Genomic DNA, 53180 nt, shown 5'->3' with positions numbered 1-53180 from the left:
CTGAGCAACTTTCTTTTGAATCCTAAATGTTGTCAAAGTTACGACGACATCAACCAAATAACATTAAGCAAAGAATCAGTTCTGTTATTAGATTGCGGTTAACAATATCAAAACAGAAGAGTAAACTAGGAAAAAAAAAAATTTCTGTTACATAGACAAAAAAAATTGAATGCGAAAAAAAAAACAAAAAACTATCAAACGTGAATAAATCACCTAATGACCAGAATAAAGTGAACTTGAGTAAAATTAAACAGAGTCACTAGCATTAAGCTAAACTAGGATAACGCTGTGGTGCCAGAAAATAATAGTGTGCATCGCTGCATTTGTGCAGACGTGACAACAGGCACCGATATTTCCACTCACTTTCTGACTCAGCAGAAAGACAATTCACTCCAAAGAGCTGCTAACATTGACATGCATCAATAGGACTATTTTTAATAACAACAACAATTTAATACTGTGGTAGGCGTTTTGGTTTAATCCATCCTGAGGATCAGACATAAACAATCAACGTTTCAACTGGCAGTAATTAATAGCAGAATAAATGTTATATCTAAAACAGTGTGCCAAATAAATAACAAAATGTTTAATTGATTTGTCATCTGGAATACACTAATAAGACACTGATTCTTAAAGTTAAATGTAAGTTTAATCTTTGCCTGGTGTTATTAGGTTGATGTAGTCATGACTTATTGAGCCTGAATCGAACCCTGACGTTCAACAAGTTGCTCAGCTGTGCAGAGTCACGTACTGTATATTTAAATTCCCACAACTGTGCATATTGGTGAAGTCTTCTCATGTAGCGATAAGAGCAAAAAAGTGACAGCAAGCAAATGACTAATAAATAGTAATCCTCTGCAAACAAGTGATAGCTAAGAAATCTAATCAAAACTAGGTTGTTCTATATCTGTAGGCAGAGTGCATCTGGTCAGGTTGGACAGATACAGAGCCGTCGTCATAGGGACGACGCCAGCCGACACCTTCAGGATGCCCAGCAGCCTCTCTGCTGCGGCCGCCACGCCCTCAGACGTCTGCAGGAGAGAAGTGAGGCGGGAATTACGCAGAATTCCACGTCGGAGAAGGAACAGACTGTTTGGGATGATCTACACATGGGTACAGCACTATGTTGACTTTAGCACCAGGTCAAAACATATTAATTGAAAAACAGCTGCTATCTGATCCTGTGATGATCTCCCTTCAACAACATTCACGCTATCAGCTCTTGAGTTGTCATCCCCTATAAAAACTGTCTTTGTTCTTTGTCTGTTCTTTTAAAGCAGTGTTTTTTTGAGCCAAGGTACATCTTTTCATTGAAAAAATCCCAAGGCACACCACCTACCAAAAATGTCAAAAAAAAGTAACTTTGTAGCCTATATTAACAATATAAAGTCATTCTTATCAGAGTGTCTTGACTAGGAATCAAATAAACACAATGAAAAAAGTTTTATTTTTAATTTTGTACATTGTTTCTCTTGTGGATTAACTATTTTGAAATTCTGAGAGTTTTAGTCCTGGCGTGATGCTTTGTTTTATCAATAATTATTGTAATTTTTCATACTTGTTCTCTTTTGTCATCATGTATTCTCTCCGTATTTAATACCTTTTATATTCTAGGTTGCCTTTTAAAATGTGGCCAGGGACACCAGATGAAAACTAGCCTCTTTTGGCTAAATCTGACTCATTTACAGTCTGTTTATCAATGTGCGTTGTTTCTTTTAAATAATCAATACATTTAAATTCAGATTATTCTTTCTAATAAAAAGTGCAATTAACAATCTGCATGTTTTTTAATTGGAACCAAATGAACAAAAAAATAATTTTTACACTTATTTTAACAATATGGAGTCACAGTCAATCAAATCCAACTGAATTGAATACAAATATAAAATAAAACATAAAATATGATTAATATACTCTGTTAGATATTGTTTGGTTTTCTATTATGTATATTACATGTATAAATAAATTATTGAGGGATGTCCCGATACAACTTTTTCACTTCCGATATAATACCGATATTGCGGCCTTGAGTATTGGTCGATATCGATCCGATACAATATCAGCAGGAATCATACATACTTTTATTAATTATTTTGTAGAGTGGAATGTTAGAAAAGACTTGATCAAGTGATGTTACTCAAACAGAGAACAATAGTCAACAATTAATTAATATTTACTGTCAGTATATGGTGGGAACAAATGAGGGCGGGGACAAAAACAACAAAAACTTATCGGAGAGCTTATATCGGAGATTTTAGATGAAGTCCAATAAAATCCGATATTTGTTTTCTGGCTGATATCGGGCCAATATCCGATACCAATATCGGATCGGGACACCCCTAATATTATTAGCAGTAAATGCATTTATAATAAATAAATACATAAATCAAAAAATATATTTTTTATAATTTAATTTTGTTCTGTGTTGTTAAACGTTAAAGAGTGATTGTTTTTTAAAAGGTTTTTAAAGCAATTATGTGAAATTGAATAATTTCCCACGACACACCTGACGATCTCTCATGGCACACAAGTGGTTGAAAAACCCTGCCTTAAAGCATGTGTTTTGGAAGCATTTCTTTGCCCTCAGTCATAACCTTCATAAATGATAATGAATACAAACCTGGTGTTCAGCAAACAGCAGAGGGCTGTGTAGCGACGCAGCTAGCTTTCTGACAGCATCCATCCGCTCAGTGGGAACAGCTGCACTGCGAGCTACAAGAAACACAACCACTGTAAAGGTCAGCTGCTCCGACAGGGACAGGAACAAAGCTTTAACAAACACTAGACGACATGACTACTTAAATCAGTCCTACCACTAGTGACCATGAAGCAGACTTTTCCAAGAAAGTATCCTGGGTCCAAGTATTTAAGTGAAGCTTCAGCTGAAATGAAACTGTGATGAGAGAAAAGACACTTTAGAAAAACAACGCACTTTCCCACCTACAGATCTAAAGTAGAATTCATTTATTATTTAGGCATGTCCCAATACAACTTTTTCACTTCCGATATGACACCGATATTGCAGCCTTTCATTATTGGTATTGGCCGATACCGATACGATATCAGCACGAATCGTACATTTTATTACTTATTTTGTAGTGTGGAATGTTAGAAAAGGCTTGATCAAGTGATATTACTCAATCAGAGAAAAATAATAGGTTACTTTGTTGGAGTTTGAACTTGAATCACCTATGGATAGAAGTGCTGGAGCGGAAAATTTTATCGGAGCGCTTATATCGGTGATTTTAGATGCGGTCCGATAAAATCCGATATTCGTTTTCTGGCTGATATCGGACCAATATCCGATATCAATATCAGATGGGGATACCTCGGCTCTAATTGTATTAGTCATCATGAACAGCACAAACAGCTTGTTTGAGTCTGACTATGATAAACCAAGTGCACAGACATGAGACGACTTATTTCGATACAAATTTATCTGGATTTCATTCATATGTTTCTGAAACGAGACAAAGGATGTTTGTCCGTGTTTATCAGCCGTGTTGGGAAAGTTCATTTTCTACATGAAATAGTTCAAAGTTCACCTCACAAATTAAAAAAAAAAAACTGTCTATTTATATGATTGCCGTACGAACAGCCCCTGGTGCTGTTGGTATGTTTACTGAAGTACACGTACGTAGCATTTAGGGTTCTGGTTAGGATTAGTTTATAACCCAATATCGCAACAATTTTTTGGGTTAGGTCTTAGTCACGCGACCTAAACTGACCAATGACTGACCTATCACATGACGTAAACTGGCCAAACAGGAGCACTGCGTATGGATAGAATATCGGTATATTGATACGGCAATCATACGGATAGCCGCTGCCATTTTAAAATGAACTAGTTAAGTTCAAAATTCAAAAATTTTGAAAGTTATCAGTTCCAAAAATGAACTACTTCATAGTGGTTCTTCTATTTTTTTACCTAAATACTGTGAGCTATTCACCTCAGAATCCAGTCATTTCCCCACATTGAACTAAAGCACCTGGCTGGTATGAACTGAAATGGAATTCGACGTGAATAGTTGCCAGGTTTGGAAAAGACGGCACCTTTAGGAGAATCATCCTGTTTTGGTTTTAATAATTTCTCATTAAAAAAAAATCTATTCCAAGGTAAGTTTGTCCTCCTGTTTTTGAGAATATAAAGAAGGGGTTAAAGCTGCAGCTACTACTGTGTGTCGTCTTCAAACCTGCAGGCATTGGGCAACGTTTACACACACACACACAAAAAAAATGTTCCCATAATTTTCCAGCTTGGATCATCACTGACGTTCTTTTAAGTGACCGTACTGAGAGGATGTTTTAATAATGGGGACAGAATCTGAGGTAGTGCTGCCTCAAGCAGTGTGACTCTGTAGTGGCTGGGGTTGCCAGATTGGGTGTTTCCCCTACATAATTAAAACCCGTTTACCATGTGTTTTAGCTGGGTTCTCGTCTGGAAGGCTCAAGTTCATCAGGCAGAAATAAGTTCAACCAAAATATGAAAGAGTTCATTAACGATGGTTCATTGAAGGCGTTCAGACATAACGCTGCCAATCAACTCATCAAATGGAGCTCGAGGCTCTGCTTTTTGCTCATTGTTCCCTTGGAAAAGCTCTTCAGCATTAATCTGGATTTAAAATATTAGATAGAAGACAAACCAACAAGCAAAAGGTCACTTTTTGTGTTTTTTTTACAGAAAAGGCCAGTTTAAAGTGTCTTGGTGGACATCACATGAGCAGATTCTATGTGACATTATTTGAGGGTTACCTCTGCTCTGAAGACAAGTTGATGATAAACACCACGAGGTCTATCCTGGGACGGTCTTTGTCATTCTCCTTGGGCAGAGGGAGACTCTTGGCCAGTCGACTGCAAAAACACAATGTAAGTGTGAATCAGCAGCTAAAATAAAGGGAACAAATAAACCTGGAGAAAAGCAGCAGCAGGACTCTGACTTCTCTAATCCACTGATGTTTTTAACAACTACGTATATCTATTTATTTTATTATTATAATTTTTTTGAACAGTTTGCCTGACTGAAGCAAAGACATTTTGAAAGAACTGAAAAAACAAAAGGTGTGACACAGAGAAGTCTTGAAAAACTAGAGTAGTTACTGTGTCGTGTGTTTTATTTGTCAGCAATCAAAGATAAAAGACGGTGCAATAAGTCACTTAAAAAATAATATATTATTTATTAGATCTTTGAGTGTTTTGATGAATAGTTTCTTGGAACTCAGACTATAAACATGAAATTAATTTGCACGCAGGGCAAAAACCCATTTTGCTGATAAGGAATTAAATTCAGTACTTTATTCACTTTTTTATACACATCTGCTTCTCTCAGAAATCAGAAATTATCAATATATTATAATTAGTAGGGGTGTTGAAAAAAATTGATTCGGCGATAAATTGCGATATTACGTCGCGCGATTCTCGGATCGATTCAAAATGCATCTTAATCAATTTTTTTACATTTTTAAAATTTATAATAATAATAATCTATATCTTTATTTAACCAGGAAAGTCTTTTCCACTACAGGAGACATTGTAACTGCACAAAGAAATGCGCTGAAACCTGGACATGCTGACCAGGTTGTGTTTTTTCAATAAAACGGCTTTTCCAGTTACATCCAGGATGAGTTTATCCAGGATATCAGGATTAGCCTAGCTAAATCCTTTATTTAAATTTCGTGAAATATACCCCCAGGTAGTTGTTTTGCCAAGGCCCCATTATTCCACTTCACACTCTGAACCTAAAGCAAAATTAAACATTAACAAGATGGGGGAATTATTTAATTCGAAATTAAAATCAGAATAAACCAGCCACCTAATTTGGATTTAAGTTTAACGCGGAATAACATTTGCATTCAGAATTAGGTGTTTACAAGGTCAGTTTAAAGAGGATTGGAATTAAAGCTCCCATGTAAACGTGTCCTGTGTAAGAAATGTAATCTTAACATTTTAAATGTTTTTTCTATATAAACAAATCATTTCATTAATCAAATCACATTAAATTAAATTATCAACTTATTTATCAATTTAAAATAAACAATTGCTACTAAATATAAACACCAGCCTGAGCATTAGCAGTGTGTTAGCATTTAGACACACGGAGGACACAAAGCAGTCAATTCCCCATGTTGCTCAGAACTGGGAAGCATAAGAACATCAAACTCCTTCTCTCATGCAACCATATTTTAATGATGTTAAATCAGGTGTTAAATGTGCTGAATTACATTAAATGAGCAGATGGTTTTTGCAGTCAGGCATTTAATGACCACAAAGCTGAAATCAGCAGACTCACACATTCACAGTGATGCTGCTCTCCTCCACCAGCACATCAGCTAAGCTCTGCTGAAGATGCTCCTCGCTCTCCACCAGCTGCAGGAGACACAAGTCAGCACAAACCCCAGTGATCAGGCTTTATCGACCCACACAGCCGTAAAGAAACTATTCATGAAAAGCAAAGGACAACAGAGTCATTGACTGTTGCATTTCTTCTATGAAATGTAAATGTAGCTACAGCAGCTGGAAATGACTTTGCACCAATTGAATTATTCTTGTGTATTTGAAATGTCCATCCCTACAGGAACTAGTATTATTAAATTGATCCCATACATTAGGACATGGGCAACTGGTGGCCCGGGGGCCACATGCGGCCCTTGCTTTAGTTTATTTTAGTATGGACCCCAAAGTGAACACACAAAACCACAACAAAAAAAACCCAAAAAATTATACAAAATTAATTTGACAAAACAACAACAAAACCACACGAAATGACAGCAAACATGCACAAAAATGTCGCCAAATACATAAAATGACAATATATTTACACATTGTCAAAAAAAACACACACAAAATGATCCAAAAATAGAAACAGAGAAATGTACACAAAACAACAACAAAATAACACAAAATGGGAGAAAATTACACAAAAGTAATTTCCAAAATCACTCAAAACAACACAAAAATAACTTAAAAACCCCAAAATAGGCAAGGCAAATTTATTTGTATAGCGCATTTCATACACAAGGCAACTCAATGTGCTTTACATGATAAAACATTCAATTGTTTAAAATCAATAAGAACATTTAAAATCATCAGTAAAATCAATTAAAAATCATTAGTAAAATCAATTAAAATCATCAACAAACACATTACATCAACAACATGACCAAAAATCTCTCTCAATCATACGCAGCAGAGAAAAAAAGTGGCTTTAACTTTGATTTAAAAATGTTCACATTAGATGCTGACTTCAGCTCTGCTGGCAGTTTGTTCCACTTCTTTGCAGCATAACAACTAAAAGCAGCATCACCATGTTTACTGTGAGCTCTGGGCTCCACTATCTGACCTGTGTCCATAGATCTGAGAGACCTGCTGGGTTCATACCTGACTAACATCTCACTGATGTATTCTGGACCAAACCCATTCACAGATTTATACACCAGCAGCAGAACTTTGAAGTCTATTCTGAGGCTGACTGGGAGCCAGTGTAATGACTTTAAAACTGGAGTAATGTGCTCTGACCTCTTTGTTCTGGTTAAGACCCGAGCTGCTGAAAATACCAACTAATATACTCAGCAAAACAACTAAAATGCACAAAATGAGTGAAGAATACACAAAATAACACCAATAAAACATGTTATTTCCTTAATGCTCAGATTGGTCATTATTTCAAATGCTGACATAAATGTTGATAATGTGGCCCTCAGATCATATTATCACATCTTTATTGGCCACACTGTCATAACATTTGCCCAGCTCTGCCATACATACATATTCATTCTTTTGAAGCGAAAAAACACTTATTCTGTGAGAAATAGAAGAAAACATCTAAAAAGCAGCAGGATTTGTTCACCGCAGTGCACACCATCAATGATCACAAGTCACATATGTTAGTATCTCTCTGTAGCTACGGTGTCATAGAGACACAGAGGCATGATTTAGGCTTTAATTCCATGGCAACATATAAAATATGAACTAAAATTAGGTTGTAGGCAGGGGGGGTCAATGTATACATCAGTATCGGTTAATATCGGAAATGAAGGGGTTGGACAATTTCAGGATATCGACAAAAAGCTAATATCGAGCATCTCTATTAAATAAGATTTTCACACGGGTTTTTAACGCTAAAGCGACAAGTATAACGTAAATTTGTCATTTATGTATGCTGCAGGCATTGGACAACATTGAGACATAGCAGAAGTTGAATATCATTCAGTAGAGGTTGTAGCTTAGAGGATTTCATTGTATTTGCTAGTGTAAAGTGTCTCCTTAGTGAATGTTGACGCTCCATTGATAACTTCACATTGGAACATTAAAACTTCCAGACTCACCAGAATGCTCGCAGTGTTTATGTTAGGTAGTTTACTGAACGGCTTCAGCAACGACATCCTTTAAATACGTTTAAAAATGTTTCATAAACAGACAGACGACCACCCTCTGAAATCCCGCGCTTCTTTGACTTCCTCTGTGCGTCTGACGTCATCACGTCCATCCGTCTCCCATGCCTTTTTGCAATGCTCTTTACTACCATCTAGAGGTGAGCAGAACTACTGCAAAAAACTGCAGTTTAATATATATATATATATTTAATTCATTATTTTTTTTATGAAAACACGTCTCTTTTTCTAGGAAATAGTTTTTAAGCTCAACTTAAAACATCAGGCAATACATTGTTGATGCTACAGTTAAAAATGGACCTCCAATAAAGTGAGTATTGGCAAAACCAGTTGTCATTTCTATGTCGTCTGCAGCTTTTGGGTGAGTAACTTGTAAGAGAACAAACTAATGTTCAATTTGCTTTTTTCCACAATCTTCAGTTAACCAAAATGTTGTTCAACGCAAGAGATTTGTCAAGAAACTTAGGCTGAAGCGTAGAAAACAAGTTGAAATGGGCCATTTTCTTACTGACAATCCATCTGAATCAGGACTTAACCCACTACTTCCCAAGTCCTGGAACTGATTAAACAGCACAGTCAGTCTGAGTAAAAGATCCTTCCAGCAAGACTACAACTGATGCATAGAAATCAAAATACCTGCACCATGAGATATTACAAGAATTAAATACAATTTGAACACTGTAGTATGAGACCAGAGACAAACAGCTGCATGTATGTAATGAACTGTGTTGGTGCATGAAAATATTTTTCTGATCATTTGATATACATTTTAGAAATAGAAAATGAACACTTTAAATGGAAGCAGAACATTTTATTCATTTAAAGACAGCACAGCGACAAACTTCCCACCATATACGTCTTCCTGCTGGAGCAGCAGCCGGCAAAACTTAATCACCAGTATCAGGATCTTTATCGCAAATTTAACTGCAACACATTTGTAATCAGATTTTGAGATGAATCCAGTCATTGACAGCTAGTACGATTTTTAAAGCAAGTTGTTCCACACTGATAACCGGTGTAAATAATAAAAAACAAGAGTACATCCCTCTTTGGACTGAAGAGATAAAGGATAAAAATATCCATGCTCAGAAAACAATATAAAAGCAGAGTCCATGTTGTGTTGCTCTGGCATCATTCACTCATTGTAATGAAAAACTGCACATGAAGGGGAAATAAATGTCATTTAAAAAACGAGACCATGCTGCTCTCAGTAAGTTGTAGAATCGCATAATTGCACAAAAGTTTGTATGCATGATTTTGACCATCACCGCTGTAGCTCTTCACCTTCACACCGCTCGCCCCGTTGAATGTACACATCCTGCTTCAAAAAGAAAAACCTCACACATACACACACTCTTACATCTCCATGCTCATTCTCTAAACCAAATACATCAAAATCAGAGACTTTGGAGGTTCTTCTTGTTCATATCTCCCCAGACTCTCGCTCCTCAGAGCTGGAGCGCTGGTCCCGCTCCAACGACTGAGATTTGCATTGCTCCAGGACCTGGACTCTGGACATGTCGGGGGACGTGGACTTCTCCTTGTCCTCCCACTCGCCACTCTCAGCCCTGTTGTTACGAAGTTCCTCTGCTGCACCTCCTGCCCATCTCTCCTGGGAGGGCGAGTGCTCCCTGTCGCGGGTGTGAGATGATCGATCTCTAGAGGATCTGAAGGAAAAAAAACATTGCAGATTACAAAACAAATCTGTTTTAGAATGTTTCACTTTGCTCAGGAGGATTAACGGCCAAGAGTGAGTGTTCATACTTATACAATTTCAGACCACCATGGTTAAAAGTAGAGGTCGACCGATATGGGATTTTCAAAGGCCGATGCCAATACCGATTAAAAAAAAAAAATTCATCCAATATCTAAAGCTTATTTTGGAAGCCGATATACTGTGATTATGAAAGACAATTGAAACACTTATGATATAAATGTATATATTAGAAATTAAATACATATATTAACATTTATTGAACTTTAAATATACCCATACACAACCAAATAAAACAAAAACCCTTATCCTATTAAAGATATACTAGGATAATTGATCAAGCACCATTATTATATTTTTATCCTATTATATCGGCTTTTTATTTGTAAGCCTATTGAATATAGAACATATATTCTACCTCTCCCATGAACATGCTATTATTATTCCTTTTTTTTTTATTGTATATTCCTATCTCCGAATGGATGTTTATGTTCTTTCTTTTTTCATTTAATGGCTACTCTACAGTGCTAAATAAAAAACAAAAATAAATGAAAAAAAATCTACCGATGGCCGATATTTTAAAAAGTCCAAATATCGGCTCGATATACTGTATATCGGTCGACCTCTAGTTAAAAGCAGCAAATGTTCACGATAAATTTAATTGTATTCATCTGACAAAAGTTAGGAAGTTAAGAGTTTGCAAATAAATTTTATTAAATCATCCTAAATCAGCAACAAACATCTGTTTAAAAAATGTGATAGAGTTGCTATGAGTAGAGTATGTCTACAATCGTGTGTAAAACTCCTGTAGTGAATAAAACGCAGACCTCTTCCTTTTGTGTCGGTGAGAGTGTGAGCGTGAGCGATGTCCGTCCTTATGTCTGTGCTTTCTGTCTCTGTCGCGCTCCCGTTCGCCTCCTTCTTCTCTGGAACGAGAGGAGCGATGGCGTCGTGAACGATGTGAAGACGAACTACCGCCATCTCTGAAAGAAGAGGTTTAGGAGGACAAAAGTTCATTATGATGTTTGTCAATGCTTAATTCCTTTAAACTCACATATAAATCCAGAACCTAAAAGGAATATATTGTATACATTAAAAATAACTGCCATCAATATTATATAAACACCTCACATACATAAACATATAAAGTGTATTTTATTAGGTTTGTATGAAGTAGACATACCTGTATCGGTCTCCACTTCTCGATCTTGACCTTAAACAGAAACACATATAAATATATATATATAAATATAAGCCACCGCAGTTGGTAAAAAACTAGAAATGTTTTTTTCTTTGTTAGAAAACAATAAAAATGTGCCTCGTTTACCTCCTTCGTTCCCGCTCTCGCTCTCTCTCCCATTCTCTCTCACGTTCTCGCTCCCTTTCCCGTTCTCGGTCCACCTCCCACTGTCGCTCTCTCTCATCATCTTTTTCACGTTCTTCTCGTCGTTTTGTTCGCATTTTTTCTTGTTTCTCTACAACAGCTTTCTACATTCAGAATACAAATAGAACTTCAATTAGTGCAGCTCACACAGTAATATCTCCCTTTTCTATTATTATTTTCTGAAAAGTTTAGGGGACACACATTATATACACTTTTATATATTGTAAAGTTTCAAGAAAAGCGTCAAAATGCCATAAGAAGAAATGGGTTGGGGAGACAAAACGTTTCCAAAACATTGAGTATGGAATTTATTGAAAACAAAATGAAATAGGCTGATCAGCTGATCAAAAGTTTCTGATCATAACTAAAAGAACAAAAAAAAAAACGAAGTCTCCTCTTAAAAGAGAAATAAAAGGACACAGTAAGTAGAAGCTCCAGCATTCTTGTAGATCAATTCAAATAAAAATGTTTGGGCTGCTTGATGCGAGTGCTTACAGGAGGCTCATGGGAATGCTGCTCCAATTGCTGATGATGGTTTCACAAAGAGCTTCTACTGTATTGAACTGATGTTAATTTTACGAGCTTCCTTTCTCATCAACAATCCCCAAATGCAATGGGACTTAGATCAGGGATGCAGGAGGGTCCTGAAGATTGACGTTATTCTCCTGGAAGAAGTCATTTTCTGAACCCTATCCTCCCAGATGTCATCTAATGCCTTAGGTTGAAGATCATCCTGTTTATTAACGGACAATCAGGGCCTCCAGCTCAGCAAGAGTTAAGTTATTTTAGGGTGTACCACTTTATTTTTTTGTTGCCCAACTGTCATAAATTACTATGTCCAGCCTCAGCAGCAATAATGCGTTACTTCTACAGCTCAACAATGCTACCACGTTTAAAGTCAACACATTTTGTTTTTAAGCTTTAGCCTTGAGAATACAGGAGAAAAAATGAAGTACAAATATTTGCAAAATGCATAATCTTGGTATTTTTTTCAACTGGTCTTAAAATTTTGATCAGGAGTGTGACCCAAAAAATCTAAATGTTACTTGTGAGTGTATTGGGCAGAAGGGCCATTGATTGCAGCCAAACCGAGTCCTGATGACTGACTTGAAAAAAATTGTATTATAAACCTGTAGCTGAAAAGTTTGTAGAGATCGCTCATTTTTTTCCATTAATATGTTAAACTAAACAACATTGACTCAACACTGCAGCTGATACTAAAGCCATGAAATAGTTTTAAATTAAAGAAAAACAAAATACCATAAAAAAATGTGCCTGTGCAGTATCAAAAAGTCGGAGCTTCCTTACCCTGAGCTTTTCAAGTTTCTCGCGGATCTCAATGAAACCAATATGCAGTTTGCCCCCAAAGTGGTCAGCGAGACGTCGATCATTGTCATGGAGACCCAAATAAGCAGAGCAGACTTCACACACTCGCAGTTTTTGTTGCTGAAAGCTGGAGGCAGGCATCGAGTTCCTGTACACGTCCTGTAAGAATGATGAAAGGTTTGAGGTACAGTGAACAAGAGTACACGTTCAAATTGGTTGATTTGATGAATAAACAAAGTATACTGGCAAAAAAAAAAAAAAAGATGACTGTGCATCAATTTATTAACCCCATCAGAAGAGATCTTAATTGTTCATCACACAATATACAACAATATTCAGTGCAGTACTTCTCAGCAGCTGGTTAGACCCTACCTCTGCTTCTTTCTTTAAGATGCGTGTTTTCTCCACCATCTCCAGTAACTGCTGAGCTTCGTCTACGTTTCCCTCGCTTCCCAACTGCTCAGCCCGGGCCAGCAGCTTCCCAATCTCTTCGTTCAGCTCATGCACACGTTCAGCCTTTCATACCAGAGAACACAAGGACATAGAAATTAGATTATGGACATAAAAGAATAGGGAACATTTTTGAATTTCCCCATTCCATGAAGTGCTATGGAGTTTAAAAGCATTCATGAAAACTGATTCTGGTTTAAAACAGCGACTTTCACCTTTGCATCCACTTCAGCGCTGATCTCATCCTGTGTCTCAGCTAGTCTCTTCTTGGCCAGCTCGGTTCTGCGATCACAGTCAGCAATGAAAGACTGAAGGTGTTCAGCAGCCTATCAGAAAAAAAAATGTATCACATTTTAAGTAGGTCTCATTTCTTTACTAGATGTAACTTTAACTAACTAAAGTAGTATACAAGTGCAAACCATAAAACAGCTCTTAAGTGTGGCTGTTACAGACTTACTCAATAAACCTGCAGTCAATATAGAGCATGTGAATAAAGTTGACATCTTATACCCTTTAAACACCGTCTTATTCCATTACAAACATCCTGCTGATATCCTGTAATAAAAGAGCCAAATGATATGCAGTTTGTTCAAAATGCATCTGAAGCTCACAAAAGTTTCATTTCTAGAGAAGTTAACTTTGAAAATGGTTCCCCTTAATGTGCAGATGAATCTCAGCATCAGTTGCAGATAGAGATTTCACTTGAATGATTCATTCAGCCTCAGCAATATGACCTAGAAGAAGAATACCGACTCCTGTCTCCTTCGTAATAAGGCAGAGCGCCCCGCAGCTGCTTGATTCCTTCTAATCTGGCAACACAGATACTCCACAGACGCTTCACGACAAAGTCGCAAGCTGAATAAGATGCTCAAGGGCAGACCGGAAATGTGTGAAAAGCAACAGTAAAACTCAAAATATAACATTAATAACAAATATAATATTGTAATTATTGTGAATAGACAGAAACAGAAATAAACTGCTGCCTTTGTATGACCAAAGCAGGAGAAATACTGCATAACATTCACTTGTGCGTTGTGTTGTAATGCAGTTCAATGGGAAGCTGCTTTGTCATCTTTTTCCAGCTCAGCAAACCCTTGATGTTTTTAAAAACAATGAGTTACTTCTAAATAGCTTCAATAGCAAATCATTATAGGAATGCAAATACCACAAGAATCAAAGGTGTAAATTATAATGCATTCACATGTGTGTGTGCAACTCACATCAAGTTCAAAGAAGTATTCTTGTTCCTTTGATGCGATCTCAAAATCAGCCCTGAGAGCCAAGTCGTGGACTTTGATGCAATCTCCCAGGTCCATCCTCTGCAATGAAAATTAAAGGGTAACAATGACATTTCAATTTATGGAAAATCATACACAAGGTATGTTACCATATCATTCTGCATTTTCACTTTGAAATTTAGACCTTTGGCAGAACAAATTTAAGAAAAAAGTAATTAACGAAGTGTTTTGTGAGCAGTTGAGTCAGTCCAAAGTGTTTTACACTTTTCAGCAACAGTAATACACTCAACACAGCAGCTATTAAAGGAGCTAATCTGTGACTGGGGGACGTTATAGAGTTCAGAGTCTTGCCCATAGGCATTCTGATTAGCGCTGCAACAATTAAATTTGAGTCAACTCTTTTTTTGTAGAGATGGAAAGGAAGAGCTCTGTGTGCATGTATGCGCAATAAGTCTGTGTGAATGTCGTCATGTTTATGCCTCCGTCCATCCAAGTCTTTTAAGGCTCTTATTAAATAAATATCGGCTCTAGTCCAGATGGCCATCGTTGACTATAGTAAGATGTGCTTTCTTTTCCTTCTTTCATTCTTTTTTGATGATGTGGGCATAGGCTAGTTTTAATTCAATCCATGTTTAAAAAAATGTGTCATGCCTTAATTTTTGTTTTCTTTTTCCATACACGTACCTGTTTAAAGGATGAAGGTATACTGCCTTATATTGCACTTTAAATTGTTTTTATATAAATCAAAATGTTATTTAAGCATTGGATAGACACCTCAAGTAAATGTTGTTTGTATTTAATGAGTAGAAAAATGTTGCACTAAGTGTTCTACAAAATAAATGGAGAGCAAATTTATTTGTCCGGTCTTTTTCTTTTTTTTCTTCTGCTGATCCAAAAAATGATCCAATCCGTGACTCAAAACCGTGAGTTTTTTGATCCGTTGCACCACTAATAGTTACCAAGGATTATTTACTGAACTTATAAACAAGAATACTACTAATAATTTGCTGTCGACAGCTGAAGTGACTCATCATCAGTGGGCAGAAACATCCCACAGACCTTTAAAAATACCCCATGCCTTTTACTAATTCCAGGGGCTTTATATTTGAATAACTAATCAGTGAACACAAGGACATCTGTGGGGATAGTGTGTATTTGTGAAAAGCAGAAAAAAAAAACAATAAAAAAGGAACATGTGTGATCTTAAAAGAGGGAACAGAGATACTCACAGTGCCTGACAAAATGTCATGAGGACAAGAATCCAAAAGGTGACTTTTACAGACTCGTTCATCTGTGAATTTGATTCTCTGTCGCATGGTGTCCCCTTAAAGTAATAGAAAAATAAAAACATTAGCAACATTATTAAAAACAGAGCTTTTTAAAATAGCATCACTTAGAAATATATTGCTGGTTGATCAATATACCCATTGTTGGTTTATAAAGGACATCACAGTAATAGGTGTGTAATTGATAAACAATGTGCAATAAATGACACACCTATTGAGCACTGTGGTTATGTTAATTTAGGAGCTTATTAGGCCTTAATTTAAATAATATCTATTTAAAAGGTGAAATCATTAATGAAATATGATCAAAAAGCATAAAGATTGTAAAACGTGCATTTGCTCCTTTATGATTATTCAAATAAAAAGGTTTAAGTTGTGTACATGCATACCTAAAGTCTCCTCTAGCTGTCTCCATTTACCACAAATAGTTCTTAATAACACTTATTAGAACAAACTCAACAAAGTAAGAAGTGGGGCTTTTTCCCCTGAATATTGACTATGACCATTATTTAGAAATGTGTACTGAAGAGTCTTGCTGGAAACACAGTTTAAAAAAGTTAGAGTGTTGCAGTAAAAGTTTGAAACAGCTGGAAGTAAATATACCTTTAATACAAATTATAATCTAACACATTGGGGGATAATAGCATGGTTGGCTTTAGATTTCACGTGTTATGATTTTTTTTATTTATTAACAAGATTGTTACTGACACGTAATATTATTTAGCCCACAATAGATGATGATACTTCCACCAACATGTTGTAGTATGTGTACATGTGCTGCCAGATTAGCACGAAGTTAGCTCCTCTGCTAAATAATAAATACGAGCTACTAATATACACGGTGGCAAAAATAAAAGCACAATGGCCCAAAATAACGTTGTGTTCAATGTAACAGGTGTGTTTTGTGTCAAAATATCCCAAACACAATAAGTTAGCCCGGCTAGCTAATGTATCCTCATGCCAGCTAGCTTGATATTGAAGCACGCCTCACTCAGTGCCAGGTTAGCTTTGCGGCTAATGTTAGCATAAATATCAAACCCAGCTCATTACGTCAGCGGTCAAAGAGAGACACACACACAAAGAGAGACAGAGTCACACTACCCAGGCTTACCGTCCCTGCTGGTGCCCATAAGCTGGTCCAGCATCGCTCTCATCTGGGCCTGGGCCGACATGTTGCTGTGCAGCTAACCGCCGTGTGTCACTTCTTCTTCTTCCTCCTCCTCAGGCTCAGGTTCCCTCCAACAACCTCACCAAAAACCTTATTCACACCGGCGGGTACGCCCCGGTGCCCCCCGCAGATACGGAACGCTGTTCGTGGGTGAAGTTAGCGGGCCTTTCTGCGCTTAAACCAGGTTCAGTGGCACAGCGTGACCGTGTGGCCTCGGGCGGGCGAAGCAAGTGCACCGCGAGTTTGAATCGTGCTGGATTCCTGCCGCTTTACCACAATGGCGACTAAACATAGGCAGGTTCTCTTTGGTAAACTGAGACAGAAACACAATCTGTCACAGCTTCTGCCGCTACAATGTACCTGAACGCATTTCTAACCAACAAGGTACAAACTTATCAAGTTTCGCCTTTCACGCCTTCTCTTCCGTCTTCTCGGTTCGCCTACGTGCGCGCTCCCGCTATGCACGCGTGTGCACCGCACTAGACAAAGCAGGGTTCTCTGTCTGTGTGTTTCTCAACCACGGTTCGCGTACCCAAGATTGTACATGAGCATAACACTGCGTGGAAACTTTTTAAAATTATATTTCAATTTAAATTACGTTTCCTAGTTCCTCTAGAGTAGGGGTTCTCAACTGATCTCACCCTGGGACCCACATTTTGCCATGTTCATTAAATCGCGACCCACTTTTTTTTAGAATTCAACCAACCAATATTTAGTATTTCAAAAACATAAACATAAATCTATATATTTTCCTGCGCAACATTCACGTCAAAATAAAAGTTTCTTTCAAAATAAAAGACAAGTCCAACATGAGAGACATTAAGTATGTATTTTTGACCAGCTGTCCGTGACCCACCCAGTACAGGTCCGCGACCCACTTTTGGGTCCCGACCCACCAGTTGAGAATTGCTGCTCTAGAGTAGTAGCTCTCAAACTTTCTCTTTTGCGCCCCCTTTGAGGAATGAAAAAATAATAATTAAAAACTCATGAATCATTAAAAAAGTGCAATCACGTCAATGTTCTGTTTTTTTGTTTTTGCTGACATTGTCCAATGTAAAATTGAAAGTGTCTATTTGTACGGTTCGCGTACGGACAACCCCCGGTTCAATTAGTACGGTTACCGAGGTACAAGTACATAGCGTCTTAGGGTTAGGGTTTCATTTATTCAAACAACTTTTTTAATGAGAAATAACTTATAAGGACACATGAAAAAAATCAGTAAACGCTTTGATGCTTTCCTCATGAGAGAACTGTAGGGAGACATCAAAGCAATCACTAGACGCTTTGATGCTACTGGTGGTAGGCAGGAAAATATTAGGAGATCTAATTTCCTCAAAAGAAGCTGGCTGAATAAATGAAATCTTACATATTAGTTTTGTCTTATTTGCATTTGCAGGTAGGCCAACATTATGAATAGTATGTAGAATAATTCTGTATTTTAATTCCAAAATTGGCTGCAATTAGGTGTGGGGGGAAAATATTGGTGTCGGCATCGGTTATGGTCCAAATGAGATGTTAAATATAGGAAAAAATCCCATATCATGCTGCTAGTTAATATCGCGTGGTTTTATCTTCTATTGAGGTGGCTCTCAAACTAATTTTTAGTTCCCCCTTTTTCTTATTTCAGAATCCAAGCACCCCCTTTGTCCGACTACAACATTTTGCTTAGAAAACTGTTTGAAAACAACTACAGAGCATAATGATGGAATTAACTAGTGATAACACACATTTTAAAGAATCCCATTTTGTAAATAAGAAACCCTATTTAGTCAATGAAAACAATAGAAATCAATCTATTCAGAAGCCACTAAATCTGTGTTTTTCAACCTTTGGGTCAATACCCCTGTGGGGTCGTCTTTAGTTTAAATAGGGTTACCTGAAATTTCAGAAAAATTCAAATGGATTTTTGAAATTTTGAAGTTATTCTTTTTTTTTTTTATGAAAACACACAATCTTAAACAACTGTTTTTCTATATTTTCACTTTTTGAAATATAAATGTAGTTCAACTAAAATGCAGTTGAAAAAATGATCTGAGCTCAAACATGATCAAAATCTAATTCTCAATATCACAATGGGGTCACAATCCAAAAAAAGTTGGGAAACACTGATTTAGAGGGTAAGAAAATGAGAAATCTTATGAAATCTGTATGAAATCTTTAAGTTTCAACATGCAACACTTTATTTCGCTTAATTTATATAATTGTTTCATTTTCATTACATTTCATAGAAAATTATCATCTTACTATTTTACTAGCTACAACAAACAACTTTTAACTGATCGTATAACATGTAACATTTGTAAAATGAAACAATTATGTCATATTTTACGGAAATCTATATATTATATATAACATATCACAAACCATACAGCAAATCTGCAGCATTTAAAAATATTGGTCACGCTGTTTCAGTGAAAATAAACATTTAAAGATGGTTAATTTGATACTAACTCTTTATCACGTGAAGAAGTATTTAACTCTACTAAGTACGTTCTACATCTGTCATCTGTATTTATCTGTGAGTTTGAATCCTGGAAAGTTAATCAGATTTTAGATGGAGCTCAATAGTGACTAGAGCTCCAGAGGGCCCCTCACATGGTTCATGTGGGCTACCTGGGGCCCGCGGGCACCATGTTGGTGACCCCTGGTCTAAATAAAGTGAAGCTGTAAACATTTAGCATTTAAGAAATGCTTTTCTAACTGGTAGCTTTTTGGATTATTCAGTACCTATGAAGTAGCTCACAGTTTCAGAAAGGTTGGTGACCCCTGATTTAGACTGACACAGTACTTTATTTGTTCATTTTCCTCTCACTCTCTCTTTCTCAAGTACCCCCTGTAGTGCCATTGCGTACCGCTAAGGCAGGGGTCTGCAACCTTTACTCTCAAAGGAACAATTTTGCTTCATCTCACCTGGATTAAAGTCCTCCTGGAGCCAAAAAAATACCTTCTTATAAAAGACAATACAGTGAATTAAATTCTGTACAGTTACAATTACATAGAATATAGTTTGATTTCATATGATTTATATTGATCATGTAAATGGCACCTTAAAAAAAGTTTAAAAATAAATAAATAAATTGACATCAAGAAATAAAACAGTATCTTGCATCGTCAAAGACTTACGCATCTCAGTTTACATTAACACACTGTTAAATATTTATTTTATTTTTTAAGTTAATATATTTGAAAGGCTACAAAAAGTAACATGAGTTTGCTAACACATGATCATGTGGTCAACACATGCTAATTGCTTGCCACACATAAAGCACGCATATTTAACTGGCACATTGACGGTTAAATTAATCTGTTCCCACTCAATTAAAATCTCTAAGTCATAAATTTAATTTGTCATTAATCATTAATTGCCTCTGTAAAAAATAAACAAATAAATATTTATTTCAATAGTTTTTTTTTTTTTTTTTAAAGCTATAGGGAGCCATTGCATAAGAGTCAAAGAGCCACATTAGGCTCCAGACCCCTGCCCTAAGGGTACACGTACCCCCATTTGAGAAACCCAGTTCTAGTGTGTGTGAGAGTGAGTATGGTCAGCCAGCTGTGCCACGCCACAGATGCAGTGGTTAAGCTAGTTACTGTGTGTTTATTAATAGACTCATTATAATGATTAACATTGGTTGACGTGTTACTGTGTCACTACAGGTCACGCCCATTAAAGTCCTCCCACTTCCTCAGAGAAATCAACCTCCACCTCTTTCACAGGAAAAATGGCGAACACTCTGCTGCGGCAGGCGATGCAGCTTTTCACCAGAAACCAGGGAGCACTGGGCCGTAATCCCAGTGTGAAACCATCAAACATATCCAGGACCATTCAGAGTCGGACAGCTGTGTCATCTACATCTGGAGCAATCCTACCAAAACCCGACAAAGTGAGTTTAATGCTCCGCTTCAGCCATAACCAGGAATATGTACAGAAAAGGGAGGTACAAGTGTATGACCGACACCAGTCCTGACGAATAGAAAAACAAGTAATATTCTGTTCAGCCAATGGTTGTGTGTTCACACCACTGCTAGACACTTCAAGGAAGTAATTAGCTCCAATTCTTTCATTACATTTTGATCCAAAACGACGGTTCATGTTGGTATGGTTCAGTTTAAAAGATATATATAATTAGGATGTCTATGTCAGATGATCCTATATAAGTGTAAACACAGTTAGCTTTTTGCTTTTCTGTCCAGAGGTGACGTTAAAAATAATGAGTTTACGGTTTTCCGATGATCTGTGAGGCAGTGAATGCACCTCAGAATCTGATCCGGATCATCTTTAGATATGAAAGTAAACAACCCATAGATCAGGCATGGGCCACGAACACGTGATTTTATCTGATCAGAGGGACACCTGATCAATAATCATGTCAGCATTAGAATAATGATCAATGAGAGCATTAACACACAGAGGGGGAAAGGGTTTTTGTCAGTTTTTTTGTCAATTTGTGTTCTTGGTGTAAATTTGTGCATTTTTTTTTTTGTCATTTTCTGCATTTCTGTTGCCGATTTATGCATTTTTGGGTGACTTTCTGTATTTTTGCTGTTTTCAGTCTTTTCATCTAATTTTGTGAACAGTTTTTGTGTCTTTGGAGGTATTCTGTAATGTATTTTTGTGGTCATTTTGTTTGTGTAAGTGGTGGTTGTTTCTGTCTTTTTTGTCATTTTATGTTTTACTCGTCATTTTGCATATTTTTGCAATTTATTTTTGTGTGAATTTGTGTACTTTGTGTATTATGTTGGGCTTAATATTCCTTCCAACTTCTTGAATAATGATTTTTTTGCGAATTAGACTGAGGGCTTAGGGCTGCCAGTTGCCCATGCCTGCCATAGAGCATGTTGTTCTAATATAAATGACATTTTTGCCTCATTTTTTGATGAGTTAAAATGGTAAAAACCACAAAGTGCTGTGTGTACAAACATTTCAGTATCATCTAAAGAAGACGTAGCAAAACAGTCACAAATAACATGGGAGACAAGAACAGGAGAACTGTAAAATACAGGCTGTACTCTAGTGTGTTATTATTCAGCCTGGGCATGAAGGTGTGCTGTGATATCTGACACCACGAGACCTCAGAGCCTTTCAGAGTCATTCCCTGTTTCAACACACCTTTATTGTAAGGAGAGCCAGGTTTGTTATCAGACACTCCCCCATGACACACCCTCACATTCAGTGAGGTGTAGCCACCCATGACCCTCTCACTGGTTCAGTGGCCTTTTGTCCACTGTAGACTGGGAATATACTGCTAGAGCCTTGGACACACCTCCACAGTTTGGCCCTGTCAGAGTCATCACTCAAATGTTTGACTGTCTTTTCCTGCTTCTGACACCCATGGTCCAGATGATCCATCCATTAGCTCGTCACTCCTGTTCCTGGAGTGGAAACCTATCCCTGGCGTTAGCTGTAATCCCATCTGACTCAGAATGGAAGGCAGGATACACTCTGTATAGATCCCAGTCCATCACATAGACATATGTGACACAAAGAGAGAGAGTCCACACACAGTGAATTTAGAAACTCTAGAGAACCTCCATGAATACAAGGATTTGATGCTTTCTGTGCCTCATTGATGACAGGATTTTTTTTTTTTTTTTTTTAATAATCTACTAAAATTTTAAGTAATGCACTGTTTTATTCAAAGTGTATTTTATATATTTACATTTAAGTGTTACCAGGGATTTTTAAAAAGTCTTAAAGGGCGTTAAAATACACAAGTCTAAAAATAAGGGCTTAATTGTCATTAAAATGTCTTAAATCAATGTTTCAAAAGCCTTACAGTTTAACACAAAATAAGCATGACTTTATGATTGTAATTGGTTTCACATTTCAAAATAAATGTTACCATTCATTTTTTAGATAATGTATAAATATGTGAAAATGTAAATTTAACCAAAAATTGCCTGTCCAACAATTTTTCTTCATGGCTTTTCTAAATGTTATTTATTTATTTATTTTTGTTGTTTTATAGATTTCTGGCTATTTTTGTAGTCATCTTGTGTTTTTGGAGTGATTTAGATTTTTTTTGTCTATTTTTTGGTGTGTTTTACTGTCATTTTGTGTATTTATATTTTATATTTATTTTTATGTTTACTTTGGGGGCTGCCACATCTGCACTAGACACTAGAAGAAGAAAAATTGACCCTAACCCTATGTAATTGATGTTTTTTCCCCCAATTATGTTTGCTGTGAAGTTGGTCTTAATAATTTCAAATGGTAATAAAAAGTCTTGACTTTAATTGGACTAAAAATGTAAGAACCTTAGTTACATTTACACATACACACAACTGATACATAATATATTTAAAATTACATTACATATCATTGTAAGGCAAATCAGCTGTTTGTGCTATTCCCTTCCATTTTTGCCATGACAATAAAGTAGTAAAATAAGCCATTAAAGCCACTTACACTTCTTACTGTGGTAACACTGCAGAAAGGTTTAAATCATTTCTGTAAAACAGTGCTAGACTTACTGTAAATAATTCAATATAGCACGTGAGTTAAAGACATAAAGCTGCAGTGGTTCCTTGTGATGGTAAAGCTCGACCTCCAGTGGCATGAGTTGACACGTGAATGACATTGAAAGCGACTTGGGTCCACATTTGATATAATTACACACTTGAACATGTTTAAACTGTAATCTGAAAGGGAGAAAGAAATCCCTGTCTGGTTTGCTTTTCTAGACAAAAATCAAGCATTTGTCTTTAAATTTATTGAGGTTATTTTTCTGGGTTTTCTAATTTATTTATTTTATTAAATTGTAGGATATTCTTACGCTTAAGGTAAAATGTTGTAATCCATTGCTAAATAATACATGGGATGGTTTTGCTCATGCAAACTGATGCTAACTGTTGTTCTCTGTTTGAGTAGTAAAACTTGATCAAGTCTTTTTTATCATTCCACATTACAAAATAACTAAATAAATGTTGATTACGGATTGGTATTGGCCGATTCGCCTGGCAGTGATATCGGTAGGGCTGGGCAATGTATCGAGATTCAAGATATATCGAGTTTTCCGTTTTGGCGGTATAGACAATGATGATATCGGCTCTATATCGATATACTGTTTTTTTATTGAAATACTCGTTTTAGGAGTCACTGCTTTTACTACTTCTCAGAACAGTTACATGTATTGCTGAGTGCATCCTAACACGGACCTTTAGCTAAACAAGCCACACTACAGAACTCACTCACACGTGCTGTCCCCTATTGGAGAAAAAGCCAAAAGTGTGACATATTGTGCAGCTGTTTGTTAATAAATGTGCCTGTGTGGCATTTTGCACAGCAAATTTAAACCAGAATTGTCTTTCTGGTCGGACTGTATTTAAATCAAAAATATTGAGATTTATATCATATACTGCATCAGCATTTTGAGAAAAAAACATTGAAATATGAGTTTTGGTTTTTATCGCCCAGCCCTAGATATCAGTATTGTATGGGATGTGAAGAAGTTGTATCAGGACATCTCTAGTGAATACTTCATTTCTCTTTTCAAGGACCAAATAAAGAAGCTAATATCCTCAGGGAGACCGTGAGACCTCACCATAACCTCTGTGTTTTTGTCCATTTCTATTTTTGCAGACGCCGTTTGGTCTGATCCGCATGACTATAGTGGTGGTGCCTTTCCTGTATGTGGGAACTCTTATCAGCAAGAATTTTGCCGCTCTCCTGGAGGAGCATGACATCTTTGTCCCTGAAGATGATGACGACGACGATTAAGCTGGCCTCAGAACACAAGTGGTAAAGTATCTTATGCTGCATGTTAAATGGTGATGTTTACTGTCAGAGCTGTACTGATTGTCTGTGTTTTTTGACTACAGGGCGCTTTGCAATATTTCATGAGAGCAAATAAGTTGGCACAGGGGTGATGAAAATAGAGAACTTTGACGTCCAAAAACATCCCTCTACGTCCATCCGTCTCCATCATCTGTGTCCTGATATCTTCCCGACTAAAACTAACTTTTTCAGAATTCACATATCTTGTGAGGCAATCAAAACCTATTTTAATGCCCTCACTCTTGCTCACATGTACTGTGTATCAATTCAATAAACATATGAGAAAACAAATGAGTCATTGTCTTTATGTTGATGATCATTGTTGGACCCACTCACTGCTTAAAACACTTCATTTTTAGTGGATGTCAGACAGGGCTGTTGCTTTGTCAATAGGGGTGTTGAAAAAAAAAAATTTGATTTGGCGATATATTGCGATATTACGTTGCGCAATTCTCGGATTGATTCACAATGCATCTATATCGATTTTTTTTTTTTTGTAAATTTTTTTCATTTATTTTTTTACCTTTATTTAACCAGGAAAGTCTTTTCCACTACAGGAGACATTGTAACTGCACAAAGAAGTGCACTGAAACCTGAGCATGTTGACCTGCTTGTGTTTTTTCAACAAAATCTAAAAAGAAAGTACTAACTTTCTGCATTTATTTATTGTTCTAGGCATATACCTCAGTTAAGTTACACTAAAGTCATGTTGCACTAAAGTCTAAGTTGGTTTAAAAGCCACAGGCAGATTGTATGTTATTTTTTTTTATTTTAGGTTGTTGGCACATGGCATGTTAAAGCCAATGTTTTGAGTGTAAAATATGCCAATAAAATATCTTTCATATCATCATGAAGGTGTACAAATTTACAGATTAGTTGCTTCTTAAGTTATATATTTAAAAAAAAAAAAAAAAAATGCAATAATCGCCTTATACCTTAATATCGAGATATACCGTATCGTGACCTATGTATCGGGATACGAATCATATCGCCAGATGCCAGACACTGTTATTTGTCAGTATCAAATGTGTAAATGGTAAGGTAATCTTGGCTTTTATTCTTTGTTTTGAAGCTTGTTTGTTTCTAGTCAGGTTTGTCTTGCTCCCTGCTGAAACGCAGCATTGTTCAGTTTAGAGTTCTCAGTGATGGAATGCGTCGCCAGCTGACTCCACCCCTTTGCGTTGCTCCGCCCCATCTCAGCCTCTTCATAGCGCTCTCACGCTGCTCGTTTCTCCTAAAATAAAAGCAAACATGGCCAAAGTCAGTTTGTTGCCATTGCAACTACTTGCAGCAGTGATGTTTGTACTTTCCGCAGTGCATGGTTTCAGATTGTAAACTGTACCTTGATGAGAGATTGCACCTCATTTTGTAAGGAGTTGACTTCTTTTTTTAGATGCTGAACCTCATTTTCCTTTGAACTCAACAGTTTCTGAAAAGGACGAATCTGATGATTACACAATGCAAATTAAAGCTGATAAAATGGAGAGGAAATGAAAGGCATGCTTTCTTATAAAGGATTTAAGACGTACATTCTCGTCATAAAGACTTCAAATTCCACAAGAAAACCAAATAAGATTATTTAAACTGAAAATGTGTTATATTTTGGACATGGGGACACATGCGGCCCTTGTAATTTTGTGCGGTGCCAAAAGAAGACGCATAATGACTCCAGAATTACACAAAATAAAAATCAACTTTACGCAAAAGGACTCCAAAACAAACAAAATTACAGAAAAATACACAGACAACAAAAAATATTTTTTTAAAAATGCCCCCATCATACAAAACGACTCCAGAAATACACAAAAGTATACAAAATATACCAAACAAAAAGAGCAAAAAAAAAATATATATATATATATATATATATACACATATGAATGATGACAATAGTCAGTGATTTGGAAACAAACAGTAGTTTTGCCAGCAGGTGGCGCTAGGAACTAGTCAGACACTGGAATGACGGTGATAAAAATGTCATCTGGGAGTAAGCTTCTATTACTGAAGTTCATATTTATTTTATTTATTTACTGTGACATTTTTGTGGTTCTTTTCCATTTTTAATCTAAATACCTCCAGTTCGGATGCAGTGCCCTCAGCGTTGCCATGGGATACCTCAGCTGACCTCTGACCTGTGATGAAATATCGCATCCGGCTGATCTCCTCTGCCAGTTTGGTCTTAAGCTCCTACAAAAGACATGTGGAGCTCAAACTGTAAGCTAGTCAGCTCATCTATCGTTCTTCTTGGTCGTATCATTGAAAAGCAGAGGAAACATTCAGAAACCTGGTTTTCTCTCCGAAGATGCTCGAGCTCTCTGTCCCTGCAGCTGAACTCAGCATTTTGGCTCTTTCCGTGCTGTTCACGGCGGCTCAGCTCCAAACACCTCTGAGAGTAGCTTTCTGACAGCTCATCCAACTCATTCTGCAAGGCGTCCGCTCCCACCCTGCTGTTCAAAATCTAGAGTAAACTTTACTGTGTTTTCATGCAAAGGAATCAGGGTCAAGTGCAGATATGTCTTCAAATAATGGTAAATATGGGAGTAAAAACGCATCTTTACAGCTATTTTAAAGGACATATACTTCACAAAGTGTTTAATAGTTGTCAGGTCAAGATTAAAATACCAATAAAGCATAAAAAAAGATCACAATTGCAATGTTAAATACATGATTAATTAGCTGCTCTTTAAAAGATTCTACAGTGCGTAAGTCCTCAGCTTTGAAGAACAACAGTGTCAGCAGCCTTAACTCTCCTATTATCCTCAAAAACAGCTTGGGGTCAAATTGACCCCCAGAGGAACACAAATGCATGCAATATTTGTTCAGCACATTTAAAAAATATCATAATTTTTTTTCTTAATCAATTGTACCCATTGAAGTAGGAAAAGTCATGGAATGTGTCAAAATAAAGTTAATTATTAACTAATTCAAACATTGAATGTGGTCAAATTGACCTAAAGAATAATAGGAGGGTTAAAAGTACAGTCCTGTCTGTTATTAAGTCTTACTTAAAACTTAGACTTAGATGACCTCAGTGTCAGACTGGAGACATAAAGGCTACATCAACTCAACTCAACATATGAGCAGGGGCGTGGCCACGAAAATGAGGAGGAAACCAGTACAAAGAGTTGTAACTGAATTTGTCATCTGTAATATGAATGTATGGCTGAAATGAACTTACACGTGTCCAGTGGAGGAAGAATCAGTGATTCCAGCGTTAGTCGACCTCCTCGCTTTCTGCACCTCTCTGTCCAGTTCCCCCCTGTGTGCTGCTCTCAATGCCTCTAACGCTGCAATAAACACTAAGTTAACTTTTATTAATAGACTGGAGGATTTATTCGAGAAAAAGATGGATTGCGCTGATGCTTGTTGATTATCTAAAACAACATTCATTCATCCTTAATGAGGGGAGAAGAAATAATGTTCAGGGAGAACTCATGGATTAAAAGGCTTTGATTTCAACCCACAAGTCACACCAATTTGTTGTGCTTATTTTTTGTGAATATTTTGAGGTTTAGAGATGAAACCTTATTGAGAACTGTTTTTAGGATGGGAGCTGCTTCCTTCCTTCACCTTTAGCAGCTGCTCGACTCTCCTCCTGCAGCATCCTGTCCTTCTCCTTTTCCAGCTCCTCTAACTCCTTGGCATGTTTCTCCTGCAGCTCCTGCAGTGCGTTCCTGTGGGCCACTTCCATGGCCTGTAGTCTGGCCCTGCAGGGGGCCCCAGGGCCACATGGGCTGTCCACCTCAATGCCCAGGGCTGCATGCTCCTTCTTTATGGTCTCCACCTGCTTTCGCAGAGAGGTGGCCTATGGGATAGATTTACAGCACAGGGAGAAAGTAGAATGCATCACTCACTGATTATTATTTGTCTTTCTTCCATTGGTTTGCACTCTACTCACTACGTTTTATGCATGTTAATCAACGACTTACTTCTTTCTGTAGAGCTTCTGCTGCACTAGTTTGACCGTTTTGAAGGCCATTTTTTGACAGAGGGCCTTGTTTTAAGTCTGTTACATCAGCTTTAGAGTCTCTGACTGGCTCCTGGGCCTCTTCTGGGTTCAAGTGATAAGACATGGACCTTACTAGGTGCTCTGAAGTCTGTTCGGTGCTTGAGTTCTCCTGGGCCTGTGCTCCAATGAGAGACTGTGGGCTCATGTCCCGGAACGACAACGTCTCAAGTTCGACCCACTTCCGTGTGACCTCAGAGTCCATGGCGTCAATTACAGGCACAGGCACATTCCCCTTTTTCAGCTCCATGGAGTCCCACCTGCTCCCCATTTCACTAAAGGTGACGCCCTCCTCAAACCACCTGTTCCTCTCCTCCAGCCGTTTGGCCTGCTCGCGGTCCCAGCCCTCCCCTTCTTCTCTCTGACAGGCTGGATACGCGTCTGAACCCACCTCTGCTGCTGATGTTTGGTGGGAGAAGTTCTCCGTTGTGGTGGAGTTGGAAGTGGCAGGTTCATGGCTGCGGTCTCTGAAGCTGAACTGAGCAGGTGGTTGGCATGACAACGCTCTCCTGGGCAGAGGGTCTTCTTTCTCACTGCCTTCATCTGATTGGCTGAGAGCAGAGTATGGGAAACACAGTAAGATAAGGTTTCACAATCGAGGACAGAAAGGAGGGAAAGACATCATTGCAGGTGAACCACCCAACCACAACATTTCTTTAAACGAGTTTGAACACACCAATGTTTTGCCTTTTAGCTTTGATCACGTCAGATGTGCTTAATTATTTTCTCTGAAAGCGAAATGATTGAATGCAAACACTGACAGATTTTTCCAACACCAATTCAATTCGATTTTTAACCGCAGGAACTTTCATCAACTTAAATGGTACCTGGAGTGGAAATGCAGTGTTTTTTCAAAATAAACAAAATATGTGGACATTTTTAAAACACATTTAGTACTTTTTTTTCAATGATCTCATAGCTGAAAATACAATGAATGAGATGCAGCAATGTTTGGCCAGATATGACATCAAGTCGTAGATTCCTATGCAATTTGTTTATTAGGTCCCACCTGATTTACCTGGTTTTCTTTCTTAGTTAGGTTTATGTAGGGCTTTTCTTCTCATTTTTCTATTTTTTTTACATTTTGTTTTACTACTGTAGATAACACAAGGATGTGTGTTGGAGCTGCTTCTGATGTGTCGTATGCTTTTATTGGAAAATGGACAACACAAGTAAGTAGGATAGAGAATGGGGAGAGGGACGAGTCAGGGAGGACATTGAAGTGATTTAATCTAGAGAAGTACATTTAAGACAGTTTTAACCACAATTTCTGACCATATTTTTTTTTTTTACCTGCAATCCAAAATAATGTTAAAGAATTACACTACTTCTTATTTTAGTCACAAAATAGCACTTGGAATCTTTATTCTAAGACACATTCTTCCTCTTGTTATTTTCACTGCAGAAAATATTGATTAGTTATGTTTTATATATATCATACATATTGTCCTTGTGTAATTGTTGTCTCATCATCTATGCCTGCGTATGCTATAGGTTCATAGGGGATGCTGGAGCTTATCCCTGCAGACATTGGGCGTAAGGCTGCAAAACTCTGATTATGATGCTTATCTATAGCAGGGCTTGACAGAGATACGTTTGGGCGACCAGCAGAATTTGAACTTATACAGTTAATGCAGTGGTTCCCAAACGGTGTGCCGCGGCACACTGGTGTGCCGTGAGGCAAGTCCGGGTGTACCGTGGGATTTTGAGACAACCATTCATTTATTGCAATATACAGCTACACAAAAATAATTATTCTTTAATTAACTTCTTTATATGCACTCATTTCATAATACAGAGGCAAACTCTATACCTAAATTGTTTATGAAATATTTTGTTGATAAATATTTCATGAGTAATATAGCTGTCTTTGTCACATTTTATTTGGCATTAGTAAATAATTAAGCGCATTTACAGATATTGTACATGCTAAGAATGATAATACGTGTTATAAAGGCTATTTTGCACAATAGGTGTGCCTTCAGATATTTACTTGTCCTTTGGTGTACCATGGCCACTAAAAGTTTGGGAACCACTGTTTTTCTTCTTACTCTTCTTTTACAATTAACAATTTAGCAAAAAATGAGGCACATGAGGTACATTTTAAAAAGTTATAATGGCTCTTATATGTGGCTTTGTTTGACATTTCAATTTCTGTAAATTATTCATTAAGGTGTTTTATTTTACTTTGAGAGAAATGATATAAAACAATGTTTTTCTCTTTTTGAGATCAGTGTAAGTCAGACTCACTGCGAGTTGTTCGGGATCGCCTGCTTCAGTAACTTCACCCAATTCCTGCGAATCCTGGACGTCATTGCAGTAAATGTGAACACTGCTCTTTTTGTCTGTGTGTGATCAAAGGGGGCACACACACACACACACGCACGCACACGCGCGCACACAGTTCAAGCCTCTAATCTGTCATCAGCTCACTGAGAAGAACACAAAAAGTGGACAAAGTCATACTTGCAACTGGAGTCCATAGTTTTTGTCAACGTCACAATCGGACACATTCACACATGTGTTCAAGTCAATCTCTCCATCCAGGTCATCTGACTGCAGCAAGACAAAAAAAGCAGTTTTCTGGATCTTTACCCAAAGTGATGTTGAAATGAAATCAAGGAATGTTTTAGTGCGGAGTATTGGGTCATACCTCCTCAGCTTCTGAGTCTCTGTAGAACCTCAGTGAAGTCTCACTCAGAACAAACCAGTGTTTTCTCCACTGAGACATTAAAAGTAAGTATGGTAAGTAAGTAAATTCATTTAGAAGTATCAAAGTTAGATGTTCAGAAGTACACATTTACCTTGCCATGCTCATCAAGTCTGGACATCCACCCCTTTAGGTTGCACCATCTGTGATAAACGTATAAAGAGTTGGAAAGTGTATTTCTGTGGCGTGTGACTCCCTTTAAAAGACAAAACCAATGGAAGTAAAAACCTTCCGGACCAAGAACTAATTTACCATGATTTTCCCAGTGGGAACACTCACCATGTTTGATATTCAGTGTTGGAAGAGGGAAGACATAAACAAATAAAAAATAAAGAATCAGAGCAGTGTGTTGTCAAAGGCTTTAAATTTACAGTTAAAGTAACTAACTGGTTAGTTGTAAACAATAATTTTGACAACTAACAGGAACAGAGCACTTTTTCATTGATAACCATTACTTCAGTGAGCTTGGCACAACAGAAATTCAAAGTAACAACTAAGGCCTAAATATGCTCAGGTTTACTTGCTTGTGGTCATTCATTTAACAGATTCGTCCTCACACATTTACCAACAAGCTACTTTTTAACGGATCCTTACCTGCATCTGTGAGCACTCAGCAGGCGCGTGCTGCTCCATCACAGAAGATCTGTGCTTTCCACTCTGTGAAGACTTTCACATACAAACAGATTATGTGTAACATCAAATGTGTAGCATTTCTCCAGAGAAAAGTGTTTCTTACCTGTTTGTGAAGGGATGCTACCGAATGCCTTCGCGATGTTCTTCCGTTCTCTGAGTCTCTACATTTCTCTCTTCTGTCTCTTCCTCTTTCCCGGCCTCTACCTCGCTCGTCAGGCTCAAACCTGGAACTGGAAATGTCTGTTTCATCCTGATACCTTAGGCGATAAATGACACATTACATGGCAATGTAAAAAAAAAAACACAATTCACTTTTCAATCCAATTTTGTATTTCATTTTAAATGCTGTTGCAAAGATGTTCTTTTAATGGCTGTGTCTGGGGAAACACCTGATGCAGGTTTAGCCAGATTTATTTAAAACAGAGTGAGGCTCTGTGTCACTGCTATAAAGATCTTGTCCTAATAACATATACTACAGTATAGGCTACTATCAACCTGTATGTCCTGAGACTCTGATTCCTGCACGGGCTGGGGCTCTGGTTCCTCCATCTCAGTCCTGGAGGCTCCTCCTCTGACTCCAGTAGGATTTTTGGAATATCAGCGATCAAAAGGTAGTCTTCCAGTGTCATCCCGACCTTAGGTTAAAGAAATACTGTATATGGTCAAAGCTAAAATTAATGTACACTTTCATTATACATAATAAATAAAGGTGATATTTAGTGATGATGCTTTAAACCTCCAATACTCCAAGTAAATGAAAGCATGAGGCAGAAAACATGATGCAGGGTGCAAACCTCCACCAAGCACCAAATATCCTCTTTGCAGACATTGGCAATTATCTGGATCAGTGATCCTGATCATTGTACCATGATCATTCATCATTTAATAACGATATATTAGCTCCAAATCATAAAAAATTAATATATGAATCGCAATGAAATTTGTATTTGGATCCAATCTGGATGAAACTCGTTGGGGTAATTGAGGAACCATCTCGACCTAACTCAATTTCATAAAGATAAGTTAATTATGAACCAAGATATAATTTTTGAAATTGCACCAATGATGAGAGATAAGGATTTTCTGATTAATAAAACTGATCCAGAATCAGTATGATCAGTGTGGAATTTTCCATGGTGTAAAATCTGTCTTTGATAAAAATGTTGTCAAAATCAGTTGAGTACTTTTGACATAATCCTACTAACAGACAAACAAACATAGAGTTTGTGCAAATGTTCATGACAGCTTGTCCAGACTTAACTTAAAAAAAAAAAAAACCATTTCTCTGGTGTTATATCTGAAAACAACATAAGTACTGAACGTACCTCCTCGGCCTCAACTGCAGTCTTTGGAGGTTCAGAGACCAGCAAAGCATCCATACCTCGTCTAAAACTGCTACTGCTTCTGTCACCGCTGACCTTAGCATTCCTGTTAACAGTTTCTGTGACTGCAGTTTGTGACATTGATCCACCAAGAAGCTGTGAATCAGCACCTCGCCTTGATGAAGAAGATCCAGGTGAGACTGGGAGACTGAGTAAAGAGTGAGAAGAACCCTGTGATGAAGCATGTCGGGGACTGGATCCAGGTGGTCTTTGTTGAGTTTGGCTAGGTCTTCTGTGTCCATTCCTTGATGGCGATAGTTCTCGACTGTTGCAAGTATGAGTGTTAGCCAAGCTATTGATGGTAGTTCTGGTTTGGGGGGATGCTAATTGGGACCCTTCGTATGAGTGTTTCTGAACAGTTGAGGAACAGCGACGAGAGATTGACTCCAGATTTCTATACAGTATCTCAGAGTCTAAGCTGTGTTTGTGTGAAGCCTGAGATGGACTCCTTGACTCCCGGCTGCAGCCTTTTTGGAGATCATATTCCCCATTTTGTAAAAGCAAAGAATTTTGGCGCTTTTGGGAAACAGTGCCCCTTGAGGGGGAGGCAGTGCGAGAAGTAATGGACCTCTTGTGAGCTGGACTGGACCTTCCTGATGTTTGACGAGAGGTGACATGGGAAGGAAGCTGTGAGGAGCTGTGAGATAACGTCTGAGCAGAATATCTAGATCTAGAGCTCCCTCTTTGAAGAGCTGTGGGAGTTTCAGTCTTGTAGCGTTCTGGGCTCACCGAGTTATGACGTGTCGGAGAATTCGTCTCTGAGTCAGTTCCTCGCCTGAAGTTGGAGTGGTACGTGTACCTCTGTGGGGATTCACTTCTCCAACTGTCCTGCAAGTACGTCTCTGTGTTCCTTCTTTGGGAGGGCGTACCAAGGCTGACGTTACGATAAGGAACGCAGGCTTTGGGCTCTGGAAGGTAGTTGCTTGGGAGAGGATGTCCCCTCTCGTAATAACGAAATGTTCGCTGGGTGACCTCCTCCGTCTGTTGATTGCCATTACATCGTCTTTCTGGAGAGAAGTATCCACTCTCCTGTCCTCTAAATCCCCTGGTCTCTAAAAACATCAAACATACAGAAAATCACCTGCAGCCTCTGTGAATCAGGATCCTGCTTATGACGGTTGGTTGCTAGGGTTAGCATATTTATCAGACCTGATGCATGGCGAGATCGATCTCTGTCTCTCCTTTCATCCATCCAGGGCCTTTCACAACTTCTTGGAGTTGATGAGTCCAGTTGACTTGTCTCACTTTGGGGCACACCGTGTTCCACCAAGCTGTCTGAACAGTCCAACTGTTGTGGAGAGCTGAAAAATGTTTCACTCAGTTGAATACACAAATTAAATTAACCAACAACTATAGCTCATGCACAAATGGGAATATTTTTTTGAAGAATTACATGGTGATGACATGATTTTGTTTTCATCTTAGCCGGGCATGAACTGTCAGTCTCTGTTTTTGTGTTGTAGATACTCTAATAATAATAATAATAATAATAGTGCATCAATTTCACATAGCGCTTTTTTGAACACTCAAAGTCACTTTACAGAATTAAGGGATTGTTCTTTCACTCCACACTTAGTGGTGGTAAACTACTATTGTTGCCACAGCTGCCCTGGGGCAGACTGACAGAAGCGAGGCTTCCATAGTGCGCCATTGGCCTCTCCGACCACCACCAACACTCACACACACACTACATTCATACTAGGCAATGTGGGTGAAGTGCCTTGCCCAAGGACACAATGACAGATACCACTGGGGTGACTGCCTCCCCACTGTGGCACCTGGAATTCTAAGTGGTCTCCCATCCAACTACTAACCAGGCCCAGCTGCTTAGCTTCCGAGATCTAACGGGATCGGGCAATGACAGGCTGGTATGGCCACTCTACAACACAAAAGATGAGACTGACAGTTCATGCACTTTTTGTACTTTAAAGAAGAAAAATGGTTAATTGTCATTGTTATAAAAACTCATACCAAGAGTCAACAATATAAGTGTACCCAGAGTTTCCAACTGCAATTATTTTTGGGTTTTTTTCCCATTCCAAAAAAATATTGTATCTTTATTGTTAGCCCATTATCGACTATCATATCATATCTTGAACTTATCTATTGGCCCACCAGTCATTAAAAAAACTTCCAAACATATTGGTTGATTTGTTTGGAAAAAGAGTAGGGAATTACCATTTTTGTAAAGTCACGAGAGAAACTTGAATAAGACATTAGACTGGCTTTGCACTTTTACCCAATAGTCTCTGTGAAACATCTGGGCCAACCAAAATAAAAGTGATCCACCAGCACCATAAACCCTTGTTTTATCAAGCCATTGAACATGAACTTTGCCCTTGACGAGCTCTCAGATGGAGAATATTTATTCCTAAAATCAGGCTACAGTATATCTTCACCTGGGTTGTATGTCAGTGTCACAGATATTAAGTTCCCACTCAGGACTCAGGCTGTGCACTAGACTCCACTCGTAGGTCCAACCACCGCTGACGTCATCACTACTGCCACTTGTCGTCACCTCAGATGGTGGTCGATGATCATCATCATCTGCATCCTGTATTTTAGAAACCAATAAAAAATATTCTGTATAATAAGTTATATTGTTTATTTTGTTAACTGATTTTTTTTTTGTAGTAGGCATTTCTATCTACAGTTTGCCGCTGTAGATATCTCTGAAATGTTAACATAGTTTGTTTCCATGAAGAAATAAAGTCACCTATACGTCATTAAGATACTGTGTGGAATTTGATGTAATAACTATGTCATAGTTTACACACCATACATTTTTAAGAACAAGCAACTCAAAGTAAAACAAAATGAGTTATGTATTACATATAGTCATTTCAAGTTTAAGCATTGAGACACATTTGACTTACTGTGGCTGCCTGCTGTCACCTTGTTTATTCTGCTTTGCTGCTATTCTTCTGTCCTTCCCTCTCTGCTCGTTCTGCTTAAGCCAATGCTTTTAGATCACACAGGACGTAACTTAAGCTAGCCTCAGGTCACACTCATCATTATTTCATTGCTCCAGTGCTTTTGCATCTTCAGACCCGCCCACTACGTCATTTTCATTGGTCTTTCAATGCTATCTTGAATTCCTACCCAGACAATAGCACAAAAAGCACTACAAATGTTGAGGATTTGTTTTCTGTCACTAATACGAACTATAAAGTCTAGCATCATACCTTTACCTTTTAACAAAAGCAAACTCTAAGGGATATCTGACAGTCGGACAGTGTAACAGTGTTTGCATTTTCCATATTGGCATATTAGATTACAAACTGCATCCCATTCCCAAAGGATTACAAGGAGTTTTTAATCATTTATGTTCCTCTCTCTTTTATGCAGTTTTACTTTTTGATCCTGTCATGAAGTCAAAACAAAGACGGAAATACTGTAAGTTTGACTCTTGTGACCGAAAAGGATCTAAGGTGGACCTTATAAAGGTTTAACTGTTAATACTATGTATTCAACCAAACCATTGCACAACACTGAGACACTAAATGAAGTCTTTTGAATGAAATTAGTGTGTATAAATATTGCGAACTCAGCAATGAATTTAGAGCCGTTTCTGGCTATGTACCGTCTATGCAATTGCATAGAGCCCCATGAAACCTTAATCCTGGGCCTTATCTGGAGAGAATGAAGTGTGGTGTATTTATCCTTAATATGATTAAATTGAAATGTTGAACATACAAATAATGACTAGTGTTTTGGAGTTCTTGTTGATGCTCTCAAAATTTCAATCAGTATATGTTTTATCTATTTACATATTGAGAGATTGTTGTTTTCTTATTTTTTTGTGTTTTTTTAGTCACTCATAGGTCGTAGCAGTTTGTAGACCATTTTATAGATTAGTACAACCTCTGTGTAGTTTGGCAAACTGAAGCTCCTGAAACAATATCTTGCATAAGAACCCCACAAAGCTAGAAACGGCTCTGAATTCACTGTTCTGCCGAGTAATACAACTTTTTAACGTTTATTTACTGGGGAGAGTTCATTGAGATTAAGAAACTCTTATTCAAGAAAGTCCTGGAAGCAGGTAAATTTAAGGGACTTGCTCAAGGTCCCACAGTGGATTGAAACCAACGACCCTTCGGTTACAAGCCCGCTTCCTTAAGTATTAGCATCATTGCCTTTTGTCGGTGTTATTGTTGGTTTACAAATACTGTGCTCTTCTTTAACCTAAAAAGAGGTCGAATATTTGTGATATTATTGCTGCCAAAAGTATATTTTTATTACATTCTGCTCTTCTGGTTTTAGTTTTAAAGGTCTTTGATCTTCACAGGTTACTTGTACACACTTTTTTTTTTTTAGTTACTTGTACACACTTAAATTACTTTTTTATAGTTAAAGGCTGATGCTGGTAAACAGAATGATACATACCAAATCTTGAGCACCATCTGGTCCATCTGCCATTACAGTGGTCCTGCTAAGGTGCATGTGATCCGGCCTCAGACAGGCACCACAGCGAGATGGGTCAAAGGTGTTGGGCTGGAACCTTCTGCAGTAATAGTCCTCAGTGGGAGGCGCCATGAATGGATCGTAATCTCTCCAAAAGCAAAAAATAAACCCCAGATGAAGGGTTACAAACACTTTACTTCGACATTATTTCCCATGAGACCTTACTGTGAATAATTAGCATAAGATTAATTATAACACACGTCACGAAAACAACAAGAATCCTATCACAATTAAAAAGACTTTGATAGTTGGAAGGTTAATGATGACCTCTGTATGTGACTCATGATTAAAACAACACTTTAAAATAAATGTTTTTTAAAAATAGAAATGAATGAGTCAATCTTCTGCATTAACTTCTGATATCACATTTATTTATATGTAAATAATGATACTCAATAAAGACGTGGAAAACACGCCACCTTCGTATAGGTGTGTCTTTGAGCCCCTTTACAACTGTGCACAGTGTCATTTGATCCTTCTGTTAAATTTGCCACAGTCACACATAATTAATAAATTACTCACAAAAAAAATGACCAGGTTTGCCTCCTTGTTTCAAAAAAGACAATTCCAACAGGAACAAATCCACAAGCGTTACCTTTGTAAATAGCTTTGTTTCCTGAACCCTGTTTGAAACTGAGTCTGGTATCACCAGTTGGAGTCTTTTATTAGAAAACAAACTGTCATTGGTTCTCACGTGAGCCCAATAAGAGGAGCGTGTCCTATCAGATGTCTTCGTCTTTAGAAAGTGAAGCAGAAGACTTACTACACCTGACAGATGTCGCGTGGACGATGACAGAATCCTGGACAGATGGAAGCTCCGCCTTCAACAGTGGACACAAAGACAAAGTTTGATGCGGCATTTAATCCCTTTAAATATTTAATTTGCGCAATTTCAGTCGGGATAGTCAAATTAGGAACAACACTTCATAATTTGCGCCATGCTAATGCTAAAAGCCTTACATATTTTCTTACTTATTTGACATGGACAAATTTGACATGCATAATGCTTCATAGGATATACAAAGTAGATACCATGCATACATGTTTCTATAGCTAATATGCAACCCCTGTTGATTCCATAATAATAATAATAATAATAATAATAATAATAAATTATTATAAACTTCAAACATAGAATTACACTACGAGTTTATGGACTTTTCCTTTTTCCGTTTCCACAAAACCTCTTCATCGGTTCCCTTTTTTCATGCCAGAGCTCTGGAATAAAATCCACAAAAGATCTTTTGGTCTTTTTTGACATAATTTCATCAGACATAGTGCATGCTCAAAGATTTCCATAACAACTCCCACATTGTTTTCTGAGGAGTTGTTTGCATCATTGTTAGTAGTGTTAATTCCCATCAGGCATCTGTGCAGTGGGACTATTTTGCATTTGCGGTTAGTGGTTGAAAAAAAAAAAAAAAAAAACACAAGAGGGGTTCAACAGAAGGTGTGTGCAGTGTTAAGTATTGAGCAGTGGCTTGGTTACTCTATACTTTATGCACTAGCTGTGAAATAGACATCAATAACCATGATGGACACGCACACAGCACACACAAATATTGCATTTTCAATGAGATCAGAGAATATTCTTAAGTAAACAAAAACTCAACTGAGGCTCACATACAGTACCTTTAGCATTGATTTAAGAGCAGAACTATGGTTTAATATTAAGTCTATTTAGCCAATTTGTATTGATGAGTGAGACAACAGCATATGTTTCTATTGGATTGATTATAAATGTTTAAAACACACTTTTATAGATGTTATTTATTGCAGTAAATCCATGTAATAGACTTTATCTCACATATCAGTGACGGCTTGCAAAATCAATATGGATGTTCAAAATGGACACAAATTCATAGATAATGGAGCCTTTTTCTTTTTTGTTTGTTGGTTTGTTTGTTTTTTAAAGATCATATCCATGCTGTTCAAGCACTGAGTAAAGCATCCAAAGTGTGTCTCTCTTCAGTTGGGAGTTGTCTGCATCCCTGTTATGTAGAATCCCGATGGGTAAATGTTTTCGTCTGCAGGGAGTAATGCAAGCAGGTGACTTCCCCCTCCTACTCCGCTTTTTGGAAAAATATGCTGACCTGAATCAGTGTTCACAGTGAGAAATTAGGCCACTGTGTACTTCTCAGCTAATGATGCATGGTATCCTTGGACCATTGCTTGTTTCCCTTCATTCTTCCCAACCAATTCTTCAATCTCCTTTTTTTTTTTTTTTTTTTTTTTTTTTTTTTGCTGATGATTGCATTCTTATGCCCCTTATTCCACCCTAACCCAAGCCTTGACTCATCTACAAACTGCTTTTAATTCTTTAAAATTATTATTATACCCTGCCAAATCAATGTTGGAGATTTATGCAGAATCAAAGACTGTCTGTCTCACACTAACCGTAGAATCATTGTACTATCATCTTTCATATCCAACATCTTGTACTGTCATCATGGTGCCCCATTACCTCTGCAACCGTGAAAACATGTCCATCATAGTGGTGCACTATGTTTGATCACTGATGACAATTTTCATACACATCACTGCTGGCTGTATCAAAAAAAGTTAGTTGGTCATTCAAAAATACTCACCAACAAGTTTAACACACAATCCAGCAACTATCTAACCTTTTTATTTCCCCCTATAAACAGTGTTAGAACCTGCTTCAGCTATTATGATCTATTTTAATGGCGTGAACTGCAATCTGGCCTCAAACTTCAGTTCCTCATTCACTATGATCATTATTATTCTAATTGTTGTAACGATTATTGTTGTTTATTCTGGTTGTCTACTGTGTTCTGTGTTCAGCTATTTGTAAATGTTGTGTAAAAGAGATCTTGATCTCAATGAGACTGCCTGATAAAATGAAGATTAAATAGATTTATTTTTTTTTTTAAAAAAAAGAAAATTTTGGCTTAAATGGCCACAGAGAGCAACCAACACTGCACTAAATAGCTCCGACTGGTTAAGAAGAGATAATGTAACCTTTAAGGGTTTTTACTCATTGACTAAATTAGTCAACAACGGTGTCTATGAAAAAATTAAATTATGCCTAAAGCTATTAATAAAATAAGTAGTCACATACAATCACACACATTCATTCCTTTTGAAAGCTTTGACTGTTTCTAAATAAAATTGTAATTTCAGAATTTGTATTCACGTCCCTGAACTTGGAAATTTAGTTTTTAAAGTTGTATCGATGTTTTTGTTGTTTACTTTTCTTTAAAACCTGTGCAGTCTAAGCCTGGGTTCTCCACACGTCAGCTGTAATGTCATATGCGAAGTGGAAAAAAGCTTTTAAAAATGTATGACAAATAAGTGAAAATGAGAAATACCGACGCAAGTGTTTGTGACTAACAGCACATCATCAACTAAACTATAAAATCACATTTAACAAGAAACATATTTATCCAATATTTATCCAATTATCTAGTTTATTAAGCATTTACAATTTGTATCAAACCAAAACATGTTGCCAAGAAAGTTTCTTCACCCGAGTCATTCTGACACCTCTGACCTCAGCCCCCTCAGCTCCATCTATGATCACTGCACAATATCCCAGCAACACAGAGCAATGCCCACCTGTTGTCTCTGCAACGAAGGAGGTTAATTAGGCATAAAAACAAGAACACGGAGAGCGAGAAAGGCAGAGAGGTTTGTCTATTTATACACAAGAGAAAAAAAATGTAAAAGATAAAGATGCAAGGTTACCCTGGAAACCAAAGTGTTGTTTCTAAAGCAAAAAAAAAACATTTGAAAGGGAACCAAGTATGAAACTTTAAACTACAGAAGTGTTGGAAGTGACACTACTGTCACATTAAAGTGTTGGTGTTCATTCACTCTTTTTATATACTGTATATGTGAACTAAAAAAATGATTAAGACTTTCCACCTGTTTGTAACACACCTTTTGTATTTCTTCCAGGCAGTTTGTATGGTACTGAAAGTTTGCTCTGATTGTTAAACAAGTTTGACATGTCTAAATAGAAATCTGCTTTACCTACAGAAGAGAACACTTTGCAATAAATAGTGAAATTAATGGTTAGCCTGGATCAGTGATATATAGGAGCTGGAATCTCAATTGTTTAAGGCAAACAAGGCCAACACAAGATCTGTCAGAGCATCTATCTGGGCTGCAGGATAATTTTACAGGGTAACATTGAAAATATGTAAATATCTCCATTTATTGGGTCTTGTCCTCATTGGAGTGTGCTACATTTGGAGATGTCCAACCTCCTTTCTGCACACACCGCTGTGCAAACAAAATCTTACTGTATATAAATAGATAGGAACATAATCACAGCTCTCTGTCTTTATTGCTCTGACTCTCACTCTTTCTCTCTCCCACCCCCCTCTCTCATGCACGCTCACACATGCTCATGCACTCAGTGAGAGATCGGGCTCGTGAACAGGCTGCAATCTGCAGGCAGCAGGATAGAGGCTATGATGGAGCGGCAAAGTCAAGCTTGGATAAGGGACACAAACATGTTTGCACAAGAAAGACATGGAAGCAGATTAACAAAGACTCGGTTTGTGCGTTGTGTGAAACCCTAAGGAAACGAAGAGAGGACAACAACATTCCAAAAGTAGATGTTTCACACTGTTGCTCTTCAAATGATTCCGTTTGCTGTCACACAGAGGTGAGTGCATGCTCTTCTTTAAAGTTTTTGTTCATAGAGTGATACTTTAGCAACACTCTCGTGTTTATTATACTGCAGGAAGCTGCTGCATTAGTCCAACTGTAGTTCCCTGTCCCCGTTTCCTCTAAATCGTTACCTAACTACTGAGAAAACACAATCAATATTTCAAAAAAATCCAACAAGTAAGCTAACAGAAAAGTAGCCACTGTAAAGAGGAAAAGGGATAATTCAAAGGAGGTATTCAGCATAACATCCCAAGTCTCCTGCTCTCTCTACCTCCTCACCCAGCTCCTCCATCTCTCTCTGATCCTCCCAGCTGTTGATTATTCCTGCAGGCGCTGCATTGATTTTCAGCACTGGACAGCTCCTGTAACCTCAATGTAACAACGCACGTCACAGCAGCTGCTCACAATTTGCCTCCTCATAACTTGTGGCTGCACTCTGTGAAGCCATTGTTCAGCATTTAAGACCATTTGAAACTATTTTGCAGTCAGCAGCTTTTAGTCGTAGAGGAACATGTTTCCCAAAGTTTTTTAAAAATGCATTCAAATTTTAAATGTATAAGATCTTGAAAAACAGCTGATAAATAGAATAGAGAATAGAATATACCTTTATTAATCCCCAGAGGGGGAATTCACATTTGCAGCAAAACAGTATATACAGTATAAGAACAGAGCGTAAGAACAAAAAAACATATAAATACTAACAAAGGATAATAGTGCAAAATATGTAAACATACATGATTATGGAAAATAACAACAATAGCAGAAAAGAAAGAAAGAAAGAAAGAAAGAAAGAAAGAAAGAAAGAAAGAAAGAAAAACAACAAATGTGCAAATGACAATTGAGGGAATTGAGTTGGGGTGTGTGTGTGTGTGAGTGTGTGTGTGTGTCAGTGTGGTTAAATCAAATGACGTCTACATTTCCTGATGAGATTACAATCCAAATTGATTCTGTCTTTTAATTTATTCTATAAATTTCATTTATTCTCTAATTCTTTTCTCTATTTTTGTGTATAACATTTTGTATTTATATCTGTATACTCATATATAGTGTCACATCTCCACACATGACTTGAGCTTCTATAAGTAGTCCTCACTGTGGGATGAGGAAGTAAAATGCAAACAAAGGGTTTGTTGTGTGTTTTTAATGCATTGTGTGAGTGAGTGTGGCTCCTTCAGTCTTCAGCAAATTGCATTATATGAGGTAACATCCCGTGATGTCATAATCTCTTCATCATAATCTGGATTTTCCTTGCAATCTGTCCAACGTAAAGAAGAAAACCCACACCTGTAATGGCCACAAGCTTATTTTTGTTTGTGTTTTTTTTTTAAATTATATTTCCCTTCTTCTTTTGTCATGATATCTGTGATTACATAAATGGGCTTTAAGCAGGTCAAAAAAGAAAGAGGCTAGAATCCACCTTTGGTTTACATGAGGAGATTATTTCAGATTGTAATCTGGTACAACTGTGTCCTTTGGTCTTATTTTAATTATTTCTGAGAAGAATTGTCTAGTGGAAAAGCTGGTAACTCTGTCATGGCTAGGTGTGGGAATTACACGATACTGATATTGTTACGATGTAGCGTTTCTACTGTGATTGATATATTGCCAGAAAATCACACAACACATTGCAATATCTGTCTCAAAGATGAAAAAAATAGTTTAGAACATGTGGTACAATGATCATTCACACTTTAAAGGCTTGTGAGAAGTTTCTATTGCCACTAATAACGATACAGTAAATGCACTAGGGGCGCACGGTGGCTTAGTGGTTAGCACGTCCGCCTCACAGCAAGAAGGTCCTGGGTTCAAGCACTGGGGTGGACTTGGGTCCTTTCTGTGTGGAGTTTGCATGTTCTCCCCGTGCTGCGTGGGTTTTCTCCGGGTACTCTGGCTTCCTCCCACAATCCAAAAACATGACCGTAAGGTTGATTGGAGTCTCTAAATTGCCCATAGGAGTGAATGAGAGAGTGAATGGTTGTCTGTGTCTGTGTTGCCCTGTGATGGACTGGCGCCCTGTCCAGGGTGTACCCCCGCCCAGCGCCCTATGCGAGCCGGAGATTGGCACCGGCAGACCCCCGCGACCCTGTTAAACGGGAATAAGCGGGTATGAAAATGGATGGATGGATGGATAAATGGACTTGATTTATATAGAGCTTTATCCCTACACTGAAGTAGTCTCAAAGCGTTTTTATTAATAAACTCATTCACACACCAGTGGGACTGAGCTGCCATGCAAGGTGTAGACTGGGATCGAACCCCCAACCTTTCTACCACCTGAGCCACGGTCACCCTCGTAGGTGAAAATGATGACTTTATACGCAACCAGGATTCAATCCTGATGGAACTCATTAGAGTAATTGAGGAACCAACCTCACTTAAATGGCCCAATTTCAGAGTTAGTGACAGCAGGCAGGAGTAGCTCCAAAAACAACAACCATTTCGTAAAATTCAAAAACCAAAAATCATAGTCCAACAAAGTACAGTATAAACCATTTAACTACAATCTAGAACCCAGCAAAGAACAACAAAAAGGGATAAAGATAAAAGTACAAACCAAAAGAGATGAAACTGATGAACCCAAAGCCAGGATGCATACAAAACCAGGGGAGGATAGGGACAACGCACCGCAAACGCTCTGTATCCAAACACTCATCTCTACAAAGTGATTCAAGATAATCAGGGAATTGTGAAAACAGGAGGCAATCCTATTAACTCTTCTTCCCATGTTAAATAACGAACACGCTGACAAGACCTAGAAATGCAGAGGCAGCAACAAAACAGAACAAATCAGATTAGCAATGAAATAAACTCAAGGCGTGATCAAAATGTGAACAGCAGAGGAATAGAAACAAAGGCCAACTGAATCTATTGAGAATAAACCATAATACATAAACACACATAAAGTTTTTGGTTTATTGTTTTTGTACAATAAACCATAAACCACTCGTGCTCTTGTGTTGTGTGCAGTTGTCCCTCTGTCAGTTATGCAACCTGATGCTTTTTGGTGCCCCTGGTTCCCAGATTGCTGACATAATAGGCGGAGCAAAATTGCCCCCAACCTTGTCGTCAAGCCAAACATCAGATCAATTGTTCCTCTACCAGTAGATTACCGCTGCTTCGTCGCTTTTTCAAACCTTTGTCTCTTCCCCTGCCTGTCTGGTTTTCCACTCCTGGTTGGCCTGAAGGTCCCCAAGGCTAATCACTAGCACGGACCTGATCAATAGGCTTTCATTACAAAAAAAACTGTCTGGTCTACTCTGTGCATTAGGGCGAGGCCAAAGTTTAATGTGAGGTTTTCACTGTCCTTTTTAGACAGAGCAACTCTACAAATGGTAATTTAGCTTGTGGTTGGTTTAACACTTTGACAAGAGTGGAATATGCCAATGAATAAAATAAATTTTCCATCAAAATGTTCCACAGATGCTAATGGTCCACAGTAGGTCTTACATGGCACATAATCTGGAGACCAGACTACTTTCTTCAGTACCGCTTATCAGCTTGTCTTTGATCTTTTAGTTGGATCTTGAAAAGCTTTGCTGAACCTGCTGCGATGTGTAGTGCAGAGATTTAAAAGTGCCCTTTTAATTTCTACAAATTTAACAACCCTGAAATTTTAGTTCAGTTCAATAATTAATGTCATGACTGACAAATTTAATACATTTTTCAATTCTCTACCAAATGCCAGCAATCATCAGTGATTTGGTTTGGGAAATCTAGTGTGCAGAAATAATTAAGCTATAAGTGAATGTGTAGAGAAAGAACAAATGTGACCCCTTTCGCAGGGTTCTGTTAAGAAGAGGTGGTGCTGACTCACGTTAGGCAAGGATCTATCGTGAAGTTGTCACAGAAGGACAATTACAGAAACAATTTCCAAATGACAAAACATGGTTTTGTACAGTGGGAGTAAAGCGGAGAACTCGTTAAATACAACTTGACACAAAGAGGCCGAGGGTAGAACAACTTCAAACCATAATTCCCAGGCTGTTAAATGTTGGGCAACACAATCATGTTCTCATCTAAAAACGTCTTACACAATCTCAATCATTTTATGGACTCCAAATGGAGTGAGCATACATAATTTTATATATTTATCTTCAATCATTTTAAATGATGGTTCCAATAAGCCGCAAATAGCATCAAGACTTAAATGTTTGTTTTATCTGGCTGGATTAACTTTTTTACCATGTGGCAATTTTTTATCAAACAACAAAACAAATCTTTGTTGTCTTTGTTGACAGGAAAAAAGCAGAGCTGCCACGTATGAGACAGACCTGAGCCTGTACTGCCTCCCTGCCCAGAAACAGTACGTTAATGGTTGGAACTGCCCACCCCAGCCTACACTACTGCCCCCGCAGACACAGCCTGATGATCACCGGTGCCATGGGAGCGGTGCGGGTCAACAGGTAAGAAGGATCAGAGACCGCATGACGCCATGTCCTCCGCCAAAGATTTGATGTTACAAGTTCTTTATATAATAAAAAGGATCCATTGCAAACAAAGGGTTTCTAGACCACGTTTAAATAGAATTACTTGATGGCTTCTACAGAGCAAAATGTGTTCTTTTGTTTCATAAATCAGCTGCCCCAGTAGTGCGCACAGGGCGACTTTTGAGTTTGTCTCCTCAGGGATAAAAGCAACAAATCTCTAATTCACAATTTCAAAACTTGCATGCCATTAACCACTGCTATAATAGCATGGGGGATTAGTTATCAACAATATAAGTCTCAAAGCAAGAAGAGCATGAGTTTGATTCCAGAAATTTTATAAGCTCAATTTTTCCGGGGGCCATCACAAAAACCCACCTATGATCGGGATATTGGTAAACAATGATTAACTGTGGTGTCACGCACATCAGCAGAACATCAACCCATGCCTCTGATCTGTAAATACTCTTCTTTGTTTAATGTCAATTAAATACCAATTTATCTTTATTAATGATCTCAGTTGAATATAACGATCTTTCCTACATCTTGATCCACATCCCATCTCTAATCAACATTAATGACATCTGATTAGAATTTTATAAGTAGCCTATATACCAGTAAACTAAACATTCTGGCAACCAATCAATGGCTCTAAAATACAACACGGAAAAGATCAATTCAGGATTAGTAATTACAAATACTGGAAAAGCCACATTATTCGAGTATCTAAAGTGATTTCATTCAATAACTTAATAATTAAGTCTGTGACTTTTAATTTCCTTATATTTAATACTTGTAGGGCGATGCAGCTGTGCAGTTGGTTAAATCTGATTTTATGCTAGTTTAGTTTTTAGCAGGATTAGAATTAACTCATAACTCATGCATTAGCTCTACTTTAAAACGTCTTTGTTGACCAAAACGAAAACCAACAACTCTAAAGTATCTTTAGGTTCGGTGCTGATTCAATGCCGTCAACTGAGTATATGAAAGTGTGCTCAGCTTCTGGTATTAACCACACTGCAGGCATTAGCCCAAAACCCCACCCAAAATAGATTTTGATTAAGAGATGGAAGGAATAATTGATAACTCAAGAGTTTGTCTTTATTCTTGCAGTGCTGTGTTGCAATTTGCTGTTAAACCATTTTTAAAGAATGCAGCATAACAGAAAACAGTATTTGGTTTTTGACAAATTAATTAACAGCTCTTATAAAACTTAATAATCACCTTCATTACCTCCTTTCAGATACAGCATCGTTTCTACAGATGAAGATGCCCTGAAGATCTCCACCCCAGGCCTCCACAATGGCCACAGCCCCCTGTCCCAGCCGACTCTATCGGGGACCCTGCTAGGTGAGGAAGGAGGAGGAGGAGAGATCCCAGGAAGTGATGAAGGAAGAGGAGTCGTATCTCTGAGGGTGAAAAATGAGCCAATGGTCCACAATCGTACGTCACCGTCATGCCGGCTGGGCCTGGATCTGAGCACGGGACGTCTGCGCAACCGCTTTGTGAAGAAAAACGGTCAGTGCAATGTGGTCTTCAACAACATGGAAGACAAGCCGCGGCGGTACCTGGCTGATATTTTCACTACCTGTGTGGACATACGTTGGCGCTACCTGCTGCTGATCTTTACCACTACATTCCTTCTGTCTTGGTTGCTATTCGGCCTGATCTTCTGGGGAGTAGCCCTTGCTCATGGAGACTTTGACTTTCACGTCCTTGTAAACGATGGAGAACCTGGGAGTGCCACTGAGGAGGAAAAAGAAGCATGGCGGCCATGCATCCTCCACATTCAGGGATTCATTGGGGCCTTCCTCTTCTCCATTGAAACCCAAACCACCATTGGATATGGTTTTCGCTGTGTCACTGAGGAATGTCCAGTTGCAGTCATAACTGTAGTGGTACAGTCTATTGTGGGCTGCATCATTGACTCCTTCATGATTGGTACCATAATGGCAAAGATGGTACGTCCCAAAAAGCGGGCGCAGACCCTACTGTTCTCACACCACGCTGTCATCTCTCTGCGAGATGGTAAATTGTGCCTCATGTGGCGCCTGGGAAACATGCGCAAGAGCCACATTGTGGAGGCCCACGTGCGTGCTCAGCTCATTAAACCACACATAACAGTGGAGGGCGAGTACCTTCCTTTGGAGCAAACAGACATTGATGTCGGCTACGATGACGGGCTGGATCGGCTGTTTCTCGTGTCGCCGCTGGTGGTCGTCCATGAGATAAACAAGAACAGCCCTCTGTATAACCTGAGCCATGATGACCTGCAAAAGGAAGACTTTGAGATTGTGGTCATACTGGAGGGGATGGTGGAAGCCACAGCTATGACCACTCAGGCCCGGAGCTCCTACTTGGCCAAGGAAATCCTTTGGGGTTACCGCTTTGAACCTGTAGTCTTTGAAAAAGGTGACCGCTACCACGTGGACTATTCTCGATTCCATAAAACTTACCAAGTGCCCACCACTCCTCACTGCAGTGCCAGGGAACTGAGCCACATGATGGGTTGTAGCAGGCAGACTTCATCCTCTAGTTCCAATTACTCACATTCCCCATCACCCTTTTCTCAAAGAGCAGCCCGACGTCTGCTGGGCTCTCACTCCCCGAGTGCTTTCTGCTATGAAAACGAGGTGGCTTTGTGCTGCGGGGATGAGGAGGAGGATGTGAAAGAGAAAGTCTTGAAGCTCAATGTAACAAGTGATATAGAAGTAAAGCTGAGAGACGACTTAAACATGGGTTTTAAGGAGGCGTTAGCGGAGGAACAGACGATGGAGATGTTGTGTGTGCTGGACACAGACAGTCAAATTGCTCTCGACAAACTCCAGCCCACCCTACCATTGTACATCAGCAGAGAGTCAGGAGTCTGATCAATGGTAATGGCTGCCTGTCCATTAGTTTCCTCTCTTTGGGTGCATCCAACCAAAGTATTGAACATGCGTGAAAATACAAGAGGGAGGACACAGTTTAATCTTGTACATGCAGAGAACGAGGGGAATGTTTTGGTTTTCCAGTTTATTATGACAGCACTTTCTGTATTACCATCAGCATCTTTAAATGCACATTTTATAGACGCACAAGTATCCTGCTGTTGTTATCCATTAAGATGGTTATCTCATGTGCAATTAGGTTGACTTGTGCTTTACTTTCAGTAAATAAATCTACTTTTATTTTTTAAATGTAAATGATTTTCACATCTGGATGTGGCACCTTTCTGTGAGGGGTTTGCATGTTCTCCCTGAGGCACTTTGGCATTGTCCCAAAGTCCAAAAACATGTACTGTGCGTTAGCTTGAATGGAGTAAGTGAGTGTGTGAGTGGGATTGTTCTTCTCTCTGGAATAGACTGGCGTCCTGTCCAAGGTCTAACCCACCCTGCGCCCGATGTGAACTAGGGTAGTCACCAGGCAGACCCCCGCGATCTTGTACAGGATGAAGCAGGGCCTGAAGAACAATGCGTGAATTTGAAATGATGCGCAGAAATAAAAAGGTTAAAATTGAATTATCTTGTTTTGCTGTGTGAAAAATAAACTATTTCTCTACAAAGCTTTGATTTGACTGTCTTTGTTATTTTCCACAGTTACCTTTCATCTTCTGTTGTTTCTATGACCACTAATACTACACAACTTAGAAAACATATTTCATCTTTGCAGATCAAGATAAATTACTTCATTGGTGGTAAGCTGCTACATATATCACGAGATAATCAAAACTGTTTGAGATAAATGTAAGAATAAAGCATTCTTCTTCTTCTTCTTCTTCTTCTTCTTATTATTATTATTATTATTATCATTATTATTATTTCAAAAAGGTTATCATTATTGAGCTTTTTAAATAGTTACTTCTCTTATGTAGGTTGACACAGGCTTAACCAAAACAACACGTTTACAGCACATTAACCAAATGCTGTGTTAATGTCATTAATATGAACTAATGTTTTCAATAACTTGAAGCTTCCTTTATTATTTAACCGTGGGTACTTTCTGGAATAGATGTTGTCTGATGGTTATGACACATAAAAACAACTGCTGGTTCAAGACCAAATCTGTGCAGAAAATAACTATTTTGTATGTAAAGAGTAATAAATAAACTGAAACTACAATAGTAGGTGAAATGGGATATACTGTTTTATAAAATATACACTTATATTGAATCTCTCTCTTTTTAATCTACAATTTGACTCTAAACTCTGTTTTCTCTCTGACTCTTAGATGTAATGTTATGAAGTGAAGATTTACCACAGAGAGTTTGTTTGTGTAGGAAAAGGAAGTAGAAAAGGAAAAGCAGGAGTTTCTGACTTACCATTAAGCGCACATGCATCACGTGACACTGCAGCTGCTGTCTGTATAGGTCATAATAATGTGTCTCTGTTTGTTGTGCATATGCCACCGTGTGGTTGAATAATGACACTACAATGTACCACACGGCTGTAGAATAAACATATTTCCTTGTTGATAATGATAATTGAATATGAAACCAGAGCTTTTCTTAATGTGTCTGATTTATATGGGATGTGAAAAACTCTAAAGGTGATGTTTTAAAATATGTGAGCAAATAAACTTAAAAATTAAAATGTACTTGTGTGCTGTTTATTAAGATTTTATTTATTTTTTTACCTTTACTGTGCATCTGTTACAGCTTTTGTTAAATGAACTTATAAACTTGTTGAAATCTATAACTTCTCTGTTGTTCTTATTTGCAAATGAATGCATAATTTTCATTTTGATTCTGACTTTTCCGATTTGCTTGAGTGGCATTTCATTGTGAAGAAGTGATGATGTGACGTCATGATGATCAGACAAAAGCTTTAAGTGGGGGGGGGGGGGGGGTCATAATTGCCCCTTGATGTATTATATTTCTGGAGAAAAGATAACACCACTGAATACATGTAATATTAGTGAAATATAACCTGGTAGTTTAATGACTGAAAATAAACTAATATGACTAATATTTGTATATTTGTGTAGTTATTATTTTTTTATCTTATTTAATTTTTCTATTGTAATGTATGCACGTGTATGTGATCAATATTTAATTAACATTCTTTTACTTAATTATGTACGTTTTCTTGTATTCTTTCTTTGTTTAGTGTTTATTCTTTTCATTTGTAATATTCCTCAAGAATCTGTGACGTAAGTAATTTCCCCCTGGGATAAATAAAGTACTTCTGATGTTGTTGCGTGACTTATATTCATTTGACTCTTTAAACGACCCAATGGACCAAATGAGTGTTTGTATCCCACCTGCAGACCTGATCCCAGCATGAATGGATACATTTGTTTTCAGTAATGGGTGTATCTAGTTATTTTTGTAATATATTACAGAAATATATTCCTTTTTGAAGTAACTCAATAGTGAAAAGTGGTCATATACTAAAATTAAAGAAACTCAATGCATATTAAATTTAAGTGCATATTTGCTTTGTTTTCTCACTGTTTTGCAAATATTCGAAGAAAAACAAAAAAAAAGATCATTAGTTAAATATAACTTTCTGCTCCTGAAACAGCAGAAGTATTGACCCAGTATTTACCCAACACTAGTTATTTTCTATTTGTCCCACATGAAGTTAAAAGGTAAGTCATAACCAGATAGCTTCACAAACTCTATTTTGTTGCAGTAGAAGAAAATAAATCTAAATGACAAAAGATTTGAGAAATATGTATTCGAAAATGTATATTAATGTTGCCGTGGGGAATCACACTGTCCCCACATTTATGTCAGGAGTCTGACTTGCAAAACACATGTTGGCATTACTCACAGTTTGTGTGGAACACAAATAAAACACTATTCACTTTTCAGAAAATGCACTCAGTGAATAAATACATTTTATTTGGTTGTCCATTCAAAGCACAGTACATTGACAAATACCACATTCACCAAATACGTCTCAACCAGACATTACAAATGAACTATTTAAACTATTTAAACACAACAACAATTCTCAATTAAATTTGATACATTAATAATTTCCAACTCATAATAAATTTTCTTTAATAACTTATTTTCCTGATTTTTTATTCTTTTTTTTTTTTTTACTTTTATGACAACAGTGTGTTAATTATTTCACATTTGATCATTAAGAATAAGATCGTTCCAGATTTTTATTCCAGATACCCTTTGTTGTCTAATATTAGTTATTGATTTTTGGTTCCAAATTGAAGAAAACCTCTAAGATTATAACGACAGTTTCTT

The 53180-nt window shown here is 37.7% G+C and overlaps 5 protein-coding genes and 1 pseudogene across 6 annotated transcripts; 2 read left to right on the top strand and 4 right to left on the bottom strand.

Moving 5' to 3' along the window:
- Positions 1-225: 225 nt before the first annotated feature.
- Positions 226-8583, bottom strand: pane1 (proliferation associated nuclear element). The gene is made up of 6 exons (XM_028458370.1): positions 8322-8583; positions 6287-6363; positions 4753-4851; positions 2814-2893; positions 2621-2712; positions 226-1031 (listed from the first exon to the last, which is right to left on the bottom strand). The coding sequence occupies exons 1-6, from the start codon at positions 8376-8378 to the stop codon at positions 882-884; spliced, it is 555 nt and encodes a 184-aa protein (XP_028314171.1). The 5' UTR covers positions 8379-8583; the 3' UTR covers positions 226-881.
- Positions 8584-9177: 594 nt separating this feature from the next.
- Positions 9178-17409, bottom strand: LOC114469762 (putative RNA-binding protein Luc7-like 1). Its single transcript, XM_028457564.1, has 10 exons — positions 16897-17409; positions 15729-15823; positions 14482-14580; positions 13477-13587; positions 13184-13327; positions 12794-12970; positions 11429-11589; positions 11285-11314; positions 10929-11084; positions 9178-10054 (listed from the first exon to the last, which is right to left on the bottom strand). The coding sequence occupies exons 1-10, from the start codon at positions 16955-16957 to the stop codon at positions 9811-9813; spliced, it is 1278 nt and encodes a 425-aa protein (XP_028313365.1). The 5' UTR covers positions 16958-17409; the 3' UTR covers positions 9178-9810.
- A 3231-nt stretch (positions 17410-20640) lies between these two features.
- smdt1b (single-pass membrane protein with aspartate-rich tail 1b) lies at positions 20641-25021 on the top strand. Its single transcript, XM_028454480.1, has 3 exons — positions 20641-20837; positions 24536-24694; positions 24775-25021. Exons 1-2 carry the CDS (start codon positions 20676-20678, stop codon positions 24671-24673), a joined length of 300 nt encoding a protein of 99 aa, XP_028310281.1. The 5' UTR covers positions 20641-20675; the 3' UTR covers positions 24674-24694; positions 24775-25021.
- A 707-nt stretch (positions 25022-25728) lies between these two features.
- LOC114466565 (TRIO and F-actin-binding protein-like) lies at positions 25729-36413 on the bottom strand. Of its 2 annotated transcripts, none has more exons than XM_028452095.1 (18): positions 36338-36413; positions 35861-36015; positions 34611-34762; positions 33405-34513; positions 32575-32714; positions 32183-32336; positions 32041-32112; positions 31541-31573; positions 31390-31458; positions 31203-31292; positions 30987-31081; positions 28660-29287; positions 28301-28535; positions 27909-28017; positions 27015-27177; positions 26804-26917; positions 26073-26159; positions 25729-25964 (listed from the first exon to the last, which is right to left on the bottom strand). In XM_028452095.1, the coding sequence occupies exons 3-18, from the start codon at positions 34651-34653 to the stop codon at positions 25947-25949; spliced, it is 3159 nt and encodes a 1052-aa protein (XP_028307896.1). In that variant the 5' UTR covers positions 34654-34762; positions 35861-36015; positions 36338-36413; the 3' UTR covers positions 25729-25946. The 2 variants fall into 2 exon arrangements, with proteins under 2 accessions (XP_028307896.1, XP_028307906.1); XM_028452105.1 differs by having other exon boundaries at positions 29128-29287.
- LOC114472726 (uncharacterized) lies at positions 35228-35343 on the bottom strand (annotated as a pseudogene).
- Positions 36414-42309: 5896 nt separating the features above from the next.
- On the top strand, positions 42310-50425 carry LOC114461971 (ATP-sensitive inward rectifier potassium channel 12-like). The gene is made up of 3 exons (XM_028444507.1): positions 42310-42561; positions 46805-46969; positions 48234-50425. The coding sequence occupies exons 2-3, from the start codon at positions 46878-46880 to the stop codon at positions 49858-49860; spliced, it is 1719 nt and encodes a 572-aa protein (XP_028300308.1). The 5' UTR covers positions 42310-42561; positions 46805-46877; the 3' UTR covers positions 49861-50425.
- Positions 50426-53180: the final 2755 nt, after the last annotated feature.

The sequence above is a fragment of the Gouania willdenowi genome, chromosome 1 (assembly GCF_900634775.1).
Source record: "Gouania willdenowi chromosome 1, fGouWil2.1, whole genome shotgun sequence".
In the NCBI taxonomy this organism is placed as follows: Eukaryota; Metazoa; Chordata; class Actinopteri; order Blenniiformes; family Gobiesocidae; genus Gouania; species Gouania willdenowi.
This window is presented reverse-complemented; position numbering and strand designations above follow the sequence as displayed.

Excerpts from the sequence above, each read along its gene's own strand:
- pane1 (XM_028458370.1), bottom strand. The coding sequence starts at position 8,378 with ATGTCGTTGCTGAAGCCGTTCAGTAAACTACCTAACATAAACACTGCG. Across the intron at positions 2,713-2,813 it reads CTGCTTCATGGTCACTAGTG|CTCGCAGTGCAGCTGTTCCC; the intron begins GTAGGACTGATT and ends TGTTTCTTGTAG. Across the intron at positions 1,032-2,620 it reads TGCTGTTTGCTGAACACCAG|ACGTCTGAGGGCGTGGCGGC; the intron begins GTTTGTATTCAT and ends TCTCTCCTGCAG.
- smdt1b (XM_028454480.1), top strand. The coding sequence starts at position 20,676 with ATGGCGAACACTCTGCTGCGGCAGGCGATGCAGCTTTTCACCAGAAAC. Across the intron at positions 20,838-24,535 it reads TCCTACCAAAACCCGACAAA|ACGCCGTTTGGTCTGATCCG; the intron begins GTGAGTTTAATG and ends CTATTTTTGCAG.
- LOC114466565 (XM_028452095.1), bottom strand. The coding sequence starts at position 34,653 with ATGGATGAAAGGAGAGACAGAGATCGATCTCGCCATGCATCAG. Across the intron at positions 29,288-30,986 it reads GCGATCCCGAACAACTCGCA|CCAATCAGATGAAGGCAGTG; the intron begins GTGAGTCTGACT and ends CTCTGCTCTCAG. Across the intron at positions 28,536-28,659 it reads CAGAAGCTCTACAGAAAGAA|GCCACCTCTCTGCGAAAGCA; the intron begins GTAAGTCGTTGA and ends TCTATCCCATAG.
- LOC114461971 (XM_028444507.1), top strand. The coding sequence starts at position 46,878 with ATGGTTGGAACTGCCCACCCCAGCCTACACTACTGCCCCCGCAGACAC. Across the intron at positions 46,970-48,233 it reads GGAGCGGTGCGGGTCAACAG|ATACAGCATCGTTTCTACAG; the intron begins GTAAGAAGGATC and ends ACCTCCTTTCAG.
- LOC114469762 (XM_028457564.1), bottom strand. The coding sequence starts at position 16,957 with ATGTCGGCCCAGGCCCAGATGAGAGCGATGCTGGACCAGCTTATGGGC. Across the intron at positions 12,971-13,183 it reads TCTTAAAGAAAGAAGCAGAG|GACGTGTACAGGAACTCGAT; the intron begins GTAGGGTCTAAC and ends TCATTCTTACAG. Across the intron at positions 11,590-12,793 it reads AGAAACTTGAAAAGCTCAGG|AAAGCTGTTGTAGAGAAACA; the intron begins GTAAGGAAGCTC and ends TTCTGAATGTAG.